This window comes from Nicotiana sylvestris, chromosome 5, assembly GCF_000393655.2.
Source record: "Nicotiana sylvestris chromosome 5, ASM39365v2, whole genome shotgun sequence".
NCBI classification, from domain to species: domain Eukaryota; kingdom Viridiplantae; phylum Streptophyta; class Magnoliopsida; order Solanales; family Solanaceae; genus Nicotiana; species Nicotiana sylvestris.
In genome coordinates this window covers 39,084,417-39,156,505 of record NC_091061.1, presented here as the reverse complement: position 1 = coordinate 39,156,505, position 72,089 = coordinate 39,084,417, and the positions used below count along the sequence as shown (strand labels likewise).

Sequence of the window (72,089 nt, the reverse complement as noted above, 5' to 3'; positions counted from 1 at the left end):
TTCGTTGCCTGGGGCATGGATGTGATTGGACCAATTGAGCCGGCAGCATCCAATGGGCACAGGTTCATTCTGGTAGCTATTGATTATTTTACCAAATGGGTTGAGGCCAAGACATTCAAATCAGTGACCAAGAAAGCTGTGGTCGATTTTGTCCACTCAAATATCATATGTCGATTCGGAATCCCGAAGGTGATCATCACAGATAACGGTGCTAATCTTAACAGCAACTTAATGAAGGAAGTATGTCAACAGTTTAAGATTACACATCGCAACTCTACCCCATATCGGCCCAAGGCGAATGGAGCAGTAGAAGCAGCCAACAAAAACATAAAGAAGATACTTCGGAAAATGGTAGAAGGTTCAAAACAATGGCATGAAAAATTACCATTTGCATTATTGGGATACCGCACTACTGTTCGCACTTCAGTAGGAGCAACTCCTTATTTGTTGGTATATGGCACTGAAGCAGTAATTCCTGCAGAAGTTGAGATTCCTTCCCTTCGGATCATCGCCGAAGCAAAGATTGATGATGATGAATGGGTCAAAACCCGTCTAGAACAGTTAAACTTGATTGATGAAAAACGATTGACCGCAGTATGCCATGGTCAATTATATCAAAGAAGAATAGAAAGAGCATACAACAAAAAGGTGCGTCCCCGGAAGTTTGAAGTAGGTCAGCATGTGCTGAAACGTATTCTTCCACATCAGGTTGAAGCAAAAGGCAAATTTGCCCCGAATTGGCAAGGACCATTCATTGTGACCAGAGTATTATCGAATGGTGCACTATGCTTAAAAGATATTGAAGGCAAATGCATAGATATGGCGATCAATTCTGACGCGGCAAAGAGATATTATGCATAACTTTTTGAATGTTTATATTTAGCATTATTTCGAAGATTGGAATGACAAAGGCAATTTATTCTGCTATCCAAACACTATACCATTTGCTTCCCCTTCGAGCCATATTTGTTTCTTTCTTACCCTCTCTTGGAATCAATGAAAATAAAACACATCACTATTATTTAGTGAACTACGTTTGACCTGATTCCTCAAAGAAGGATACGTAGGCGCCTCACGGCTCGGTCATAGGGTGCACAATATACATAATGTGCACAAAAAGAAACATCAAGCGACCCCAATCAAGAAGCTGGGGCAAGAATTGTATTGGAAATAAGAAAAAGATTCCAAGAGTTGTAATTTTAAACCCATACCAGAACTGTTTAGCTTTTAATACCTTTTCCATTTCTAACCCCATACCAGAAAGACCTTTCGACCAATCTTAGAAAAATGCTGAGTCAAGCAAATGAAGATGGTTCATAACACTCTGGTACAAACAAGAAAAGAAAGTAAAAATGAGAGAGTCTTATAGGTGAAAACCCACACGGGCACCATAAGGCGACGGAAGTTGAGAGAAAAGTAAAATGAGAGAGTCTTATTGGTGAAAACCTTCGTAGGCACCATAAGGCGAAAAGGAAGTGAGAAATGAACAAATGAGGAAGGTTTATCGATGAAAACTCTTTGAGATATTGAAAGTCCAACAGGCCTGTGAAATGAAAAATGAAGTTGGATTACGGAAATTTTGGGGAAAACAAAAATGAGACAATTGAAAGGAGATTGATTAAAAGACTGGGTTGATTAATCCGAAATGCATACCCTGATCATTGGTGCCGGTAACTCCAATCAGATAAGTTTTTATTCTTTCTCCAACAGTCATCCAAACTTGGATTTTTCTTTTCATTCTATAATTGTCGAAATCAGCGTGTTTCGTCACTAATAATCTTACTTTTCTAAAAGCTTTGAGATAAGTTTTATTCCAAACAAATAAGAAGGAATGTCAAGGTATACTACCAAGATTCAAGGTTACATGATGCAAAATACGGCCATGAAAGGTGGGAGATAAAAGATATGGGTGTAAGAAAAGTGAAATCAAAAGTGGATCAGCAAAGTCAGAAGGGATATATGATTACAGTTAAAAGCGTTTGAAGGAAAACATACAGAGGGGAATCCTATAGTCAAAGATCAATTACAAAGACAAAACAGTCTTTTTCAACCATTCCAAGGCAATAAAAGAGAGACGAAGAGAAGCCTCACCATCGGCAAGAATACCCCAGTTAACCACCCTGCTTTAAACTAACGAAGTTTTCTTTGATTTAAAACAGGGGCAAATACAATATTTGTGTCAGGAAATACCTGGTAAAGAATTGAAGAAGTCAGGCGTCCACCTGGAGAATGAGGATGAAAAAAAAAAGAAGTCAGGCGTCCACCTGGAGAATGAGGATAAAAATTAAAAGAATGTCAGGCGTCCACCTGGAGAATGAGGATGAGAAAAGAAGAAATCAGGCGTCCACCTGGAGAATGAGGACAAAGAATTAAAGAAGTCAGGCGTCCACCTGGAGAATGAGGATAAGAATTAAAGGAGTCAGGCGTCCATCTGGAGAATGAGGACAAAGAATTGAAGAAGTCAGGCGTCCACCTGGAGAATGAGCACAAAGAATTGAAGAAGTCAGGCGTCCACCTGGAGAATGAGGATGAAGAATTAAAGAAGTCAGGCGTCCACCTGGAGAGTGAGGATAAGAATTGAAGAAATCAGGCGTCCACCTGGAGAATGAGGATGAGAAAGAAGAAGTCAGGCGTCCACCTGGAGAATGAGGACAAAGTTAAAAAGAAGTCAGGCGTCCACTTGGAGAATGAGGATAAGAATTAAAGAAGTCAGGCGTCCACCTGGAGAATGAGGATAAGAATTAAAGGAGTCAGGCGTCCATCTGGAGAATGAGGACAAAGAATTGAAGAAGTCAGGAGTCCACCTGGAGAATGAGGATGAGAATTGAAGAAGTCAGGCGTCCACCTGGAGAATGATGATGAGAATTGAAAAAGTCAGGCGTCCACCTAGAGAATGAGGATAAGAATTGAAGAAGTCAGGCGTCCACCTGGAGAATGAGATGATAATTGAAAAGTCAGGCGTCCACCTGGAGAATGAGGATAAGAATTGAAGAAGTCAGGCGTCCACCTGGAGAATGAGGATGAGAATTGAAAAAAAATCAGGCGTCCACCTGGAGAATGAGGATGAGAATTAGAAGAAGTCAGGCGTCCACCTGGAGAACGAGGATAAGAAGTTAAAAAGAAATCAGGCGTCCACTTGGAGAAGGAGGATGAGAATTAAAGAAGTCAGGCGTCCACCTGGAGAACGAGGATGAAGAAGTTAAAAAGAAGTCAGGCGTCCACCTGGAGAATGAGGATGAAGAAGTTAAAAAGAAGTCAGGCGTCCACCTGGAGAATGAGGATGAAGAAAGAAAAGAAGCAGTCAGGCACCCACCTGGAGAACGAGGGAATGCAATTGAAGTGTTGAAGTCAAAAGACCGTTCATATGAGAAAGGAGCACACTTAAAGTCAATAAAACAGAGGAGTCCAACAAAGTCCCCAGCAGGAAACAACAAGAATCCTAAACAGATAAAGAAAATACGGGACACAATGAAAAGGAATACGGAATAAGCCAAATGCCCAAGAGTCACCAAGATATCAAGACAACAAGAAACGCAAGGGCATGATCTAGATAAGATTTTTATAATTCATGTACCATAGTCTAGTTTAGCTTTTTGTATTTCCTTTAAAGTAAGGTGTAATAAGGAGGTCAGCAAGCAGTAAAAACAGCACGAAGCAGCAGTAACATCACAGTCCCACGGTAGTCCCAGCTACCCAAAATTCCCGAACTACATTGACCTGATTCCTTTATAGCCAAGGATATGTAGGAAACCTTTGAAGCAGAGGTTCGGTCAAATCTTTCTAAAAATGCTTCCCACGGAGTATTCGAACGGGCAAAAATCGCTCGTATCCGCTCACTTTATCTTTGCACGAAAACTCTTCGAGTTTCCGCACAAAGAGGGGCAGCTGTGAGCACGTGATTTTTGCCTTACGAAAACTACTCCAAAATAAATCAAAAAATAAAATAAATTTCTTTTACTGTGCAATTTTTGAATTTGCGTGGTGTTTGTTAAATATTTGTCTTATATCCGTAAATGTTTACGTTGTCATAATAAAATGAAGAATAAAATAAAATACATATTGCATGCATATAGGATTTAATTATGCATTTAAAAGATAATTTAAATAAAATCACAAAAAATAAGCAATAGTTCTATTTTAAATATTCCACTGTGTGATTAATGTTTTGTCTATGTGTTAAATAATTGTTATAAAGTAATTAATATATTTTTGTGAAGTTAAAATTATTTTATAATTAAAATTAGAAATTTAAATTAGAAAAATGAAATAATTGAAAAGGAAATAAAAAAAAATCGGACCTGGATTTAAATCCAGGCCCAAATCAAATCACCCCCCCCACAGCCCAATCCAAACAGCCCAAGTCTGGTCCAGTCCAAAGCCAAGACCAAACGACGACGTTTGGTCACATTTATCAAGGACCGTTGGATCAAATCCAACCAACGGACGAGATCTCATCACCCTAACCCATAATCCTTACCCGACCCAATGCCCCGATTCAGCCCGACCCCAGCAGTAAACCAAACGACACCGTTTGGCTAAATGAACTAATCCTGGCCATCTATTCTCCTAGATCCAACGGTCAAGATTAATTCACCTTTCCCCTATATAAATCCCAAATCCTTACCCCGGCCCCCTAACTAAACACCCCCTCCTCTCCTGTTCATCATCGTTCCCAAACCAAACCCCTAACCCTAGCCGCCCCTATTCCCCTTCGCCTGAAACCCGGCGGCATCAACACCGTCGGTCACCATCTTAACACCCCAGAACCCCCTGAACACCCTCTATCCGAATATGTTAGCCTCTTGGCTCAAATCTTCCTGAAGGTTCTCGAATCTTCATTTAAAGATTCGAGCCAAACTCAGATCTAAACCTAACAGCCCCAAATCGACACCATAGCTTCCCCTCACCACCCTAGGTATGGATCTGTTGCTTGTTTGGCTCGAATCACTTCCGAGCTTCTCGAATCTTCTTTTGAAGATTCGGACCAAACAAGAACAAACTCAGACCTGTTCTAAAATGACACCAAATGACCCCTAGGTTACCCTCACCCTTGTGTCGTATTTGGTCCCCCTCGAATCTGACCAGAAATGGTTAAGTCCCAAATCGAATCTTCAAGAACCCTAGAAATACCAGACTTTTGGATTCTGCCCAAATTAAATAAAGATTGAGGTTTAATAGACCTTAGTCGAAGTATTTTCAGTGGAAAATACTTCGACTAAGGTCTGTTTGATTTCAAACAAAGTCCGAATCCAAGTTGAGTTCGAGTCCGTATGAAGTTTGAAGATTCAGAGGTATTTTTCTATTTCTTTTGTGTATTCTACGTGTATTTTTGTTTGTTTTAATAACCTGTTAATTTTTCACATTTTTTGTTTGATTAATACTGTCATTTCTGTCTCTTACTAGTCTACTTAATCAAATAAACGAATTGTTTCTGTTGATTGTGATTATGTACAATATGTGTAATCGACTCGATTAAGTTCGTCGATTAGTTGTATTGTGAATCTTGCTTCTGAAAATGTTGACTGAGATAGCCTGTCTTGAATAGATTATTTTGCTATAACCAGTTAATTAGTTATTGTTAATCAGTTAGTTCTTGTTTAATAAACCAGTAAATTCAAATGTATGATGTGTATGTATTGTTTTCTGAACAGGGCATTGTCAGTATATTGACAATGATCCTGTGTGTGTTTGATCTTGGTTCAATGTTAAGTCCAGTCTGAATTGTTATGATAATTCCAGTAATATGTTGTTATGATGTTAGTTCTGAATTCAGTGTGATTTTACAAATGTTGATTAAATGTAATTGTGTTAGAAGGTTACATCCTTAGTTAGGATTCAGTCCAAACTTTAGGATTGGTTATAGCTGCTTAAACAGATTTTAAAATCTGTATTGTTAGATTCTGAATTTAAGACAGTAATAACAGTAATTACAGTAGAAAATCTGGGACATTTTTTTGGGACAGAATAGTGAGGGTAATATGATATAATAGTGAGCTGATAGTGGAGTGATAATGGCTATTAGTTAATGAGTAATAATGGGGAACAAAGGGTAATGAGGCTGCTTAAAATCAGGATAAGATCACTTAAAGTATTAAAAAGCAGTTTTAATGGGATTTTCTGATTTTTAAAAAGAAGAAAGGGGTCCAGGCAGCACTTAAGAGAGGGGGGCAGACCTGTATAAATACAGGGACAGACATTAGAGGAAAGGATCTGATTTTTAAGGCATTAGGGAATATACACACAGAGATACATATACACAGAAAGCTTTTCGGAGAGAGACAGATTTTGAAAGAGGAAAAATCAGATTTTAGAACAGATTTTGAAAGAGAATTTAAGAAAAATACACCTAGAGTGAGATAAAAGAGAAAATCAAGCAGAAAATCAGATTCCTCTTGGAATCTGAAGAGGAAGAAGAAACAGAAAAGAAACCAAAAGAGAGTATTCGCACACACACACACACAGTGAATCTGAAACAGATATAGAAAAAGGAAAGAAAAACCCGAAACATATTTTTCCTGGAATCTGTCCGTGTTTGTTTATTAATACTGTGTGGTTTAAATCTGAATTTTTTTCTCAAATCTCTGTTACTATTGGTCTGGTTTCACGGGACTCGTTGATTGTGTTCAAAATCAGCTGCGTTATTTGGCATTTTCTGCCTATTTTTGTTGCTGCAATTACTGCTGAAATTCACTTCTTCTTCCCTCGTTTCCAGGTACATATGCTTAAAACTCATGTTGTGAAGAGCCTTGAGTATAACAAAGATGAAGCTCGAATTGTAATTCTGTCTTCTATTCGCTCAAGTTCATTAGTTTAAATTTCAGCTTTGTTTCGTGTTGGTTTAATAGTAGTATATTTTGACGTAACGGCTGTAAATTAAATGTCATTTCTTGAAGTTGCTTGAAATGTTGTAATAAGGTTAATTTCTAAATTTTCATTAGCGGAAGATATAATTAAATTGTCAAAGTAGGGAATATGGCATGAATGTTGGTCATTATTTAATTTTTGTTGTTAGCTAAGTAAGAAGTAATGTAGAAGTATCAAGAAAACTACAGTAGTGATATCTATTGTTAAATAAGGTAAAAATGGTATTGGTATTATTTTCATGTATAAGATAGCAGGTATATATAGAACCATTAATGGATGGTGAGTTGAGTTGAATAGCTCATTACGATGTTAAAATGCTATGGATGTTTCAAACGTTCAACTATGTTGCATGTAAGGCAATATTATTAATCGATTTGCATAATAATTCCCTTTCTTAGCAATTTGGTGCTTATCTGCCATCGTAAACAATATAAAAAAAATAATTTCGCCTATTAGATTAAAAACAAGTACATGAGATGAGACGTATAAGAACAAATCGCAACACTTTATATCAATGGTAAATAAAAGTAGAATTTGCATTAATTAAGATAAATAAAAATTGTTCAAAAAAATACTTCTTTCCTTCATAAATTATTTTTGTGAGTTTCATATGGCATTCATCCTTTGGTGTATGTATATGTTGTATTTGTGAAGAATAGTATTAATTTTTTTAATCATGTTCTTATTTTACTTTGAATTTGAATAGTCTTGGGATGAACATAATTAATATTCGGAAATTATAGTCAACGAGCAATATTTAATAAATCGTGAATTCTTTTAAGAATTTAAAGGCATCCCCTAAAATATGAATTTTACAGGAATTTCATATAAAAAATGTGTAGATATAATAAAATTTTGTGGAAAATCCATAATATTATTACAAAATTTTTTTACGCAATTAGGGATGCGTTCGCGTACCTTGATTATATTTTTTAAAGCAAATTCGGATTATGCGTACGCGCAATTTCGAGCGAATATTTAAGAAAAGGATTTTTCCAAGGATGTTAAAATAATTTCATATGACCCGAGGTGTGCAGTTCATTATCTAAATAAAAAGGGTGATGATGTTCCTGATTTTATTTTTAATTTTCGAATATATATTTTTTTATAAAAACTATAACATGGATAATTTTATTGTGTACACGTATGCGTGGCACAACCCCCGGTAATTATAAAAAATATATAATACGAATATACGTACGCGTAATTCGTCCATATAATTGTAAACAATAAGTAAAAAGCAGTAGTAAAATCATGCAATAAAAACGTATTTAGTAAAATCAAGATAATTAAGCCAATAATAAAAACAGTTAAGCGACCGTGCTAGAACCACGGAATTCGAAAATGCCTAACACCTTCTTCCGGATTAACAGAATTCCTTACTCAGGATTTCTGGTTCGCAGAATAATAAACAGAGTCATATTCTCCTCGATTCAGGGATTAAAATTGGTGACTTGGGACGCCTTAAAATTCCCAGGTGGCGACTCTGAAATAATTAAATAAATCCCGTTTCGACTGTCATTCAATTGGAGAAAACTCCCTTGTACCCTCGCGGGCGCGGTAAAAAGGAAGTGCGACAACGAGCTAAGACCAAAGAAAAACCTTACCATAGGTAGGGTAAAGGCTATGTACTGAAACGGGTTATAGATAAAAATCTCGTATTTATTTTTCTTTTTTAAATCTGTTACAAGAAAAATAGTTACGAGAAAGTTATAGATGTAATTCAAATACGTGTAAAGTGTTATTCAAAACTAGACAAAGTTCAAATAAAAACTTGTCAAAGTTATTTCAAAGAAACATGTGTATTCCTATTTCTTTTATCGTATGTTAACACCATTATGAAGTTGAGATGTCTTCTTCATTAAGTGTCGAATATAAAAGGGCCCTCTTTTATAAAATTCATGATTAATGTAAATATTCATGAAGTTAATAGAAGCATTTTTAAAGAATAAAATGCAAATTATTCTATAAGTCCTTAGAAATAAAAGCAAGAATAAACTAAATGGAAGTTCAAGATAGTAACGAGAAAACTTCTTAATATTAAAAAGCTTAAGACTAAGTATGAACTTAGTCATAAACTGCGAATTGTTTATACAAATTGCCCCATGAAAGGTCCGTGGACTTGAATTTCCAAAACAAACCCTCAAATGAGACCAATGGTTTTACCACAATTTTCCCATAAAACAAAACAACACAAATAAATTCAAATGACTTAAACTTATCATTAAGAAGATGTAGGAACTGAAGTAGGTGCATCAACAACAGCGGGCTCAACTTGGTTTACAGCAGCGGGCTCAACTAGGCTCGAAGGAGTTGAGATACTCATATCAACTTCAACATTCACGGAAGCTTCGGCCACGGGAGAAGGAAAATCTTGAGTTTGCTGAACCTTCTCAATAGTTTCATTGATTTTAGCTAACTCAGATTCCAAGTTAAAAGTCTCTTGGCTAGCTTCAACTAGGGTATCACGGCGAGAATTCAAAAATACCCAACTCACTTCAATGGCAGATTTATCCTCAAGGATTTCATAATCCATTTCCCAGTCAGCAATTTCATTCTTTAATTTCTCATTTTAGCCAAGGCACAAGTGTAAGAAGCTTGAAGAGAGGCATGGGAAATTTCCAAGGCACAAACCTTATCAGAAGAAGCTCGGAAGTCTTCTTGTGCTTGAGTCAAATTCTGCACGAGCTCTCCAGCATAAGCCTCTTTCTCACCCAAGAGAGTCTTCAACTCTCTAATCTCTTCACTTGCCTTGGATAGTTGCTCGGAGAAAGAGGTTTCAAGACGAGCCTTTTCTTTATCCGTTTGACTTGAGGAAGCCTTTTCAACTGCCAACTCTGAAATCAAGGCCCGTACCTGCTGCTCCAAGGTACTCTTACTTTCTTCGAAGTACTCCACAACAATATGAAGGCTTTCATAGTGTTCCTTCCAATTGCACGTCTCTAATTGAGAATCACGCACTTATTGCTCTGAGAGGGAAACCCTTTTCATCATCTCCGTGCCGATAAGATTGGCCAATAAAAAAAGAAAAGGAAGGGAAATGAGAATCTCAAAGATAAATTTTTTTAAAGCACATCAAAGGAAAAAAGAGAAGGGGAATACCTTTAAAGAAGCGTGCACAATATCATTCATCAAAGTCAAGGAGTTATGACTCTCTAGCTTGGATCTTTCAATTGGTCCAATTAAGGGATTTAACCATACATCTGCTTGACCCGATTTCCTTAAGAGATTGCCTTCAGTGGGGACTTCAATGATCACTTGCCTTATAGCACCACTCCTACTTGAGGAGCCAACTTCAGCATGGTGAATGATTGGGGAAGGAATTGTTGAAAGAGGAATAGTAGAAGTAGGAACAGTAGAAGTAGTAAAGACAGTCTGGGGAGGAACGAAAACATCCAAAATCGGAAAAGAAGGAGTCACAGACATGGGTGTAGAAAAAGAAGCCAGAGGTGCTTCATCCAAAACTGGGACTAAGCCTTCACCATCAAATCCGCTGATAAAAAGCTGCTCAACAGAGTCATGAGCAGCAGCGGGAGCAACATCATCGTCAGGAATCACTACCGGAGCCTCAACAGACTCGGTAAGGGGAATAGAACGGTGGGGGGTTGCTTCTTCTTCATCATCAGAAATGATGCGTTGTAAGCACGTGATTTTTGCTTTACGAGCAATCGCTCCAACAAAAAAATAAAAATAGTGACAAATGATTTCGCTGTATAATTTTTCGATTTTTTCCGTGACATGTGTTATTAGTCGTTTGTAGGTCTGTCCATTTCGCATTTAGTCGTTATCAAACAAAAATACAAAAAAATATGTGTCATTAAAAGAAAATTCAAAATATATATGTGTGTACCGTCCGTTCTAGGTTGTGATTTAACTTACTTAAACATTTTATTTGGTATGATAATTATGTTGAAGTGCTATATTGTTATTTGTTTTAATTTCATTTTGCTTTATTAGTTATTTTTATTTTTCTTTAAATTGGAAAACAAAAGAAAGAAAAAAAGAGAGTTGAAATCAAGTTGGGCCAAAAAATAAGACAAAAAAACAGACCCAAACCAACGATCTGACCCGGTCCAAACCAGGCCTGCCCTGACCACCTCCCAAAACGACGCCGCATCATGCGTCTGATCTGGGCCGTTCAAACTCTCGATCCAACGGCTCAGGATCACTATCAGTAACCCGTTTCAAAACCCGACCCAGGAACCAATCCGACCCAACCCCTCATTTAAACCAAACGACCCCGTTTAACTATCAAACGACCCCGTCTCATTTCTCAGCATCAGATCTAAGCCGTTGAGATCATCTGATCTAACGGCTCAGATCCAATCAGACTCCCCATATATAAACTCAACCCTTTACCCCGCACCCCCTATCCGAACCCCCCTTCAGTCATCTCCTTCCCCAACCCCTTCTCATCCTCGAACCCTAGCAGCCGCCCCAGTATCCCTCGCCATTAAAGCCGGCGGCATGAACGCCGATGACCGCCTCCTGAACACCCTAGGACCACCTCACTGTCCTGAACACGAATCCACTAACCACGAGCCTCGAATCACTTTCGTTCGTCTCGAATCTTCATTTGAAGATTTGAGTCGAACCCGGATCTATGCCAAACCACCCCATCTTCATACCAGACACTCCCCTGACCTTCCTCGTGACCAAACCAAACTTGGTTTGGTCCGAATCTACCCACAACTCCCTAAAAATCAGATCTGGAAATCCAGACTTTAGAACACATGCACCTGGGGAATCCGGCCGGTTTGGACATGGGTTTGAGGTCTAATAGACCTTAATCAAGGTGTTCTCATGTGAGAACACCCTGATTAAAGTTTGTTCGGCCTCAAAAGTTCGAAGTTGAATCAGATTTGGGTCTGTTTGATTTAAACATTTTCGGTAAGTTTTCCTTTCTTTTGTGTTAGTTTTGATTAAGTGGTCAGCATGTTTCGTTGTGTTTGTTTGTTATTTTTTGTTATTTTTCATTCGGATTTCTTTCATCTCTGTAAAGACCTTTTATTTGGTCAATTGTTTTCTGTGTATGATTTGAATGTATTCTGTGATGTACATGTTCGATTAGATTAGTCGTCAAACGAATTAATTCATATAGCCCCAGTAATTGAACAAAAATTGTCTGATGCCCTTTAGGTCCCTGTATGTGTTGTTTATTTGAACGACTGATTATTACCCGTTATAATTAGTGTAGTCGACTTGATAAATGTCGTCGATTAGTCTCCTACGACTGAATGTTCAAATATTCTGAATGGGCCTGTATTGTGATTTGAATTGGGCATTGCCTGAATATTAGCTTGTAACTACCTTGTAAACAATTAAAAAGCCAGGTTGGGGCAGTTCTGAAATCGAATGGTCAAAGCCCAAAGTGCCCTGATACTGCAATGGGCAGGGCAGTGATAATCAAGGGCTAGCAAGGGTAGTCTGGGGTTTGAAAAGAACAAAAATGATTAGTTTAAATGAGCTGACAAGTAGGGTACTAATTTGGGATTAAATTAATGCCAATGGGGAACAAGACATAAGAGCATGGGAATTTAAAATGAATACTAAAATGAACCCATAACTCTTGATTAAAGAAAGCCAGGCGTGGGGAACAAAAGGGCTGGCATCAAAAGATGCTTAAGGATGGGCTTAATAGGGATGGGCAGACTGCAAGTTGCAGGAAGCAGGCAGCTTGGCTGCACTAGGTCGATTAGCTTATAAATAAGCTGTTTTAGAACATAAGGAGGGGCTGGAAATTTTAGTTTTGAGAGGGATTTTGTGAGTTAAAGAAAAGTGAAGAAAAACAGAAAGAAATTTCCAGAAAATACTGTAACTGAACATTGTCCAAAACTGCATAAGAAATCAAGCTGGTCATCCTAACTAGGTTGATTACTGTTCCATTAAGAGAAGCCTGTGTATCTTCAGCTGTGATTGCTACTACATTGAGTTTTGTGTGCTGTACATTGAGTTGTAGTCTTCCTGATTGTTTGAAACTGTGCTGGTTGTGTACTGAGCTTTGGTGGTTATTGAATTTCTGTTGGCTATAGCACAAAATATTCTGGTTCTTTTCTCGATTGGTCTTGTTTCCTATCTTGCTTCCTGGGAATATTTGTCTGCTGTTCGACCAACGTGTGAGCTTCATCTTCGTGGCTATTTGGTTGTTGCTGTGTATCTGTTGTTGCTGTGTTTACTGCATACTGCCTAGCTGATCATTCCTTCCTTCTTTGTCCTCCATACCAGGTACACAATTAATACCACAAATGTAACTGAAAGTTTGAGCATGAATGCAAAAGAGAAGACCTGCAGATTGTTTTTTATATATATACATGAACTGTTACTCTAAATGTCATGAAATAGTTACATTTTTGTTTGGACAATAGAAGCAGCCTACATACTAAGTATATCAATGTAGGTTAACGAATGCTAGCCTTGTATGTATGCTGCTAGGTGAAAAAATATGCCCAGTGTAATAAGTTGTATTTCAGACTTAGTCTGATGGTGTAGTATATTCTCTAATGTAGGCCAAATAGGAAAGCTATCCGTTTTAGTTAAAGTTCTTTCTCCTTTTGCCATATTGTCACATAAATTGATAAACTCATTTCACAGAACAAAGAATCAGTTTAGGGCCTCAACCTCATGAAGGTCGAGCCCAAATCGAAGCAAACCAAGTAGGCCCGCGACGAACTGGCAGAGGCCCAGGTCTGGCCTATCACGCATGGGCTGGATTTGGGCCTATAATTGTTTGTTCGGCTGACTGTACATACAGCCTCATTTCTGAATTTTTTTAGCTTTTCTGAATGTCATTACAAACAACTTGCAAGCATTTAATTAATTAGGACTATCTACTGTTTTCAATTGATAAAGACAAACACGACGAGAAACGTAGTTGTTATAGGATATCCTTTTAAAAAAAAATAAGAACGAGATGAGCCTCGATGAAAATAAACAAAACGCGCAGACGCGGGGCCCTTGTTTAAATGTGTATTATCAAAGCATCTAGGTTCCAGGACGGGTTGTTTAGCAAATCTCACAACTCTCCTAAAAATAACAATACGTTAGACGCTTTAGGCGCGCCTTTAATAATTTAATTTCCTTAAACTCGGGTGCACATTGATGTGACCCAAATCCAAATCTCAACGGAGTCAAAGTGTGTCGACGACCACGGGTACATTGATTGTAACGCGGTTCGAGATACATTTTCACAACGTTGCAATTCTTGATAAAAACAGTAAATGATAAAAGCGGTTAAAAGTTAAATTTTGCACATAAGTTCACACTTGTATAAAATCAGATAATCAAGCCGAATATAACAGTTGAGCGACCGTGCTAGAACCACGGAACTCGGGAATGCCTAACACCTTCTCCCGGGTTAACAGAATTCCTTATCCGGATTTCTGGTACGCAGACTGTAATATGGAGTCATTCTTTTCCTCGATTCGGGATTAAAATCGGTGACTTGGGACACCCTAAATCTCCCAAGTGGCGACTCTAAAATAATTAAACCAATCTCGTTTCGATTGTCCTTTAATTGGAAAAACTCCCTTGCGCCCCTCGGGCGCGGAAAAAGGAGGTGTGACAGCTCTGGCGACTCTGCTGGGGATCTTATACCCAGAACCACTGGTTCAGGGTTAAGAATTCGAGCTTAGAATAATTGTTATTATTTGGCTTTATTTATTATCTGATTATTACATGTTCTGAGCCTAATGTGCTAAATGCTGCTTTTACCGCTTTGATATTATTTGAACTGTATATAAACTGTGCCGAAACCTTTCTCTTCTTACCTCCGGGGATGTGCTCACTGGTTGAGACTCCCTATTCTGTTAGTGTCATACCCTAAATAAAAGAGGCTCGGAAAGTTTCTAAGCCGGCTGGCCTTTTGGTTCCCGGAAAGGAGCTCCTTCCTCAACTCGAGTTGTCCGCTCGGGTACACTGTCTAGAACACCGACCCAGGTTTTGAACATAGAATAACGTGACTTCATGCCGGATCCCTAGTAGGAACGCTTATTTGCATCATGTTGCATATGACTTAGGGGACTCAACACAGGGGTTGGGTCCGTCTAGGACTAGCAACCTGATATGAAAAGACCATTCTGATGCATCCTATTGTTTTCCGTGCATTTATTTGTCTCATGCCCGCATGCTGACCGGTGTTTGAATATTTGGAATATTGTGAGAAAAAGAGGGAAATAACGGTTAGGAATTGATTGTTTATTGTTGAAAAAAAAAGAAAACAAATACTGTCAAAACTCTGCCAAAATTTTGAAAAAAAAAAGTCGTTGTTCTGTTTTTCAAAAAAATAAAATATCAATAGAAATATAGAGTTTGTCTTGTCATAAAAAATTAAAAAAAAAAAGGAGATCTTATTTTTTTAAATGGTTTTTTTTATGAAAATAATAATAAAAAAGAGTCTTGTGTTGTCTTTACTTTTATTATTTGTTGCAAATATATGTATATATATATATGCGAAAAATTCAAAAGTTTTGCTTTACTTCAAAATGTATATATATCTTTATTTATGGCAAAAGTATTTGTCTTGCTAAAGGTCTAGAAAAGTCCTTTCAGGCTCCCAGTTTTCGGAACAAAAATCCAAAATATTTTCCGTTATTGACTTCTTTAGAAAGTTTATATATATATATACGAAAATTCAAAATTCACAAAAAATCGCATATATTTTTGTTTTTATCAGGATAAGTGTCGTTTGTTAAAATCTTATTAATAAATGTGCAGAATGAGCACGATTCCGAATGAACCCTTTTCAATCATGAATAAAATTCCCCTCCAATTGCGGCTCTGGTGGAATGATTTGGGCAAAGAAGGGCATGACGAAATCAAGAAGTATCTGAAAGGCCTCACGAGTTTGTTGGATATCAGGCCACGAGGAGATATCATAAGGGCACTAGTCCCCCACTGGGATCCTGCGCACAATGTCTTCCGTTTCTCAGATTTTGAACTTACCCCAACTTTAGAAGAAATAGCAGGGTATATCGGCAGCGCTGAGACTCCTTTGAGGCACAAATATCTGATTGCTCCAAGAGCTGTAGCAATACACCGATTCCTGGACTCCTTAAAGATAGTCAGAACAATTCATAACCCTGACTTGGCAAAAGGTTTTTGCAGCATGAGTTTCATATATCAAAGATATGGTCACATAGGAGGATTCGACAAGCCAGAAAACCAGTTGTGCAGCAAAGGTAATCGCCAAAAGTGGGAAGAACATAGACGGATTGCTTTCATGATAACTTTCTTAGGACTACTAGTATTCCCAAGAAAAGATGGGAATATTGACATAAAGATAGCAGGGGTCGTCAGTACGTTGCTCACACAGAGTGATAGTACGTTGGCGCCCATGATAGTATCTGATATATTCCGGGCACTCACTTCTTGCAAAGCCGGAGGAAGCTTTTTCGAGGGTTGCAATTTGTTGTTGCAAATGTGGATGACCGAACACCTATGTCACCGAGCCCAGTTTCTGAGCCATGGATCCGCAGGAAAGACCTGCATAGAGGAGTTCTATACCAGAGTTAATGAAACCTACCTACCAGAAGGAGTCACAGCATGGACCTCATATTTCCATACCCTCAACGCCAGTCAAATACAGTGGGCGCTAGGATGGTTACCGATCGACGAAGTCATATACATGCCAGCAGCCAGGCCCCATTTTCTCTTAATGGGACTTAAGAGCATTCAACCATACGCGCCGCATCGGGTTTTAAGGCAACTTGGGAGGTATCAGATAGTGCCGAAAGATGAGGATCTGAGCATCCAGGTAATCGAGATCAGTCCCGACGGCCAGTTTCCTGAAGCAAGGGTTCGTCAAATTTGGAGCCAATGTCAATACTTAGAAGCAAATACTTGTGTAATGAATCGGGCAAAAGGGGAAGTTTCGCCCGGGTATCAGGCCTGGTACAAAGGGGAGACATCATCTGGAAGACCGACCAAAAGACCTCACCTGCAAGAATTTGCCAAATCTTCACAAGAACAGTGGGGCTGGTTGGCCAAAGAGCAGGAATATCTTGTCAAAGCAGGCAAACTGAAGCAACAAGTTCAGGATATGAAGTTTGAGTGCCAATTACAGTCTGCTGCCCACAAGGGAGAAAAGAACAAGTTAATCAGAGAAGGCGAGATCCTCAAAGCTCAGATCCGGAGAATGAAAAAAGAGGCTAATAGCCAGCTGAGAAGCCGGGCAGATAAAAGATTGATAGCAGGGTTAAAGGATCAGGTTGCGGAATGCCAGGAAGATTTGGAAAAAGCCAGGGCCAGCACGGCAAAATTCCGAACCAAGTGGGCAAAAGGTGCGATGGCTCGGAGGCAGCGCCTGCAACGAATCATAAGGGAGTATGAACTGAGCATCGGGACATTAAGGGAAACGAATGCCTCTCTTCGAGAAAGGATCCTCAAGTAAACACGAGATGCCCAAGCCGACAGAAGGCAATGTTACGATGCAATGACCAGAATGGAAAGGCAAATGGAGATGTTCCAGGATCAGCTTGCCAACAATGCGCAAACACTGGGATTGAAGAACCAACAGATAAGGCATTTGTTCGCAGAAAGGGACAACATCCGGGGAAAGATCCACGAGATTGGGCGTTACATCTACATGAGATGCCTGGCATGCGAGCAAAAGCCTCGAAAGACCCTCCTTGTTTCCATCATAGGTTGCGTCCACCGAATCATGAATGAGTTGAAAAACCTGCAGAGGGACCTCACACCAAGGGCCGCAGAAAGGCCGAATGATGCCTCGCGAGTCCCTAAGTTGGAAAATTAATCTTTGGTTGAGTCCTGTTTATTTGGCTTTGTCGCTTTTCCATATGTTGTTTTCCTTTCTTTTAGTCAAAACGGGTTAAGAGTTGTGGAGTCTGTACTATTGCTATTCCTTGCTTGATGTAATTTGTAATAGCAAAATTTTGAGAATGAACTTAATGATTTCACAAGAATTGTGTGTTTTTTGCTTTAAGGCAGAACTACGCCTGGTCTGATTCACGCGGGGACGTGATACGTAGGCAATCCCCATAAGATTTGACCGCTTTTAATAAATAAAGAAAAAAATGTAAATAAAATAAAACGCGGGGTTTCGCAAAATACTTTAAAAAGAGACGAATGAACAAACCGGGATGACGCATGTGGTTTGAAGCAAAGCATGTAGAAACGGTTAACTGCCTAGGTGCATTGCATCCTCTATGTGTTATGATCAAATCTGTTAAGCTCTAACACTAACAAAGTTTGTTGTTGTCTGATACCAGACAGTTAGTTGTTAAAGAATTCTGGCAACACATTCATACCAAACCAGATCCAAAGGACCGGTAGCAACAAGCATGACTACTTCAGAGAATAGTAATGAGGAAGAAAGGCCGATGAGCCAGTTGTTAAAAGAAGCGATGGAAAAGATTGAAAGGATGGGACTAGAAATGAATGCAATGCAACTAGCCCTAGCCAAAACACAAAAGAGTCCTGAAACACTGGGACACATGCCGGAGTACCCTCACTCTGGCCCTTCCACAAGCCGCCCAAATCCCCTCTATCATCAAGAAAGAAGCCCTCATGATTCCCAAGCTCCACCACCCCATCAACCTCTCCCAACACCCAATATTCCCATTTTTGTGGGACCTACATCAGCCCCTTTGCAGCGAACGACTAGTGAGCCATTGTTTCAGGCTCACGATACCCAATACTATCCCCCTGAGCCTACATTCCATGCACCCGAACCACAGGCTTACAATCCCCATTTGGAAGTACCGGCAGAGGTTGAGAAGCCGGTTAAGGCCCCTGAACAGGATGAAGTGTTGAGAAAGTTCAAAAGCCTGGAGCAATCCTTCAGGAACTTGCACGGGCTGGGCAATCAAGTCAGCGTGGCATACAAAGATCTGTGCCCTTTCCCAGATGTCCAACTCCCGGCTGGGTTCAAGATGCCCAAGTTTGATTTATATGAAGGGCACGGTGATCCCATGGCACATTTGCGGGGATTCTGTAGCAAAATGAGAGGGGCAGGAGGCAAGGATGAGCTTTTGATAGCTTATTTCGGCCAAAGTCTGAGTGGATCTGCACTGGAATGGTATACCAGGCAAGATTTCAGCAGGTGGTACACGTGGGATGATCTGGCGCAGGCTTTTGCAGGTCATTTCCAGTACAATCTAGAGATAGTCCCTGACCGTCTCACGTTATTGAGAACTGGGAAGAAACCCGGGGAAAGTTTTCGCGAGTTCGGGTTCCGCTGGAGAGAACAAGCAGCTAGAGTCGATCCTCCCATGAGAGAGGGAGAGATGGTGGACTATTTTTTGCAGACATTGGATCCAACCTACTTTGGTCACTTGGTGACAACGGTTGGAAAATCTTTCAACGAGGTGGTCAAAATAGGGGTCATGATAGAAGAAGGTTTGAGGTCGGACAAGATCTTGAACTATTCGGCACTTAAGGCCACAACCCAGGCTATTCAAAGCGGCACGGGAGGTGCATTGAGAAGAAAGAAAGAAGAGGTTGCCACGATCGAGGCAGGCAGTTGGTCCCGGGCTGGCAGGCCCCATTACAACCAACCCAGGCCTCACAGGTCAAACTACCCATACAACCCACCACAAAATTTCTATCCACCTCGAGAACCACATTGTTCCGTACACCAAGCCCAGGTATACACTCAGCCTCCGGTTCGCCCACAATGGCGCGCACCGGCTCCCCAGAACATATATGCACCACCACAAAACACCTACCCTCCACCAAGGGCATATAGAAACCCTTCAGGGGCAGGTTTCCGGGGAAATCCAGATGCTAGGAATGACAGGTTGCGGAAGCAAAGAACCTTCACCGAACTGGGAGAAACCTACACCGCTGTGTTCCACAAGCTGCGGCAATTGGGTTTGGTTAGTCCTGTCCATACTCGGGAACCAAATCCCCCGCCTCAGAATTTGGATCGTTCAATCAGTTGTGAATACTGTTCAGGGATGCTCGGGCACGATACCGAGAAGTGCTGGAAGTTAAGGCATGCCATACAGGATCTTATTGACACCAATAAGATCGAGGTCCAGACACCGGAGGCTCCTAACATCAACCAAAACCCACTGCCAGCGCACCACGAAACTCACATGATTGAGTTGGTGTGTGAGGGAGGAGAATTAAGAAAACCCTCACAAACAGTGATGATGATCCAAGCCGCCCCGAAAGAAGTCTTAGCCAGTGGAGGAACGAGTGTACAGTCGCAGGGAGAAGGCATCAAGCCGGTAGTGATATGGGGGAAAAGCCCATCCATCATAGCAAGCAAACCCGAGCCAAGCAAGTTGGTAATACCAGGGATCCTGCCCACACCGGCAGTCATGTTGAAAGGGGTATGTAGAGAACGGGTGACCATAAAGCCGGTGGTCCAACTGCCGATGATTGACAGCAGGGCTGTGCCCTGGAAATATGAAAAGGCAGTGGTGACGTACCAAGGAAAACAGGTGGAAGAAGTCAGTTGTGAAGCGCAAGGGCTGACTCGATCAGGTCGATGTTTTGCTCCGGTGGAGTTAAGAAAAACCAACCCAGTGGCAACCAAGAAGCCAGTGTCAGAAGAAGAGGCTGAAGAATTCCTGAGGAAGATGAAAGTACAAGACTATTCTGTGGTTGAGCAGCTGAGAAAAACACCTGCCCAGATCTCACTATTGTCATTACTCATCCATTCTGAGGAGCATCGTCGGGCCCTGTTGAAGATATTGAACGAAGCTCATGTACCCAGTGAGATTTCTGTAAACCACCTGGAAACCATTGCCAGCAAGATTTTCGAGGTGAACAGGGTAACATTCTCAGATGATGACCTGCCGGTGGAAGGTACGGAGCACAATAAAGCTCTATACCTGGCTGTCAAATGTGAAGACTCGGTGGTAACCCGAGTATTGGTGGATAACGGCTCAAGCGCCAATATTTGTCCCTTATCCACCCTGGACCAGTTAAAGATTGACCGTGGAAGAATCCGGGAAAATAGCATCTGTGTCCGGGGGTTTGACGGAAACGGAACAGCCACTGTGGGGGATGTTGTACTTGAACTGACCATTGGTCCGGTCCTGTTTACCATGGAATTCTAGGTATTAGATGCCACAGTTTCTTATAACCTGCTGTTAGGACGACCCTGGATTCATGCAGCCAAAGCGGTGCCTTCCACCCTACATCAGACAGTGAAGTTCGAGTGGGAAAGACAAGAGGTCGTGTTACACGGCGAGGATACAACATGCACCATGGGCGGAACCATTGTACCTTTCATAGAGACCGCTGATGACAAAGGTCCTTGGGTCTACCAGATTCTCGATACAGGGTCGGCCAACAAAATTTCTGAAGGAGAAATCATCCCGCACCCTAGGGTAGCTGCCGCAACAGTCATGATGGTATCAGAAATGCTGGGTAATGGATTTGTGCCGGGAAAAGGCCTGGGAGTTGAACTTCAAGGGATAGTCCAACCTGTTTCCCTTCCTAAGAATCTAGAAACCTTCGGGTTGGGGTTCAAACCAATCGCAGCAGACAGGAAGCAAGCGCAAAAAATGAAGAAGAGGGTCTGGTTTCTGCCTAAACCAGTGCCACGCCTCTCAAGGTCTTTTGTCAAAGCAAGTGCCAAGGGGTCAGCGATCCCAAAAATTCGAGGACCTTTGATCGGTATAAATGAAGACCTGAATCAGAGTTTTGAGAGGCTATTCGCGGATGTCAGTATGGTGGAAGCTGGAGAAGGTTCCAGCCGAGCAGAGATACAATTTGTGGGGCCTGAGGCCAAGACCAACAATTGGACGGTTACTCCTCTTCCTGTCCGAGGGGAGTCTTGGTAGTAGGCTTTGATTAATGTTTTGTTTGTTTGTTTGTTTGATCGGATTATTCAAGGGTGTAATCCCAATTTTACTTTCGTTTTGTAAAAGTGTGAACCCTTTTTATCCTGCAAATTTAATAAAGTTCTTTTCTTTTGTCCCATTTTAATTTCTTGTTTTGTTCTTTTTTCTTTCTGAACAGTTCTCTTTTTACTGGTTCTAATGACATGGCATGCACAGCGGATCTTCGACCTAGTCTAATAAATCAATCTGAAACCGACTCAATGATGCAAAAGGTCGTTTGTGACGATGAATCTGAATGTGACGAAGGTGAAGCCTTCGAAGAAATAAACAGAGAACTGTGCCAATTTGAAGAGAAACCCAAGCCTAACCTAAATGACACCGAGGCTGTGAATTTAGGAGACGCTGATAACGTCCAAGAGACCAAAATTAGTATCCACATTGAGCCGAATGTCAGAGCAGAATTGATCAAAACTCTCAGGGAATTCAAAGATGTTTTTGCATGGTCATATGATGATATGCCTGGATTAAGCACCAATTTAGTGGTTCACAAATTACCCACTGACCCGGCATACCCTCCGGTCAAGCAAAAACTAAGGAAATTTAAAACAGAAATGAGTGTAAAGATCAAAGAAGAAGTGATCAAGCAGTTGCAATCGAAGGTCATTCGGGTCACTCGGTATCCCGAGTGGTTGGCCAATGTGGTACCAGTCCCAAAGAAGGATGGAAAAATCAGGGTGTGCGTCGACTACCGCAACCTCAACAAAGCAAGTCCCAAGGACAATTTTCCGCTACCTAACATTCATATCCTGATCGACAATTGCGCTGGGCGCGAGATCGGATCCTTTGTGGATTGTTATGCGGGTTATCATCAGATCCTAATGGACGAAGAGGATGCTGAGAAGACAGCGTTTATTACGCCATGGGGAACCTACTGCTATCGGGTAATGCCGTTCGGGTTAAAGAACGCCGGGGCAACGTACATGCGAGCAATGACTGCTGTGTTTCATGACATGATACACAAAGAAATAGAGGTGTACGTCGATGATGTGATCATCAAATCTTGGCGTCAGGAGGACCATGTAGCAGACCTAAGGAGATTTTTCCAAAGACTCCGGAGGTATGATATCAAGCTTAACCCGGCCAAATGCGCATTCGGGGTTCCATCAGGAAAGTTGCTAGGATTCATCGTCAGTCGACGGGGGATTGAGTTAGACCCATCCAAAATTGAATCCATCCGAGATTTGCCACCGCCAAGGAACAAAACAGAGGTAATGAGTTTGCTGGGTAGACTCAATTACATCAGCAGGTTCATCGCTCAACTCACAGCAACTTGTGAGCCCATATTTCGGCTGCTGAGAAAGGATGCTGCGGTAGGTTGGACAGCAGAGTGTCAGGAAGCTTTCGACCAAATCAAAGGGTATCTGTCTAATCCACCCGTATTGGTCCCACCTAAGCCCGGGAAACCCCTAATTCTTTACCTGACGGTCTTGGAAAATTCATTTGGTTGTGTATTGGGGCAACATGACGACACAGGAAGGAAGGAGCAGGCCATCTACTATCTTAGCAAGAAATTCACAGTGCATGAGGTCAAGTACACTCAACTCGAGAAAACATGCTGCGCCCTGACTTGGGTAGCTCAGAAGTTGAAGCACTACCTGTCTTCATATACTACTTATCTCATATCCCGCTTGGACCCATTGAAGTACATCTTTCAGAAACCTATGCCCACGGGAAGGTTGGCAAAATGGCAAATTCTGCTCACAGAATTTGATATCATCTACGTAACGAGGACGGCCATGAAAGCCCAGGCACTGGCAGACCATTTGGCGGAGAATCCCGTTGATGAAAAATACGAGCCCTTAAGAACGTATTTTCCTGACGAAGAGGTAATGCATACAAATGAGTTGGAATTACCTGAGGAACCGGGTTGGAAGCTTTTCTTCGATGGAGCTGCAAACGCAAAAGGGGTTGGAATAGGAGCAGTACTCATTTCTGAAACAGGACGGCATTATCCTGTCACGGCTCAACTACGCTTCTATTGCACTAACAATATGGCCGAATATGAGGCTTGCATTCTGGGTCTGCGCTTGGCTGCTGACATGGATGTCCAAGACGTCTTGGTCTTGGGAGACTCGGACCTCTTGGTACATCAAATTCAGGGTGAATGGGAAACACGAGATCTGAAGCTCATACCATACCGACAATGCTTGCATGATCTGAGCAAGCAATTTCGATCGGTGAAGTTCAAACACATCCCGAGAGTTCACAATGAGGTTGCAGATGCTTTAGCCACCTTAGCATCAATGCTGCACCACCCTGACAAAATGTATGTTGATCCTCTGCATATCCAAGTCCGTGATCAGCACGCCTACTGCAATACCATAGAAGAAGAAGCAGATGGCGAACCCTGGTTTCATGATATCAAGGAATACCTCAGAATGGGGATATATCCAGAACATGCCTCTGGAGACCAAAAAGAGCCCTTCGGCGTTTGTCGAATGGTTTCTTCCTCAGTGGAGGAGTATTGTACAAAAGAACCTCGGATTTGGGATTGTTGAGATGCATAGATGCCAGTCAAGCAATAATGGTTATGGAAGAGGTACATGCGGGAGTTTGCGGACCGCACATGAGCGGATATGTATTGGCAAGAAAGATCCTTCGAACAGGGTGTTATTGGCTCACCATGGAACACGATTGCATCACTTTTGTGAGGAAATGCCATCAATGCCAGATACATGGGGATTTGATTCATTCTCCGCCAACAGAGTTACATACGATGTCAGCACCTTGGCCGTTTGTGGCATGGGGCATGGATGTCATTGGGCCCATCGAGCCGGCAGCATCCAACGGTCATAGGTTCATCCTAGTGACCATTGATTACTTCACCAAATGGGTTGAGGCTAAAACCTTCAAATCAGTAACCAAGAAGGCGGTGGTGGACTTTGTTCACTCCCATATCATCTGCAGATTTGGGATCCCAAAAGTGATCATTACGGATAACGGTGCGAATCTTAATAGCAGCCTGATGAGAGAGGTGTGCCAACAATTCAAGATTACACACCGCAATTCCACCCCATATCGTCCCAAGGCGAATGGAGCAGTCGAAGCAGCCAATAAGAATATCAAGAAGATACTGCGAAAAATGGTGGAAGGGTCCAGACAATGGCACGAGAAATTACCCTTTGCTTTGTTGGGTTACCGCACTACCGTCCGGACTTCCATAGGCACAACTCCTTATTTGTTGGTGTATGGAACTGAGGCCGTGATACCAGCGGAGGTCGAAATTCCGTCCCTCCGAATTGTCGCTGAAGCCGGGATTGATGATGATGAATGGGTCAAAGCTCGATTGGAACAGTTGAGCCTGATAGATGAGAAAAGATTGGCAGCAGTATGCCATGGTCAGCTATACCAGAAGAGAATGGCAAGAGCGTATAATAAGAAGGTGCGCCCCAGGAAGTTTGAAGTAGGGCAGCTGGTATTAAAGAATATCCTCCCACATCAGGTCGAGGCAAAAGGCAAATTCGCCCCAAATTGGCAAGGGCCTTATATCGTGACCAGAGTATTGCCCAACGGTGCTCTGTGTTTGACAGATGCCGAGGGTAGATGTGTCGACATGGCTATCAATTCAGATGCAGTCAAGAGATATTATGCGTAATTTCTTTAATTATGGCAATTTTTGGTTTATTTGTTTGTATTTGGCATTTGTTGAATAATGAGATGACGGAGGCAATTCTTTCTTCTATCCAAACACTGTTTAACCCTTGCTACCCCCTTTGAGCCTTAAGTTATTCTTTCATACCCCTCTTTTGGAATCACTAATGGAAAAGACATGGAAAAGGAGAAAAAAGAAAAGAGAAAGATAAATGAAAAAAAAAATGATCATAAAGAAATACAAAACCGTGGGAACTACGTTTGACCTGATTCCTCGAAGAGGATACGTAGGCGCCTCACGGCTCGGTCATAGTATGCATCATAATAAATATAGGATGCATAATGTACATAGTGTGCATAATAGGCACAGCGTGCGTAACGCACATAGCGCAACATAAGTGTAAAAAAATAAATTCCCCAAGCAAGAAAACTAGGGCAGAGGTTATGTTTTAAAATCCAACAAAGGTTTGATTCCAAAAGTTGTAGCACATCACCCATCAGATTATTTTCATTTTTCATAGCCTTTCTTTAACTCCGCACCAAAACCAACATCAACGTCCCAAAGACCTCCCGATCAATGTTCAAGAGATGTCAAGTCAGGCAAATAAGACCGAGAATAATACACCAATCCCCAGCAAAGAAGAGGATCGTAAGACTGGAAATGAATTGATAGTCGAAGGAATCTCCAGAAGAGAGGGTCGTATCTACAACGCCCCGATTCCTCGAAAGAAATAAAATGAGAGAGTCTCATCGGTGAAAACCTTCGCAGGCACCGAGAGGCGATGTAAGATGAGGGATATGAAATGAGAGAGTCTTATTGGTGAAAACCCTCACAGGCACCATAAGGCACCGGGAGATGAGAGAAAAGAGAGAGTCTCATTAGTGAAAACCCCTCGAAGGGCACTATGAGGCGACGAGACATATAAGCAAAGTTGCCACATTCGAAACGAAATGAACACTCCTTTATCATCCCCAGCAAGTCAAACCATCCGGCAAATCGATTGATACAGATAGACTGGGTCGGGAATCTATGGTGCACGTCATGATCACGGGGACCAGTCATGTCCTCCAGATAAGTTCCTTTTGATTGTCTCCTCCCACAAAAAATATTGGTTCAGAAAGATTTTCTCCTTTCCATAGCTTTTATTTCTTTTCCTAAAATGTGTCTTGAAAGGATTTTTCAAAGCTTACTACCAGGAACCAAAGGGGAATTCATCCAATGCAGGATAATACAAACAGTCTTAAAGACCGGTCCCAGGCAATGCAGGGATTCGTGCTCGGGAATTTTGGAAGAAGTAAGCTCCAAAGGGAGTAGTTTCGGGAGTTAGAAGCAGACTCCCACATCATGTGTTTAAAAAGAAAGCAGAAAAGGGGATAAATTGAAAACCAATCCCCAGCAGGCTAGAGACCCCCAACAGGCAACTTTGCCCGCCAACCAATTATGGGGACAAAGAGCAAGAAAAGAGGAAGAGAGAAAAATTGCTCGCCAGAAAGGCACCCTCTACCACCACGATTAAAACTGACCAAATCCTTTTGTCTGTTGCAGGGGAACAGAGGATTGATGAGGGCAGCAAGATGCAACGCCATGGAAGTCACCAAAAACCGGGGCAGAAAATTTTCTGCCGATTGTCGAAAATTTTCTCGGAAGAACGGGGAAACAATTTGGAATACTTTTAAGTTCTAGGTCGCCCACCAGTATAATGCGGGAATACTTTTAAGTTCTAGGTCGCCTACCAGTATAATGCGGGAATACTTTTAAGTTCTAGGTCGCCCACCAGTATAATGCGGGAATACTTTTAAGTTCTAGGTCGCCCACCAGTATAATGCGGGAATACTTTTAAGTTCTAGGTCGCCCACCAGTATAATGCGGGAATACTTTTAAGTTCTAGGTCGCCCACCAGTATAATGCGGGAATACTTTTAAGTTCTAGGTCGCCCACCAGTATAATGCGGGAATATTTTTAAGTTCTAGGTCGCCCACCAGTATAATGCGGGAATACTTTTAAGTTCTAGGTCGCCCACCAGTATAATGCGGGAATACTTTTAAGTTCTAGGTCGCCCACCAGTATAATGCGGGAATACTTTTAAGTTCTAGGTCGCCCACCAGTATAATGCGGGAATATTTTTAAGTTCTAGGTCGCCCACCAGTATAATGCGGGAATACATTTAAGTTCTAGGTCACCCACCAGTATAATGCGGGAATACATTTAAGTTCTAGGTCGCCCACCAGTATAATGCGGGAATACATTTAAGTTCTAGGTCACCCACCAGTATAATGCGGGAATACATTTAAGTTCTAGGTCGCCCACCAGTATAATGCGGGAATACTTTTAAGTTCTAGGTCGCCCACCAGTATAATGCGGGAATACTTTTTAAGTTCTAGGTCGCCCACCAGTATAATGCGGGAATACATTTAAGTTCTAGGTCACCCACCAGTATAATGCGGGAATACATTTAAGTTCTAGGTCACCCACCAGTATAATGCGGGAATACATTTAAGTTCTAGGTCGCCCACCAGTATAATGCGGGAATACATTTAAGTTCTAGGTCGCCCACCAGTATAATGCGGGAATACATTTAAGTTCTAGGTCGCCCACCAGTATAATGCGGGAATACATTTAAGTTCTAGGTCGCCCACCAGTATAACGCGGGAATACATTTAAGTTCTAGGTCGCCCACCAGTATAATGCGGGAATACTTTTAAGCTTTAGAGTTTGGAATCAGTAGCCCCACCTGAAGACGGGAGGTTACAACAGAGAGCCCCAAGCAGGAAAAACAACAAAATCCCCAGCGCCAAGAAGCAGAAGTATGCCAAAGCAAGCGCACATTCAAAAGCAAGAAAGAACGCGTCTCAGAAGAAGCAGTTCGGAAACATTGTAGCATGCCCAGTATGACGATACTGATGAAGAGACATACTTGAAGAAACCAGTGGAAGATTTAAAGAAGAAAGCCATGTTCCCAGCAAATCAAACAAAGTGATGAAAACTGGCATTCAGAAAGGCAGTGGACCAGCATCATCTCCAAAGTCACAAGATAAAGGTATCGGAGGAAAGCGTTAGCCGACAAGAAAGCAAGGCAACAAGAACAAGTTGAAGATGGATGAGATTTCAGAATCCTCAGTTTAGCTTAGCTTCTTGTTTTCCTTTTAGAATAATGTAATAGGGAGATCGGTTGAGCCGCAGCATCCTACAGCAGCATACAACAGCGCACAACAACAGCAAACACTACAGTCACACGGTAGTCCCAGCTACCAAAGATTTCCCGAACTACATTGGCCTGATTCCTGTTCAGCCCAGGATATGTAGGAAACCTCTGAAGCAAAGGTTCGGCCAAATCTTTTTCAAAAATGCTTCACACGGAGTATTCGGACGGGCAAAAATCGCTCGCTTTATCTTTGCGCGAAAACCCTTCGTGTCTTCGGGCAAAGAGGGGCAGCTGTAAGCACGTGATTTTTTCTTTACGAGCAATCGCTCCAACAAAAAAATAAAAATAGTGACAAATGATTTCGCTGTACAATTTTTCGATTTTTTCCGTGACATGTGTTATTAGTCGTTTGTAGGTCTGTCCATTTCGCATTTAGTCGTTATCAAACAAAAATACAAAAAAATATGTGTCATTAAAAGAAAATTCAAAATATATATGTGTGTACCGTCCGTTCTAGGTTGTGATTTAACTTACTTAAACATTTTATTTGGTATGATAATTATGTTGAAGTGCTATATTGTTATTTGTTTTAATTTCATTTTGCTTTATTAGTTATTTTTATTTTTCTTTAAATTGGAAAACAAAAGAAAGAAAAAAAGAGAGTTGAAATCAAGTTGGGCCAAAAAATAAGACAAAAAAACAGACCCAAACCAACGATCTGACCCGGTCCAAACCAGGCCTGCCCTGACCACCTCCCAAAACGACGCCGCATCATGCGTCTGATCTGGGCCGTTCAAACTCTCGATCCAACGGCTCAGGATCACTATCAGTAACCCGTTTCAAAACCCGACCCAGGAACCAATCCGACCCAACCCCTCATTTAAACCAAACGACCCCGTTTAACTATCAAACGACCCCGTCTCATTTCTCAGCATCAGATCTAAGCCGTTGAGATCATCTGATCTAACGGCTCAGATCCAATCAGACTCCCCATATATAAACTCAACCCTTTACCCCGCACCCCCTATCCGAACCCCCCTTCAGTCATCTCCTTCCCCAACCCCTTCTCATCCTCGAACCCTAGCAGCCGCCCCAGTATCCCTCGCCATTAAAGCCGGCGGCATGAACGCCGATGACCGCCTCCTGAACACCCTAGGACCACCTCACTGTCCTGAACACGAATCCACTAACCACGAGCCTCGAATCACTTTCGTTCGTCTCGAATCTTCATTTGAAGATTTGAGTCGAACCCGGATCTATGCCAAACCACCCCATCTTCATACCAGACACTCCCCTGACCTTCCTCGTGACCAAACCAAACTTGGTTTGGTCCGAATCTACCCACAACTCCCTAAAAATCAGATCTGGAAATCCAGACTTTAGAACACATGCACCTGGGGAATCCGGCCGGTTTGGACATGGGTTTGAGGTCTAATAGACCTTAATCAAGGTGTTCTCATGTGAGAACACCCTGATTAAAGTTTGTTCGGCCTCAAAAGTTCGAAGTTGAATCAGATTTGGGTCTGTTTGATTTAAACATTTTCGGTAAGTTTTCCTTTCTTTTGTGTTAGTTTTGATTAAGTGGTCAGCATGTTTCGTTGTGTTTGTTTGTTATTTTTTGTTATTTTTCATTCGGATTTCTTTCATCTCTGTAAAGACCTTTTATTTGGTCAATTGTTTTCTGTGTATGATTTGAATGTATTCTGTGATGTACATGTTCGATTAGATTAGTCGTCAAACGAATTAATTCATATAGCCCCAGTAATTGAACAAAAATTGTCTGATGCCCTTTAGGTCCCTGTATGTGTTGTTTATTTGAACGACTGATTATTACCCGTTATAATTAGTGTAGTCGACTTGATAAATGTCGTCGATTAGTCTCCTACGACTGAATGTTCAAATATTCTGAATGGGCCTGTATTGTGATTTGAATTGGGCATTGCCTGAATATTAGCTTGTAACTACCTTGTAAACAATTAAAAAGCCAGGTTGGGGCAGTTCTGAAATCGAATGGTTAAAGCCCAAAGTGCCCTGATACTGCAATGGGCAGGGCAGTGATAATCAAGGGCTAGCAAGGGTAGTCTGGGGTTTGAAAAGAACAAAAATGATTAGTTTAAATGAGCTGACAAGTAGGGTACTAATTTGGGATTAAATTAATGCCAATGGGGAACAAGACATAAGAGCATGGGAATTTAAAATGAATACTAAAATGAACCCATAACTCTTGATTAAAGAAAGCCAGGCGTGGGGAACAAAAGGGCTGGCATCAAAAGATGCTTAAGGATGGGCTTAATAGGGATGGGCAGACTGCAAGTTGCAGGAAGCAGGCAGCTTGGCTGCACTAGGTCGATTAGCTTATAAATAAGCTGTTTTAGAACATAAGGAGGGGCTGAAAATTTTAGTTTTGAGAGGGATTTTGTGAGTTAAAGAAAAGTGAAGAAAAACAGAAAGAAATTTCCAGAAAATACTGTAACTGAACATTGTCCAAAACTGCATAAGAAATCAAGCTGGTCATCCTAACTAGGTTGATTACTGTTCCATTAAGAGAAGCCTGTGTATCTTCAGCTGTGATTGCTACTACATTGAGTTTTGTGTGCTGTACATTGAGTTGTAGTCTTCCTGATTGTTTGAAACTGTGCTGGTTGTGTACTGAGCTTTGGTGGTTATTGAATTTCTGTTGGCTATAGCACAAAATATTCTGGTTCTTTTCTCGATTGGTCTTGTTTCCTATCTTGCTTCCTGGGAATATTTGTCTGCTGTTCGACCAACGTGTGAGCTTCATCTTCGTGGCTATTTGGTTGTTGCTGTGTATCTGTTGTTGCTGTGTTTACTGCATACTGCCTAGCTGATCATTCCTTCCTTCTTTGTCCTCCATACCAGGTACACAATTAATACCACAAATGTAACTGAAAGTTTGAGCATGAATGCAAAAGAGAAGACCTGCAGATTGTTTTTTATATATATACATGAACTGTTACTCTAAATGTCATGAAATAGTTACATTTTTGTTTGGACAATAGAAGCAGCCTACATACTAAGTATATCAATGTAGGTTAACGAATGCTAGCCTTGTATGTATGCTGCTAGGTGAAAAAATATGCCCAGTGTAATAAGTTGTATTTCAGACTTAGTCTGATGGTGTAGTATATTCTCTAATGTAGGCCAAATAGGAAAGCTATCCGTTTTAGTTAAAGTTCTTTCTCCTTTTGCCATATTGTCACATAAATTGATAAACTCATTTCACAGAACAAAGAATCAGTTTAGGGCCTCAACCTCATGAAGGTCGAGCCCAAATCGAAGCAAACCAAGTAGGCCCGCGACGAACTGGCAGAGGCCCAGGTCTGGCCTATCACGCATGGGCTGGATTTGGGCCTATAATTGTTTGTTCGGCTGACTGTACATACAGCCTCATTTCTGAATTTTTTTAGCTTTTCTGAATGTCATTACAAACAACTTGCAAGCATTTAATTAATTAGGACTATCTACTGTTTTCAATTGATAAAGACAAACACGACGAGAAACGTAGTTGTTATAGGATATCCTTTTAAAAAAAATAAGAACGAGATGAGCCTCGATGAAAATAAACAAAACGCGCAGACGCGGGGCCCTTGTTTAAATGTGTATTATCAAAGCATCTAGGTTCCAGGACGGGTTGTTTAGCAAATCTCACAACTCTCCTAAAAATAACAATACGTTAGACGCTTTAGGCGCGCCTTTAATAATTTAATTTCCTTAAACTCGGGTGCACATTGATGTGACCCAAATCCAAATCTCAACGGAGTCAAAGTGTGTCGACGACCACGGGTACATTGATTGTAACGCGGTTCGAGATACATTTTCACAACGTTGCAATTCTTGATAAAAACAGTAAATGATAAAAGCGGTTAAAAGTTAAATTTTGCATATAAGTTCACACTTGTATAAAATCAGATAATCAAGCCGAATATAACAGTTGAGCGACCGTGCTAGAACCACGGAACTCAGGAATGCCTAACACCTTCTCCCGGGTTAACAGAATTCCTTATCCGGATTTCTGGTACGCAGACTGTAATATAGAGTCATTATTTTCCTCGATTCGGGATTAAAATCGGTGACTTGGGACACCCTAAATCTCCCAAGTGGCGACTCTGAAATAATTAAACCAATCTCGTTTTGATTGTCCTTTAATTGGAAAAACTCCCCTTGCGCCCCTCGGGCGCGGAAAAAGGAGGTGTGACATGCGTCTTCGAGCCCATGGACTTGTTACCAAATAGCCCTCGTCTTCCTCTTCTTCAGAATCTTGTTCATCAACGACTTTTCTCTTCGATGAAGAACTCAAGATTATTGCTTGGGCCCTTCCCAAATAGATACGAGAAGCCGCGACCGCCTCGGCAGTAACTCATCGAATAACAAATCATGATAGAAAGAAAGATTGAAATTAGTTCAGAGAAATAAAAAATATATGTAAGATAAAATAAAATAAAAGCTCTTACCATGAGTTTTTACTTCCAACCAAATCGTTGGGAAAAGGGTCTTCCAAGATCTACCATCCATTGGAGCAATCTTCAATAGCTTGTCTACCCAATCACGGAAATTGGAAACATATCCACAACTCCCATGGTTACTGAAAAAGAAAAGCAAAATTAGAAGAAAAATCAACAAACTTGAAGAAAAAGGTACGAGAAAGTCAGAAGACTCACGTGCAAAATTTCACTTCTCAGGGAAGGGAGCGTTCTCATTACCCACTAAACCAATAGTGGGGCAGCAACAAACCTGGCATACCAACCACAGTCTTTGTCCTCTTCAGGGCTCACCAAAACTCTTTTGCTCCTAGCTACTAGTGTAAAAACACCATTGTGAAAGAGTCTAGGGGAGTAAAGGTGGATTAGATGTGGGAAAGTAAAAAGCACACTGGCTGTGTTGGTCAAATGCCTCAAACAGGCAACATCCCTCCATATTATTGGGCCAATTTGACCCAAGCAAACATCAAAGAAACGATAGAACTCAAGGATAACAGGGTCAATAACTGGTTTAAATCCTAAAGTGAAAGGGTATGTATAAACAAAGGAAAATTCGGTTAAGTAGGAAGTAATTCTTTGATTCGGATTGGGAATGATAATAGGAAAATCATGACTCCAATGGCAGTCTCTACGTACTATAGAAATCAAACCTTCAGTAATTTGAGTGGGATAGATATCAGCACGATCTAAAGAAGATACTTGGTTTCTAGGAGACTCTCTGTCATGATAAAAAGACAGTTCTGCAGGAACTATCTCTTCTACTGAAGGCTCACGAAGAGGTTCAGAAGGTTCTTCACCCCTAGAAGAAGATCTTTGTGAAATAGAACCTCTAGTTCTAGAAGAAGGGCCAGAACTAGGTGAAGGAATAGAAGAACCATGTGCAGATCCTAAACTACGGAGCCTACCTCCTCTTCTGCTCCTACTGGGGGCATTAGGGAAGGTATTAAAAATGGGAACCCTTCTAGGGTTAGGGTTTGATAAAGACATGATGATACGATGAAGAAACAAACAGAGATTTGAGAAAATTGGATGTTCAGAAAATTTTATGTGGTAAAGACAAAGAAGGAAGTTATATTTATACTGATAAACAACCGCCAAAGGAAAAGGTGCAATGATGGAAGGACTATAATAATGATAAATGACGCTTCGTGAATAGTGAAGCCGTGAAAAAACCTTAAAAAGTGCTGCAAAACTACAGAACTAATGAAAAGGTGACACGTGTGAAGAGCATTAAATGGAAGTGACAATTGAAGCATCGATTCTGTCATAGCATTAATGGTGACAAAAATCCTCATTTTAATGAAATTCACTTCCCAAATATTCAATCGATGAATAAATGGCAAGTGGGGGGACTATCTGTATTGGGAAAAATTGAGTTTACATATTAAAGCGGTGCAAAGATGACGTGTCATGACACATAGACTAGTCAAAGAGGCACGAGTTGCAACAGATACGAGCAGAGACAAAGGAAGAGGCACGAGCGGTTATCCAAAAGACTCAGCGCCCGTACTTATTTAAGTCCAAGAATCAAGGGGAATGAATCTGACACTACATGGGAGTACAGATACAGTATTTAATGAACCTTAAATAGTCAAAACGTTAGAGAATTTGTATTAAATACAATGATTATGTAACGTAGCATTTAACGTCTTTAATTATCCATAATGACCTTATTATGACAAAGGCAAAACGCATATCTCCAAAATAGCTATAAAAGGGAGAGAACGGATCAATTGTAGGGACACAAAATATTATCTGAATATACCGATTTACTTGCTTTTCTTCTGATTATCTTATTGCTAGCCAAATTACTTTCTTTCATATATTCTTTTGATTATCAGTAACCCGAGTTCTTCTAATTTAAAGTTTTGATCGAAATCCCATTTTTTGGTTAAACAATGATGGCTGAATTCGATTATCAAGAGGTGTTCACTGCTTTTAATTCAATCGTGCCTAATTTGTCTAAATTTTCGTACCATTATTGAATATTATTTTTCTCCGAAAGAACTACTTGCATGATTTCTCCTTTCATTGGATTAGGCGGGATACTAATAAAGCGGCTCACTTTCTTGTTCGGGTAATTTTATCGTATACAACTTGTGTGACTTAAGATTACTCTTCATGTTAAGCTTCTATTATTTGTTCCGAGGCTTTTCATTCAGAGAACATGAATATTGTTCTCTTGATGTAACTCTAATTTGACTTAATTGTATTATTAAATTTTGTTTAAAAAGAAAAAAGGCAAATCACATATACTGAAATGTTCTTTATTCTTCCCGAGATCGAATCCAAGACAGAATTAAGCTAGGGGTGTTCAAAATCGAATTGAAATCGAAGCTTAATAGCTTATTGGTATCAGGTTAACGGCTTAACGAACGGGGAACGGATTGCAATTTTTTCATTAACGGCTTATCGGTTTGGGGGCGGATTATTCAATTTTCTTAACGGATAATTCGTTAACTCGTTAAGAATATATTAATTTATTTTTATCCATATATATATTAAATATAAAAAACCATTCTACTTCAGTCTTCCACTCTTCCAGTACTCTATCTCTAAGTTCTAATGCCTAATTCCTAAATAATCAGAATTATAAAAAATATGTAACATAATCCATGTTAATCACTTTACAAAAGGCAAAAAGTTCAGAATCAAATTCAAGCATACAAATGTTTTGGAATACTCATACAAATGAAATAGTATTACATTATAAACAAGTCTTTCTCAATTATGGGGAAACGTTTAAGGCATGAAAAACATCAAGTTCAACTTTTTAAAATAAATGATTAGCTACAAATGACAAAAATTTCTCTCTAAATAGAAGTCAAATTGAGTTATAGGAAAGAAAGAATAAAAATATGCACCACTATTCTTTTTCTGTCCATTGAATTTTATGTTTAAGAAACATTTTTCCTGAGACACCTTAATTTCTGTTACAGATATGTTTAGGTATCCACCAACTTCTGGGAAAGCCAGTTATGGTAGGAGTTGATAACCTCACTTGAATTAGATCGATAAATCGCCTGATAACCGTCCGATAAGAGCTAAACCGATACCAATTTGCCCGATATCTTATCGGATGGCTAGCAGATTAATACATTTAAAAGCCGAAAACCTATAAGCCAAACGATTAAGAGTAATATCCGCCCAATCCGCCCGATAAGCAGCCCTAAATTAAGCTAGTGTTTAGCCATAAATTCCTAAATTTGCTTGAAAAAAACTAATTTGGGTGAAGTTTGGTTTGAAGGTGAAAATCTGTTTGGACATAATTTTTCAAAATATATTTCACTTTTTTTTTTATTTGGAAAAAATATGAAATGTGACTTATACCCATAAGTTCTAAAAACTATCAAAAATACCCAACAATACCAAACAAACAAACTTGCTAATCCCGTATATGCAGAACCTTCATCGGTGCCATTTCATTATCATTATCACAAACCATAGTCCTGAACATAGATAAGTTTGGCACAAAATTGTATTTTTTTTATAATGAACTACATAATACACTATCCTAAAACTATAACATAATATTTTAATATCAACTGCTAATAACACAATTACTAACTACTATAATTCGTCATATTACAATAATATTACAAGATCCATCAGTAAAAAAAATTGTAATTAGATGGTGGATTAGTTGGGTCATAATAGATGGTGTGTTTTTTTATAAAATACAAAAATTTGGGATAATTTTTAAAATTGTTAAAAAATTCCACAGTAATGTTTTGGGCCAAAACCAAGTCTAGAGCTAGTTTTTGGATTTGAAAATTTTGGTTTCAAAATTTGCCAAAATATAGATAAAATCTATAAACAAACATGATTTGCCAAAAAAAAAATGGAAAAAATTTGGCAAAATTTATGGCCAAACGTAGGGCTAAATAATGAAGAAATTCCAATCATACCACCACATCTTTCAGTGTAAACGTTAGCTTATTAACTCAAAGACTACTTATAACATTTCTTAATCTTGATTAAAGTGATTTTGTTCTTCTGAAAACATCTTAATAATTTAACATTAAAATGTTTTTAATAGAAACTTTCGTCTACATTAAGCTAGTATGTACGATGTATTTTACTAAAAATAAAAAATATCAGGTGTAGATCCCAAGGCCAAATCATGTGACCTTGTCCTAAAGCACACTTGTAAGTGCCAAGCTGGCATGATCCCAGTATCGGATTCCTCCCCGTGTGGGTTCCACCTACTTATGCCACGTGGCTGATTGTTTAAACGGGGTCCATCACCGACGCCGTAACGTGCTTTGTGGGACCTACTACACAGAAAGAACGTGGGGTCATAGTAGTATGCTTGATGGCACGCTTTCCTCACGTGACTTAGATTGGTGTGTGTTTCAATAAAATTTTAAAATTCTGAAAAAGCCTTTATGATTTCTGAAAAATTATTTGCTGGAAATTATTAAAAAAATGAACAAGTCAAGGTCAAAATATAAAGTTTACCTGTCTTATTACTCAAACAACTTCGTAGTTATGTAACAACCACATATGTAATAATTAAAAATAATAATAAGAATATTAAAAGTCAAATTTCAAAGGAGTTAGGAGATAGTGAGGTGACAACAAGTGTGAATGATACTATCAAATTGTATATCTAACGACAAATCCATGTCTCCTACAAATTACATAACAATTCTACTTGAAAACAACTAAGAAGCTTAATCTACTGTTAAGATTATGGTGAACAATTACTCCCAAAAAAAATAAATTGGTAAACCTTACGCAAATAAAATCAAATTTTAAATTAAACGGAAGAAGAAAATGAAACTTTATCTTTGAGTGCTTAGATGTTAGATAACTAGTCAAGACAAAGGGTGTGTTTGGTATGATGGGAAATATTTTTCGGAAAAAATATTTTCTTATTTTTCACTATTTTGCTGCACAAAATAGTTTGAAAAATATTTTTTTAAATATCACATTTTCTTGAAATTGAAGAAAAATGACTTCCCTAAAAAAAGTTAGGAAAATATTTTTTAAAAACTTCACCTACCCTCACATTTTATATTTTCAATTCTCGTTTTTTCATTTTTCAGTTTACATGTTCGAAATTTTACGAGTTCCAAAGTTCTGAGTTCGTAGGTTTATGTGTTTGGAAGTTTGTGGGTTTAGAAATTATAGAGTTTACGGGTTGGAAAGTTTATCGGTTAAGAAGTAAATGAAATTTGTGGGTTCGGAAAATTGATTGTTCGAAAGTTTATGGCTTAATGTTTATTGTATCTAAATTATTTATGAATACTCTTGAGCTTAATTTGTGTACCAAACACTGAAAAATGAGTAAGATTACTACTTGTTTTCCAAGAAAATATTTTATTAAATAATATTTTCCACGAAAAACATTTTCCGTTATACCAAACACGCCCGAATTAATATGACTTTTTAATAACGAACTGAGTGTGAGTGCACCCATTACTTTAAACTATAATATATAAATTTGTATTTATTATTACGAAACGTAAAATTTTGGATTCGCTTTTAATCGTTGGAGTAATAATATATAATTAACAAGGTCAAATAAGACAATACGGCAAAGGAGTAATGTATTCCTTGATTGCATGTAATTCCATGTGCTCTCATGCCCCAATTTTCTGAACATGACCTCACTGTCTATTGACATTATTCTTCTATTTATTCTTTCTATACTCCATTCACTAGATCAAATTTATAATTCTGCTCGTCTTAGTACAAAACAGAAGAAAAAAAAAAGGGTTACAGAATATAACAATACGTACAAAATTTTACAATTGATGTTATTTGTAAAATTGTTAATGGAATATTAGTATTTGATTTTTTTAGTCGTTATTCGAGTAATTTAACGTCAACTTGCGTCGTGTTCCAAGCAGGGGCGGCCCAAGGGTCAAGCCACTAAAGCAAATGCCATAGGCCCCCAAATTTTAGGGGATCCAAATTTTTCTTTTATTTTCTACTCGTATTTGTATTGAGATCCCGACTAATCCTAGATCTATACCGTGTAAGGCCTAATAAAAGAGCGAACGCATTTTAACAGATTTTTTTAACCACAAGACTCGAATCAAAAATATCTTATTAAAGTAAGTGGGAACATATATACATCTCACAACGATCTTTAGATGTAGGGTCTAAATATATCGGGTATTTTAAAATAAAAAAGTAAAATATTTTATAAAAGGTAAGATAACTTTTAATTTAGTATTGATGTAACCGTTTGAGCAAATGGAGAAAGAGAATCACTCCTCCTAAACCCTTGTCGCGAAAATAAAACTTTTCATTATTTAAATTTTATGATTGACATCATTAGTGATGTACCTATATTATTATTCTCCTTTTACATTTCTCACTAAAAACGTGTAGTAGACTTTTAGAATCCGTTTTTTGGTATCTTCAATAGTCCAAGTATAATTTTTTTTCTTTTTCATTTGAAAACGGGTACTACATTCTTATATTCTCTTTCTTGGTTTCTGCAAAAAAGCTTAAGTTTTCGATAAGTTATATTGTACTATTTAGAAAGAAAAGAGTTGTTTTTTTCTATAAAAAACAAGAGGTGAAGAATACCGTTCAATAAAACTATATTGCACATTCTTTTTTTCCTTTTTTCCTTTTTTCCCTCATGTTTCAAGCGTTTCAATAAGTATATTAGAATATTAAAAATTATTTCAATATCAAATTATCAACTTTTTGAATCTGATTCTATTATCTAAGATCAACAATATCTTAGGAGAGATTAAATTATTTATAAAAGAAACTATTAACAACTTTACATTTTAAAAAACAAGAAAAATAGACTTCAATTAAAAATATAGATGAATTGTTTTTCTTCGAAAAGGCTCTAAATTAAAAAATTAGCTTTAGGCCACCAATCTTCTTGAGTCGCCCCTGATTTCAAGTTGTTTATTGATTAAATCGTGTCTTTCGAAATTTCACGATGAAAAATTAGATACAACATAGGTGTGGCACATAATTGTCTATAACAAATAAAGAAGTACTTAGCTGAGAAAAATTGGTCCCCGAATAAATTAACAGGTTACTATTAGAAATGGCTTTACCAAAATTTGGTTAGAATGAAGTTCACAGAAAACAAATAAGAAATGACTAAAGAAACAACAACAACATCCCAGTATAATCCCACAAGTGAGGTCTGGGGAGGATAATATGTATGCAGACCTTACCCTTACCCCGAGGGACAAAGAGGTTGTTTCCAGGAGACTCTCGGCTCAAAGAAATGACTAAAGAAAGAGTATGAAAAAAAGAATCTGAAAGTTAAAATGGAGCTCCATTTAGTCTTTTAATTATTATTATTATTTTTGAAATTCATTTTAATTTTTTTTAACAAGAAACTCATTTGGAAAAAGTAAAAAAAGAAGGAAAGAGAAACAAAAATGTTATTGGACTTTGTAGATAATGCAATAGTACTCCAACTGGGGTTAAGTTTTCAGATAAGTATTCATTTTCATTTGCTAACATTATATTTGATAGAGAATTGGGGTGCCACAACTACTTGATTGCTATTTGCTTATCTTTGAAGAGAAGGTTTAAAAATGGCAATCATTTGGTTTTAGTTTTTTTAATTTCTACTTTTCCATTCTTCTTATTCTTATTTATCTTTGTTACATAAACGTGTGGTTCTTTTTTATTTTTGGTTTTCAATATTTGGTATCTGTATTAGGGCCCTGATTATAACTCGAATTCGGGCTTCATTGCTCTCTTCTTATTCTTATTCGGGTTTAGTTTTCATTCATTCATTCTTCTTTTTCTCTCTTCTACTCCCGTCCTAATGCATTTACATAAAATGTTAATTGATAGCTTATAACTGTATTTATAAAAAAAAATTAATAATAATAATATATACTTTGATAAGCACTCATACACTTAACATTAAAAGAACTTTTTTTTTTCAAATTTCCTTGACATGTATGAAGTCTGTTACTTTAATTTTTCTTTGTCATTCATTATTGGTCATTTCTTTCATTTTTAGTGATTATGTAAAATTTTAAGATTTTATTAACAATTACAAAATTTATCAAAATAGTGTGATTTAAAAAATTACTCACTGTGATATGTATATCATTTGGATTTACAAAGAATTAATTCAATTCCCTAGCAAACTATCGTGTGTATACCTTTTGGGTTTCTTTTCAATAAAATATACTTATTCGTCCAAAATAATACTCTTGCATTAATTGATTAATCACAAGAAAAAGAAAGTACAAAGCAATTTTGCGATGAAATTATGCAGTAATGGTGCATGAAGAGGAAAAATAACAAATTAACATAAAATTAAACGTTATTTACTTTATGAAAAGTGGAAAAGTCTTTTAGGAGAAAGTGATTCGATGAGTGCAATCCAAGTTAGTTAAATTAAAAAGGAAAGGATGCATCATGAACCCCATTTTCTTTCCCTTTTTTCTTGAGAAAAAAACAGTTTTTATTGATGACAAGTGTGTGTATGTGTGTATATATATAGAGAGAGAATGTTTTATCCAATTACCAGTTAATGCTTATTTTAGAGATTTATTTGTAATATTACCTTACAAATGACTTGATTCTATAATAATTTTACATTATTAGCGCATAGAACTTATTAAATTCATACAAATAAGCGCACAAACTAGACCGAATACACCTCAAGTATTATTGTCGTTAATGAACTTTCTGGTTATTCAACTATTATAATTAGGATTATCTAAAAAGGAATAAAACCTACAGAAAAATGCATGCATGAAACATATGTAACTGTTGCAAAAACTCTGTAAATAATGTGAACATGTTGTTACAAGTTATTACTTAACCAAAAAAAGATAATCGTCTCGTGCATGTGCTACATATGTATGTCGAATGCTATATTATGTACGTTTGATTGAGATGGAATAAATTTATTTATCTCTAATTGAGTAAAATAAATAATCCCATTTTGCATATTACATCTGCTCTTCTGTGTGGTAAGTAATTCACTTTTTGATACTTGATTGAGTGTACATAAAGTATTTTTGGAACTAATTAAATTCTTTTGAACATTTTGAAGATATAAGTGTTTTGATTTTGAGAGGAAAATTCTAGGAATATTAAACTATCAGTTAGAATCTTAACTCATCAAATACGTTTTATGTGATAGTATCTTAGTAGTCTTGCTTTCTAGAGATGGTTTATTCGTTTAAAACTTTTGAGTTAATTATCATTGGATTCAGTGGCGGAGGCAGAATGTGAGATACGGGTTCGGCTGAATCCAGTAGTTTTTGTTCAAACCCTGTATTAATCTTAAAAAATTTATTGAATATGAATAAATTATTAATTTAGAACCCAGTAACTTAAAAGAATTACCATCTCGAACCAATAATGTTCAAAACCTGGCTCCGCCTCTGACGGGATTTGACCGTTATGCCTTGATTAGTCTTATATTTTTTGAGAGTTTTTTACTGCGTATATATTTTCTAATCTACAATAAAAGAAAAGAAAGAAAAAAGCTACAATTTCTTTGGCAAGTAAGCAGCTTTAAAGATTGTAAAGAGATATGATACACTAATAATTATAATTAATTTGGTTAACTTTAGATGCCTCTCCTCACATTTTGCTCCATCACATTGATATTCCTCGCAACTTATATCATTAGGCTTATCTTCCTTATTTTAATATTTTATAACAATTCCTTTTGCCTATTTAAAACAACAAATTAGTCACATCACAATATAGTTATATTGATAAAAAGGTTTTAAAAAAGTATCAAAAAAAATTAAAATAAGTCAAATAAGTGTAATATCGTAAATCACAAGGGAAATTGGCGCGAAGGAACAAAATAGTGAGCGGAGATTTCTTATACTATCTCTAATTAATTTAATACAAGCAATAAAAGCAAAAGGGGCAAAAATATAAGTAACTGAGTATCCTACTTTCCCTTTTTATCTTTAACGAAAATCTGTGAAAAGCAAAGACATAAAACTCAAGTAACATATAAACTATACATCACTCAACCCATTCACAACACAAAGTACATTACAGCTAAAAGCACCTATAGTTACATATAGGCGTAAGACCTGTTTATCATTATCAAAATGATTTAAGGTGTATGTAGTATAGTTTTATCTTTATTAATTACCATTTCATCAAGTTATCTATTATTCTTATCATAAAACTTACATGTACTTAATTAGCACTTAGGTTATATACTAACAAATGAAAATTTAAACAATCTCTATAATATGTAATAACAAAAACTTATTACTCTATTATTATTATTATTATTATTATTATTATTATTATTATTATTATTATGCCAATAAGTGTTTATTAAATAGAATTACCCATTAATATAATTTGATTGACGAACTAGAATATATAGTAGTACACTATAAATGTTATATTAGAGTTATAAATAATTTTACGCTATCATTGTATAAAACTGAAATCCATTTCATAGTACTTCAATTATGCACTTATATTATAAGAGATTACATAATCGGCTAGGTATTGATTTACAGCCTAAAAAGTATACTAGTAAGTGATTTGCTATAAAACGTTAAAAATATACTAACTTAAATCTCAATCAAATTACATTATTTTAATAACTAGTATATATAAAAAAATATTTAATAGAAAAAAACAGAGGGAGAGGTGTGGGACCAGAGAGCAATGAGAAGAGCGTATTGAAGGGAGAGGGATTGGAAGACTTAAAGATCACGACGGACAATGGAGTGGAGAGAGAGGTGATATAAGTAACTAAAATATACAGCTAGCAATGAAACAATAGATACCTCTTACCAACCATCACTCTCTCCTTCTACTTCTCCTTTTTAACTTTCTGCAGTCCATTTTTCTCCTAATTAATATCTCCTCCTGCTACTACTACTTCCTTCAAGGTATTACATATAGTTCAGTCTCTCGTTTATTCATTCAGGAAAAAAGTTCTTTTTTTTTTACTTCATTTGAATTCTGCATAGTTTCCTTGGGACTTGAGCCAATCCAAAATAGTACTACTACTAATTCCAGTTATCTGTTACTCTCTTCTCAGTTCTGGGCTGGATCGAGGTTTTAGGGTTTAAGCGTTTGCTCTTTTCATGTATTTGGTGCTTTTAAGGTGTTTCGCTCTATAACTTTTTTGGACCTTCAGTTACATTTTCTGAAAACAGAGAAAAAGTTTTGAGTCTTTTTTGCTTCAAATGAACCAACAAAACTGGATGTCTAGGCATAAATATTGAAATCTTACTCCAACTTTTTGTTGTTTTGCATTGTTTTTATACTTTTCTGAACAATTTTGGAATACAATTGCAGAGGAATTTTCTGAGAAATTTTGGAGCTTTTTCTGCATATTGGGTCTATAAGTTCTTGTATTTTTAACATTTGCTTCTTAAATTTGCATTTGGGTTTTCAATTTTTTTTTTTAAATTATCTTTTTTCTTGTAATTTTCTCAATGTGTCGGTGTACACAGTGTGAACACTCTACTTGAGTTCATTCTCATCCCAGCTTTTGTTTTTTTCTTCTTCTGAACTTCCCAATTTTTATTTTTTCTTTTTTTTTAAAAAAAAATTGCTAAATATTACAAAAATCTCACTCTCATAATCTTGATTTTATGTTGTGGATTGACAAAATTCCAAAAAAAATTCAACCTTTTTCTAATAAAATGTGCCACGCCTCATTTTTGACACCTTGGCTCCAGCTAGAGCACTTGGTGGGGTCTGGCCCCTACCCTTCACATTATTTTTCATTCCCCTCATAAATTGAGTAAATATATATTTTAGCTTCTTTTTACTTAAGTGTTGGGCTCGGAATATTGGTATCATTTGTTGGTTTTGAAAATTGATGAATTTTCTTTGTGGGTTGTAATTATTAATGTGTTTGTATTATTTTTTGCAGTTAGAGTAGAAAAAAGAAAGAGTAAAAATGGGGTCAAATTTGGTGGATGAGATAGACTGTGGTAGCTTCTTTGACCACATTGATGATTTGATTGATTTCCCTCTAGAGAATGAAAGTGCTGGCCTTAGTTCTACTGATTGCAAAGATTTTCCCAGCATTTGGAATGATCCCTTGCCGGATTCCGACTCCCTTTTCTCCGGCAGCCACCGGAATTCAGCCTCCGACTTCTCCGCCGAGCTCTCTGTTCCGGTGAGCATTCTCTTTGTAGTCACTTGACCGTGAGTATATGTAACTTAAATTCTTATTTGTATATTAGCATTGTAATTAATAAAAAAAGGTCAAAGTTTCGGTGATTCCTATAGGTTACTGTGTGTTCAAGACGTGGAATCATGATCCTTGCGGTAGGATAGATTTACCACGTCAAATCCCCAGTGTGAACCTTCCTCGAATCCTGTGCGAAACGTGCATGTTATTCTTTTTTGGTCTAAGTGATAACTATGGGCAAAGGCGGACATATGCAATAGGTAACTTTGGCAAAAATTATATATATATATATATATATATATATATATATATATATATATATATATTTAGAAAATAGTAATATATATAATATATTAGTGGATATTCTATGAACAAAGCAGATTTTGGTTGAATAAAAAAGTACACTCGGAACCTTCAAATACTGGGTCATCTCGTGAATTGGACGTAGAGATTTAAATATGTATTGCTTAGTACTTGATTGAAGAATTGTATCATGATTGGAAAGATCAGCTATTTAATGGGGATCTAATGTTGGATTAAGATATGTTTTGTATCTGACTGCCAGCTGGGCAGTCGGTGCTAAAGAAGTACACTACATTTTATGCTCAAAATTCAAACAATTTGCTCCATTTCAGGAAGGAAAAAAAGTGAAACAATTTGCTGAAGCTGCAGTCAATTTTTCATCTTGGGACCACACCATAACTTTTTGCAATTGTCCAGTCATTCCATAGATAAAAGTTTGTTGATTGGTGGAATTAATTTGAATCTTTATTTCAATCTCCTTTTCAGTCCTTGTATTATTGCCTATTAGTCTACTGTGTTCAAGCTTTAAAAGGAGTACCCCTTTTGGTCCTGCATCAACAAATTATATGGACTACTAGAATCCTTGTTAGAGTTATGAGACTTAAGCCATTTGATACTTTTTTTTTTTTTTTTGCTTTATGCATCCGGTTTGAAGGAGAGCTTTGGCGTAACGGTAAAGTTGCTGCCATGTGACCAGGAGGTTAACGGGTTCGAGCCGTGGAACAGCCTCTTATAGAAATACAGGGTACATACAATAGACCCTTGTGGTCCTACCCTTCTCCGGATCCCACGCATAGCGGGAGCTTAGTACACCGGGTTACCCTTTTTATGCATCCGGTATCAGAAACCCACTTGCCCTGAGTAATCTGGATTCGCACCGTATAGGGCCACTAAAAGGGGAAGCATGGTCTTTCCTCCACGGTAGTTGGAAAGTCCTGTCTACTTCGACTCCCATCCCTTGCCACTCGCATGTGGTAGTTGGAGAGTTGGTTGTTGTATAAAAAGGAATGACCATCATAATTAGTGACAGATAATAACATTCAATTTGCACCAGCATGATTGCAACTACAAGCAAAGCCGAAACAAATATTCTATTGAAAGTCATTGTCATCATTGAAAACAAACGTTGTATCTATCAAATGATATTTCTCATACTATTGTTGCTTAGAATAGCATAATGTTTGAGTTTGATATCATATGCTACAACTCTGAACTCTTTGGTCTGATATATTTGTGATCTTGTTTACAGTATGAGGATATTGTCCAGCTTGAATGGCTGTCAACATTTGTGGAGGATTCCTTTTCGGGCGGAGGATTGACTCTCGGGAAAGAAAATTTTCCTCTTTACAAAGAGACATCCGAAGCCAAATTCCAGACTTCGAGTCCTGTCTCCGTGCTTGAGAGCAGCAGCAGTAGCTCTTCCTCTTCTTGTTCAGTTGAAAAAACTGTTCCACTTAGTAGTCCATGCCACCGGGGTCCACAACGTGCTCGTAGCAAGCGTCCTCGTCCTGCAACGTTTAATCCCGCGCCAGTAATTCAACTTATCTCTCCAACATCATCCTTTACTGAGATTCCCCAGCCATTTGTTGCTCGAGGAATTGCTTCAGAATCAGAGAATTTCGCGGAGTCTCCCATGAAGAAGATTCTGAAACCTGCTGTAGCAGAACAGAAGAAAAAGAAACTCAAGTTGTCGTTTCCTTCAGCTCGGGTCGAGGCAAATCAGAATCCGGTGGCACAGACAATTAGGAAATGCCAGCATTGCGAGATAACAAAGACTCCACAATGGAGGGCAGGTCCAATGGGACCAAAAACTCTGTGCAACGCGTGTGGTGTTCGTTACAAGTCAGGACGACTCTTTCCTGAATACCGGCCTGCTGCAAGTCCTACATTTGTTCCATCAATTCACTCAAACTCTCACAAGAAAGTTATTGAAATGAGAACCAAGTTTGTCCCGGACAACAATGCCAACATAGCTAGGACCGCGCCACCAGCAACAGTCACCCAACCGGAGTTCAACCCGAGTAACAAAGAGTCAGTGGAGGAAGAGAACAAGTGAAGGAAAGAAGCAGAGAACAGTTTTCCCTAGTCCATAGTCTTTTAGCATCTCTCTACCTTCTCATTTCAATGCTTAGTGTTATTTGTGTATTATTTTCTTGCATTTCTTTGTTCATTGTTGTTTGTATAGAGTTGTATTGGGTAGATAGAGAAGAAATAGAAGATTATATTTTAGGTGGTAGAGATAAAAGTTGTGATGAGATGAGAGGGTGTGAGAGCAAATATGGAGATTAGATTTAAGGGCTAAGCGTTAGTGTTACTTAAGTTTCTTTTAAAGTTAAATTAGGTTTGGGGTCAGTGTTGGTCTTTTTGTTAGATGTTAATGCCTTGTTTTCTTTGTCCTTTAAATGTGAATTCTTTTGCAGTTCATTCGTTATTAGGCAATTCTGAAATGAGTAATATATATATATAAAATATATTTTTTCGGATATTATTTTGATAGCAGTTATACGATGTCATTTTCTCTTTTTTTTGTCAGTGTTGTTTCATTTTCTCTTTCCCATAATAATTAATTGAAAGAATTAGAACTCTAATTCTGCATAATACACGTTTTTGTTTTCTTTGAAACGACATTATACACCTTAGTTTATATAGAAAATCTTGATAATAATTTTTTAAGTGATGTCAAGGCAACTTCATACAATCTTGTGTTCTAAACAAATTTATCTCCACGAAATTAAACAGGATACTTCGAATTTTTGTGTGATTAATGGAGGAGTGGGAGTAAAGATTGAATTACAAAAAACTTTGATATTTTCTTTAAAAATAAATTACTACTATTTTAATCATAATCCTTCACTAGAGAAAACTTTGGGGAATATTATCGGATTATGGAAAAATATCAATCAAGACACGAATATCATCTAAATTATTTTTTTTATAGGGTGACATGTTTGAATTATAAGAAACTTTAAAAGTGGGCTCAATATCATTTTTTTTAAGTTTCCAAAATTTCAAAAAAGAAAAAGTTGTATCCTTAGTACTTGTTATGTTTTGTTTTGGATTTCACGGGAAAGAAACTAGTCAAACTCTTCATGTAATCAAGAGATAATCTTGCGAGATATTGTCGAAATTTAAATATTAATTACTCAATTAGATTTTACTATTTAGCATAATTACTCAATTAGATTTTAGCACTACTTAACATTGATTATGATTTAAAAAGAGATACGAATCACAATATGATTGTTATATGACAAATCAAAGATAGCTAAAGAACATAACCTCTACCAATAACTAAGATTACTTGGGGTAGAATAATCTATCAAATCTCACAAGTTTTTGAATATTAAATCGGAATTACTACATAACATTAATTGTGATTAAAAAGGAATGCAAATCGTATATTGCAGCATCAAACCACAAATTAAAGCGCGAGTTTAAGCCTTAATTACTCAATTGAATTTTCATGTACACCATAATTTTGATTAAGAAAAAGCAAAGCAATAAGCAAATCGTACTACAAATCAAAGTGTCACAAGTTTAATATTAATATGTAAATTATGATTTAAAAAGGTATGCAAATTACACATTCTTCGACCTCATACCATGAATAGTTGTTACAAGTCTAAACATTAATTGCATAATTTGATTTTAGTACTTAACTTAATTATGATTAAAAAAGGTATGCAAGTTACATTGTCAAATGTCATACCACGAATCACAGCGTCGCGATTGGATTTTAGTAGTTAACGTCAATTATTATGCTGATTAAAGAAAAAGAAAAGTAATCACAGATAATGAAATTCCGAGAATACCCTCACCATCATCACTCAGTATTCAACAAGTTCAGAACCAGAAAGAGGGAAAATCAGGAGGAAGAGCTTTTTGGGTTCAATTTTTAAGAATAATAAGAGCTCTTTCCTCTCGACTTTGACTCCGACTCTCTCTTTATCTCTCTCCGTATGTATACTCATATGCGTATACGCTGAGCATACAAAAATACGCAGTAGTATATGTATATACGTACGTGAAAATCTCCAGATCGAAGTTAGGGTTTTAGTTTTTTAAGGTCTTCAAAATGTCAGGGCTTCATCGATCTTCTAGCGCTCCTTCAAAAAATGGCCTTCCTCCTCAGGAACTCCTTGACGATCTTTGCAGGTGCCTCTTGCTCTTTAAGTTATTGTGCAAAACTTTATTTTTCTTTTTTTTTTGTTGTTGTTGCAATTTTAGTGATTCAAGCTATTTTTCGGACTTGGTTGTGAAATAGTGTACTTGTAGTGATCATAATTTCAAAATTTAGCTGTAGTAGTGTTAATTAGTGTTTAACTTGGTGCACTCAAGGGCGTGACCTGGTTAATGAAGTGGTAAGAGAACCATGATGTCTCAATTCAGATCCCAGCGAGGCAATATACTAGGTGATTTCTGCTTAAAGCCTTGGTCGATAGAATTATCTTGATACTTGTTCTGGTGGGAGGTAGTTGGTACCCGGTGGAATGGTCGAGGCTAATGCAAGCTGGTCCAGACATTGGTGTCATAAAATATATAGTGTTACCTTCGCCTATGCGAGCAGCCCAATGGCTATTGATCTTGAGTTAGGATAAAAAAGGATGGTTGTGGTAGGTTGATCATGGTGTTAAAAGCTAGTGTAAGTAAGGAGGATCTAATAGAGAATGAAATGGACCTCAATTTGAGATATAGAGGATTAACATCCAATGGTGTGGGTTAGTGATGTAGTTGGAATGAATATCATGGGAGATAAAAATGTTAGAACTCCGAGAAAGCAAGAAAAGTTAGGTTAATTCTTGTGATCTATATAAGTTTTGATGCTTAGCGTCATTCGGTAGTTTTAAAGGTAAGATGATGCATGTAGTCGAGGGAAGTAGTAGATTCAAGCAAGGTGACCTGGTCGCCGATGTTATAAGAAGTAGCAGATTCATGTAAATGACCTAATTTGGTATTTGAATTGAAGTTGATTGAGTGATTGGGTCTTATTAGTTGCATGTAATTCAACAGCTTCATGTGATGGAGAGTTCTCTTGTTTCGTTGTGGAATTATGACTACCTAAGATAAATTTAAAAATGTGGGAAATGGAATTCCTAATTTCTTGAATGTAAGGGCAAGTTCAATTTCTTAGTTGCTGAGACTGTTGGGGCTGAATAAAGGAAGGAACGGGTAGTTCTACTTGAGTATTTTGTGCCCTGCTTAAAACAAATACTACCTTTAAACTCTTCTGTTCTCACTGCGTTATAGACCTATTGCTTGTTCTGACAATAGTTCCTATACTTGTGATTCAATTCATTGAGATGTGTTATCCTAGGCGTGTGCATCATTGAAACCAACACCTTTTTTTTTAATGATGCACAGCCGAACTAGCTAGTATGCACTTAAAATAATCCATTGGCGATCCTGCTATAATTCAAACGTATGTGTCGGTTAATTCTGCCCACCAAGTCTAAAGGATATCGGCTCACACTAAGTGTTGTAATTGAAATTCAGATCTACAGCTTCCAAGTTGTTACTCACGTTTCAATCACTCAGCCAGCTTCTAGTGTTTTGGGACATCTGTCGAATTATGAACATGAGAGTGGGTTGGTTAAATTGGCATCCGGAAGACACAAGTAAAGATAAAGTATGGAAAAGGGTAGAAGAAACATAAGAGCTGAGTTTGCCCACCCGTGATTGACACAAGTACCACTTATTTCACATTCGAGGACACCTGCATGTAGTGTTAAATAGGCAAGGAGATCCAGTGTTGGAATGGAATGGTGTTCAATAGAGTAAAATGGATATAGAAGTCAGTATAGATCCCCCCAAATAATTTGGCAGCGATGAGTGGTTGATTGATTGATCGATAATAAAATAACAATGCTTCCATAATTAATCATCCATGAATGTTTGCAACTTATTCAGTATTTTATTTGGATAGGAAGACATATTGCTTCCTTTGGTCAATATTATAGCATGGCCAGCTAATTTTTGTCTCATGGTAATGAAAGCTTATGACTTCAATAAAATGCATTCTTTCCTGGCATATAGTGTATTCTATTTCATCTGCAATTACTTAAAGTTGGTTCTAGTAGCCTGTTATATCTTTTGACTTTACTTGATTAATGGTAGATGATTGTGAAATTATGCATTTTGTATCTTTACTTGATAAATATGTTTCCTTTTCTTTTGACGCAGTCGGTTTGTTTTGAACGTGCCAAAAGAAGATCAGCAATCATTTGAGAGGATTTTATTTCTTGTGGAGTATGCACATTGGTTTTATGAAGACAATTCTGTAGAAAAAAATCCATCATTGAAGTCTTTCACTCTCAAGGAATTTACATCCTTAAGTATCCTTTGATGATAGGACCTAGGTCGACAATTTTTTAAATGCAGAGTATTATCTTGCACGCAACTTTCTCTTTCATTGGGATTTGCATGTTGTTACTCTTTCGAACTTGAATGCCCTCTCTTCGTTTTTCTTTGCATATAATTAGCCACTTGACCTGCTTGCCACCAATTTGATCGCAAAGTATGACGCTGATATTACTAACCCAAAAAAGGGGTGCGGGATGGCGGATAACTGTGATATTTCTATTGTTCTCCATAGTCGTCAATATATATACTCGTTTCTTTTTTTCCTATATGGTCATTGTTGGGCCAAGGTTCAGGTGTTTCTCTTGGGGCTGAGTGTTTTGTTTGTATTCTTTCCTTTTTTTAATTTGTTTAAGGAGCTCCCTGAACATGCAAAATGTTAACGAAGATTGGAAACGTAAAATCTAAAGAAAGAACTATTTTTGATAAGTAAGGGTATTTTTTTTATAAGATTATCTATAGAAAGAATTATATTGACAGTATAAGGTGGACATATATGATAGGGTCACTGTTTTTGACTTTCATTCCTAAGTTGTTTTGCTTACTAATTCCATGTTGGCTTGTGTATCTGGAGATGAGCATATGAGTATTCCGGCTTTCCTTAATCAACGGCAGTGTTTAACAGTTGTGACGTTTTAAAACCATATGTTCCTCACATCGATGACATATTCAAGGACTTTACCTCTTACAAGGTTCGAGTTCCTGTAACTGGGGCCATCATCCTTGATGAAACTTTTGAAAGGGTAAGTCTCGTTTGCATTGAGAGTTGCATATTCTAGTTCCTTCTCCTTAAGAGATAAATATCACCTTTGTCAGATTCTTATAGTTGATTGGTGTTCTAAATTTTGTGCTTTATTAAGCCTGTTATCTTTTAGGACCTATATTCATGTACGACCCAGTCCCTTATCAAAAAATTCATGTATGACCCAGTGATAAATATGTTACTGGAACTTAGAACATTGCTGCTTTGACTTTTTGAGGACATATATTCAGTTAACTGCAGTCATTTCTCTCTCTATTCTTTTTAGTCTGATGATTATCCTTTCCCTACTCTAATTTATAAGAACAGAGGATATAGTCAAAGTTGTTGCGAATTATCAAGGCCTTAAACTTTTGAGTCATACGATGAAACTTTGGGAAAGAGTGGGAGCATAGATTTAGGGACATTACGAGAATGAAAGAGAATCAGTTTGTATTTACTCTGTCGATCTACGCCAGAGACTATATTCTTGCTAAGAAGATCTATGGAAATTTATCGTGCGAGGAAGAACAACTTACACATGGTGTTGACTGTTCATTGACCTGTAGAAAGCATACGATAGAGCACCAACCCTTTCGTGGTGTTGGAGAAGAAAGGAATTCATATTAATTTTTAAGTGCCATAAAGGGCATGTATGAAGTAGTCCCTACAAGCATGAGAACAATAATAGGAGATATAAATGAGGTTCTCATAACTGTGGGTTTACACCAGGAATCGGAGATTTTACACCATGAAAAGGAAATAGCTATGCAGGTGAAAATGTGTTACAATATACTCAGGCAGTGAAGCCATCAAGAGTGGAGATTTTGCCACTCCGAATTCTATTCTATTTGAAATTAGTGAAGTTCCGTTATGACATCGAAAGTTCCTTGAATTCCCTGAGTGTTGAAAATTGAGTTAATAATTGGTATGCCAGACGGTTTTTTTCTGCTTATGGCCATGGTTCTTGTCTGGTCATCTTTTTGTTGTAATGTTTCAAGGTTCTATTTCCTGATGTACCGTTGAGTTCTTGTTCAAACTGTGTCTTTTGGATTTTAAGTATCTCATGGATTATTTATGTCAAATGCAGTGCTTGCTAGTAAAGGGATGGAAGGGTTCAAGTTGGAGTTTTCCACGTGGGAAAAAGAATAAGGATGAAGAGGACCACACTTGTGCAGTTAGAGAAGTAAATGCTCTTTACCTTTCTTTTAAATCAAGAAGTAAATTCTTTTTAATTCAACAGTGCTCCAATTGACATTAAAGATTCATGTAAATGTTTGTGGAGCATTCTTTCACTTTGGTTTTCTTAATACCTTGTTGCTTCTGATTCTTTTCATCTTGTCTTTAGCCGAGGGTCTATCGGAAACAGCTCTGCCCTCCCACGGTAGGGGTAGGGTCTGTGTACACACTACCTTCCCTAGACCCCACTTGTGGGAACCCACTGTTTTTTTTTTGTTTTTTTGTTGTTGTAAATGTTTATGGAAGCATACAAGGCTATCTGTTACTTGATTGGTTTTAGTCGATTTAAGGTGACTGATTTTGCCTAAGAGATGACAGTGAAGGATAAAGCTTGGCAGCGATGATATAATGGCTCGCCCCACCTTTCTGAGTTCCTTTTATCAGGATTAGAGATGCACATATAAATATCTTACTGAATAAAAAGCTGAACTTCTTTTCAGAATTCTTTAAGTAAGGTGTCATTCCTTTTTCCCCATTAAAATTCATGTTTCTTTGGTAACGTTTTCAGTTCTTCTAATGCAGGATATATCTTTATTTGCAAAAATTACTTAGCTCAAACTACCTTAGACCTTTTGCAAAGATATTGTTGGGGGTGGGTGGGTGGGTTTTTCCTTGCAGATAGTTGGGGCCATTAGGAGGGTTTTCATCAGCCGAGATGTAATTTGGCTTTTGATTTGTCTATCAGTTATTGAGTTGTGATCCAAAAAATTTTGTCGATTGTTTCATGTTTAGTATGTTTATCCTGCATGAGGAAAATAAGATATACTTACTCCCATTAAAAGGAGATCATGAGTGAAACACAATCCTATGGAATGCGATGGGGATTGGATAAACAGCGAGGGGTCTGTTCTTCTGCACCTACTACCAACTCTCCTTTCCTTTCTATTCTTATTTACTTTATTTTAACTTGTAATTTCTCAGAGGCTCAAGTATAACTATAACAACATTAATCAGAAATCAGTGCCAACCATAATGACATTTATCGAACTAGGATGAAGGTTTATCCAATTCTATGTACGTCTCCTTGTAAATGCCAGTAATAAGGTCATCTAAATTTACTTTTAAAGCTACAAGTGAAGTTAACATTCTATACATGATGAGATCTGATGCCTTATGCTATTTGCACACTATATTGTGTTAATTGATTAAACTAGGGCATCAATCAAAAGTTTGAACTATGGAGAACCACAATTAAGAGTAAGAATTTTAGGATAATTAGAAGTAAGATTCAATAGGTGCATTAAGTTTAGCCAACATAAGAAGAGCGAAGTGAGGTATGGGATTGAGGTGCGTAAATGCAAAAAATTAGATACCTATGTTCGATGATCCGGTATAATGGTATGGTATGATCGATGAAGATATGCACATGGAATCAAAATAAGGTGGTTAAAACAGAGAGGTGCTACCGGAGTGTTATGTGATAGAAGGATACCTACTGAAATGAAATTCAAGTTTTATGTAACAGTTGTAAGATTAGCAATTTGATACGAGAGTGAATGTTGGGCCTCTAAGGTCCAACATATCCACGAGATGTGTCGAAGAAATGCAAATTCTAATATGGATGTGCGGTCATATAATATTAGGCAATATTAAAAATGACCACATTCAGCATAAGGTGCAAGTAGCATATATAGAGCATAAACTGAGAGGTTTCTTGAGATAATCTGGTCATGTACTCAGTCGACCTCTAGATGGACCATTCCATAGGCCTAAACAATGGTGAATGAAGGTGTTAAAAAGGGGACGAGGTAGACCTAAAATCACATGAAAAGAAGTTATCTTCAAAGACCTACAATCTCTTGGAATCCATGCAAATCTAGCAAAAAATAGAGCACAATGGAATAGGTATAGCAGTTAGTGGGAATTGAGTTTTAGGTGAAACCAAATTCTTGGAATTTAAATTTGGGAAGAAATTGCCACAGTTGTGAAGTGGACAACTTGTTAAATTTGCTCAAAAGACTTAGGGAGAAAGATGGATTGATGAAAGTGGGGATTCTTTGTTTTGGCTTGCATACAGCAGCCACAGATATTCTGCTAAGTTTGGTTACAAAGATGCTCTATCTTTTTTGGAGGGCAAAATTGTTGACTGGCCACGACAATTATTGTGGAAAGCAAAAGCTCCTCCTAGGGTTGTATGTTTTTGGGTGGATAGTTTTAAATGAAGCCCGACTCACTCATCAAAATTTGGCGAAAAGAGGCTATGCACCCTGCAGCAGAGACTACCTGTGTTGAAATTTCAAATCATCTATTTTTGCATTACAGAAAAACATGGAGTTATGGGACATTTTCAAACAGCTGTTCAATATCGCATTAGCAATAGCCAGTAGGTTGACACAAGTCTTTAGCAGCTGGACTGGAATGCTGATATAAAAGACTTACATGAAGCAACAACAAACCCAGTAAATCCCCACAAGTGGGGTTTGGAGAGAGTAGTGTGTACGCAATCCTTACTCATACCTTGGTAAGGCAGAGAAGTTGTTTTCGATAGACCATCGGCTAAAGAGAAGATGAAAAAAAGCAGTGACTACAAGTAGTAACAGCGGTAAGATATTAAGAAAATCGAAGCGAAAGATAGCAATCGACAATAAGTAGTAATAGCAATCTATGAGTATGAAGGATAGCAAACTAGCACTAATGCTACCGGTCTAAGAAAGAAAAGGAAAACGCACGACTACGTACTAGTCTTCTACCCTGATCCTCGACCTCCACACCCTCCTATCAAGAGTCATGTACTTGGTAAGCTCCAACTGCAAGAGTCTTCTTTCACCTACCTTTACCTCTCCTCCTACCCAAAGGCCAACTCTCACACTAAGTGGGGCATTTGTGCTTCTCCTCTTCACATGCCCAAACCATTTTAGCCTCGCCTCCTGCATCTTATCCTCCACTGAGTACTTTTCCCGAATAACTTCATTTCTAATCTTTTTTGACCTGGTATGATCGCACATCCATCTCAACATCCTCATTTAGGTACTCTCATCTTCTGGATATGAGAGTTCTTGACTGGCCTACGCTCTGCCCCATACAACATAGTCGGTCTAACCATCACTTTGTAGAACTTACCTTTAAGTTTCAGTGCCACATTCTTATCACGTAGGACGCCAGGTACGAGCCTCCATTTCATCCACCTTGCTCCTATACGATGTGTGACATCCTCATCAATCTTCCCATTTCCTTGTATCACTAACCTAAGGTACTTGAAACTTCCTCTCTTGGGGATAAATTGTGTATCAAGCCTCACATTCATGTTCGCTTCCTGGGTCGCATCACTAAACTTTCACTCTAAATATTCTGTCTAGGTCCTGCTCAACTTGAAACCTTTAGACTCTAAAGTCTGTCTCCAAACCTCCAGCCTCTCGTTAACACCACCTCGCGTCACGTCAATCAGAACTATGTCATCTGCAAATAACATACACCATGGAACCTCCCCTTGAATGTGTCGCGTCAACACGTCCAATACCAAGGAAAATAATTTGGGTCCCTATGGGAGGAGCAGAATCAAAGATGCATCAGAGGAATTTGCTATTCTGTGCACCAACTCAAACATTTTAGTTTATAACTTGTCATTTTGGTCAAAACATGAATATGTAAATATCATAGATAATTGATAAATTTCCCTAGCTATATGTGTTAAGGATAAATTGGTCTTATGACCAGTTTGTATATGCTTTTGTACATGCACCTTGTTGGTGCTTCAGTAATCAATATTTTGATACCCTTATCTTTTATCCAAAAAAAGAATTAGTCATGTTAGTACGCTCTGCAGGTCCAATGGTTGCTAGTAGTTTTAAAGTATTGTTAGAGATTTACATACCAATAGAAGACATAGATAACTTCTAGTGTTAGAGAAACTAATTTTTAATTTGTCTGAGATTAGTTAAAATGAAGCAATATGGACAATGGGGATTTATACCACCAACCCCAACATATTTAATATTTGATTATTGAGGGGTAGTTGTCGTGACTTGTTGAATTTGAATTTTTTGTGGAAAGAAGAGACATCAAATATTTCGTAATTATGGAGAAAGTTGTTTGGACCAGTCCACGAAGAAAATTCAATTTAAGTTCTACATGAGGAATAGGTAGTATGTGGTTTGTACTTAACGTCTCATGGTGGTACTGGTGTATCATAGTATAAAGGAGGAGCAATGGCCGAAGATGAAACTTATGGTCTTAAAAGCTTAAAGGTAAAAGCTTTGTGGGGCTATAATATTTGTGTCGGCGATAAAACATCTATTGAGGGTCAAATGAGTAAAATGAAAAGTTTAAAGTTATATTATCTTCAAATATAGAAATATGTCATCCTTTATGGAACGGTCTAATGATGAAAATGTGTTACATAAATTGAAACAGAGGGAGTAACATTTTTGGTTCCTCTGTTTTTGGATCAAAACTTTGTGGTTCAAAGGGAAAAGAGAATAAACTGATTTAATTTCTTCATTGTGAATGGATCAGTTTATCAAAAACTGAGTTACAAGCTATCTAGAAGTCATAGAAAAGTCTGCAATAGTTTACTTTTATAGTAGTTTAGTTTAGGATCATACTTTTCTCTGTTTTAATAAGTTGGCATCGGATCTGACTTCTCCAAATTGAAGATTGTACTCCTTCCGTTCCAGTTTAAATGAAAATATTTCCTTTTTGGTACGTTACAACAAGAATGATCCCTTTCTAAATTGGAAAATAATTTTACTTATACTTTCAATCGTGCCCTCAATGAGAAGCTTTTATAGCCACACAAATACTCTAGCATGTTTAACACTACAAGCCACACAAATGTTGTGGCTTGTTTAGGACCACAAGTTTTAAAAGTCTTCATTTTTTTCTTAAACTCTGTGCCCAGTCAAATAGGTTCACATAAATCGGAATGGAGGGAGTAACTGTTATGAAATCTTGGTGGTTTTATATGTGATTAAGGCCTCATTTGTTTGTTTTAAGATTAAGACGTTTGAATCTGAATACATATCTGATGAAGAAACAAGATACTGAATATGAATACATATCTAAATATGAAAATGCGTATTAAGATTAAGATATCTGAATCTAAATACACATCTGAATATTAAGATGTGTATTAAGATTTGAATACTAAATGACTAAGATTGTTTTTTTTAACATCTGAACATATAAAATCTATCTTTAATTAAAAATTAATAAGCATAAAATTCAAATAAAATACTAATTAATCTAATGGTGGTGGTTCTAGGTAGTAGCTAGTGCTGATTGGTAGCGATATAAATTGTGATTGAGGATATTGGTGGTGGATGGTGATCGTTAATAATAGTGAGGTAGTGGTTGTGATTGAGGAAGGTGATGGTGGGTGGTGGTAGTTTATAATGGCGGGCAACGCCGGTTATGGTTAGTGATGGTGATGAGGTGGTTAGTTGTGGTAGTGGAGGTGGGTGAGTGTGTAGTTATGATTGAGGATGATGGTGGCAAGGATATTGGGTGGTGGTAGTGATAACGGCTATGGTTGAGGCTGGTGGTGGTAGTAGTTGATAATGGTAGGTGGTGGCAACAGTTAGTAATGAATGTGGATGATAACATCTTAATAAAATTAAGTCTTTGTTATAGATCTTAATCATACAGACCCATAAGTGGTTGTGAAGTAAAAAAATATACACAATTAATGATTGAGATCTTAAGGGTTAATATTCGGACTTTGAAAACAAACGCACTTAATGCCTGAGATCTGAATGATTAAGATTTAGACCGCCATTAAATGAAAACAAATGAGGCCTAAGATTATCCTTTTCAGGAGCTGGCAGCAACAGTTTATTTCTATTTTTTTTTTTTTTTGATTCTCTTGCCCTTTTCATGGACAACCTTAAGTAATTACCTTCCATGGTTTATCTTTATACAATGCCCGGTTTGGCTTCAACTATCTAAATTATGCTCTATATTGGATGCAGGTCTTGGAGGAAACAGGATTTGATGTATCAAAACTTCTTCATAAAGATCAATTCCTTGAAATGACTTTTGGACAGCAAAGAGTGCGGCTTTACATAATAGCTGGAGTGAAAGAGGATACAGCATTTGCCCCACAAACTAAAAAAGAAATTAGTGTAAGTGAAATACTTTGTGCAATTTAAAAGCTGAAAAGAAGATCAGTATAGCAGAAACACTCTTGTCGAAGTGTAACCCATTTATCAATGTCCATTTCTTGTTATCTTTAATAGATGGATTTATGCTGTCCCAACTAAATTAAAATATTGCTAATATTGAATTACTGTATGGTCTATTAGTACATTTATTTTTTTGAATGATGATATATCATTTGCTTGCCTTTGTTGACTTTAAGTTTATGTGTAAGAATTTGTTTGTTGGAGCCCATGCTAATAGATAATTTTTTGAGCTTACTACCTTAGTTTAATACGACTATATGGAGCAGCAGATTCCTTTGGAATTTTACTTGCCGTTGAACTTCACATTTCTCAATGTCATATGCCATGTATTATGTGTACAAAGTTTAGTGATGACCTGTTGAATGAGATGTATGTTATGTAGGTATGGCATGCTGATACATTTCAGCTGGATCTTATAGCCATTATTTATTTGGATGAAGTATTGAACTTTATTTTCGGAGGAATAATTGAGTTACTATTGCAATGTCAATCACAAAAGATATGCTAAGGAATGTCTTTCCTCTCATGATTATGCATGAAGTTGATACTTTAGATGCTATCTAGAATTACTCTTTTTAATTGGTTGACATCTGCAGGAATCTTTGAAAGTTAATTTTTGTAACATGCGCATTCTTTTGCTCTCCCATTTCTTTAACATTGATGGTCATTCTCTACACAATGCACAAATTGCATGCAAACACGTGCATGTGTTCTAAAATTTACGGATTGTATATGGAGCTGGCATGGTATAATCACTTAGGTTGTACATATGCAAAGCTCATATTCAATACGAGAATCCGACTGTGACTGCTTCCTCTGGGAATTAAAATTTGTTGGTTTGCATGTTGAATTCAGGAAATTGCATGGCAAAGACTGGATGAACTTCAACCAGCAAGTAATGACGTCATATCTCGTGGGATGACTGGCCTCAAGCTCTACATGGTTTCTCCATTTTTAACGTGAGTGAAATGCTTAGTTTGTAAACCTGGAGGATGCCCTCAAGTTGTTTCGCTAATGATTCCAAGTACTTTTCACAGATCTTTGAGATCATGGATTTCAGCACATCAGCCTCCAGTAGCACCTAGACTGGATAGACCTTCAAGAGGTGCATTCTTTCTCCATTTCCCCAAATCCTCTCTTCTGTAGTAGCTAATACGTCGTCTAGTAGGTTGATCTTGACTGTTGTTTGAATTCGATTACTTATCTCTCCTCCGGGAAACTAGCTTAATGAAGTATCAATTTACATCAAGTTGGTTGGGTTAGAATGCCGGCCAATTTTATATTTCTCCCATTTGAGTTGAATAGTCATATTTTACTGCAGATTACTTGTATATCTAACATCAAGATAAAGTGGAAACTTTACCTTTTGCATCAAACTTTGAGACAGTAAGGTAACTAAGATGATGATCCAAGTACGCATTTCAAAGATTATAAATAGTTTGGAGCATATAAATAGGATAAGGTGGATCTCTAAGGGGGAGCCTTGTCGTAACTGATGAAGTTGTTGCCATGTGAACCAGTTCGGGGTTGCCGGGGTGTTCGACACTTCGACTACAGAAGACATCCACCTTGTTAGGAGATTGATGGAGCAGTATAGGGAGAGGAAGAATGACTTGCATATGGTGTTCATCGACTTAGAAAAGGCGTACGATAAAGTTTCGAGGGAGGTTTTGTGGAGATGTTTGGAGGCTAGAGGTGTACATGTTGCCTACGTTGGGGTGATTAAGGACATGTATGATGGAGCAAAGACCCGAGTGAGGATGGTGGGTGGGGACTCAGACCATTTTCCAGTTATGATGGGGGTTGTATCAGGGGTTGGCACTCAACCTTTTTTTTGTTTGCCCTGGTGATGAACGTACTGACGCGCCACATCCAGGGGGAGGTGGTGTGGTGCATGGTATTTGCAGATGATATTGTATTGATTGACGAGACGCGAGACGGTGTGAACGCGCAGTTAGAGATATGGAGGCAGACCCTGGAGTCAAAAGATTTCAAGTTGAGCAGGACCAAGACAGAATACTTGGAGTATAAGTTTAGTGGCGAGACTTAAGGAGGGTAAGGGGAGGTGGGGCTGGACTCACAGGTCATCCTTAGGAGAGGCAGTTTTAAGTACCTTGGGTCTATTATTTAAGGGGGTTGGGGCGATTGATGAAGATGTTACATATCGTATTGGGGTGGGATGGATGAAATGGAGACTCGCTTCCTGTGTTTTGTGTGACAAGAAGATGCCACAAAAACTTAAAGGTAAGTTCTACAGAGTGGTGGTCAGACTGATGATGTTGTTTGGGGCTGAGTGTTGGCCAGTCAAGATCGCTCATGTCCAGAAGATGAAGGTAGAAGAGATGAGGATGTTGAGATGGATGTGCGAGCACACCAGGGTAGATAGGATCAGAAATGAGGTTATTCGCGACAAGGTGGGTGTGGCCCCTATTGAGTACAAGATGCGGGAAGCGCGGCTTAGGTGGTTTGGTCATGTGAAGAGGAGCACAAACGCCCCTGTGAGGAGGTGTGAGAGGTTGACATTGGAGGGCCTACGGAGAGGTAGAGGTAGGCCAAAGAAGAGGTGGGGAGAGGTGATTAGGCAAGATATGGTGCAGCTTCACCTGACCGAGGACATGACCCTTGATAGGAAGGTATGGTGGTCGAGGATTAGGGTAGTAGAGTAGGTAGTCTAGAGTGTTCATAACAGCAGTATTGGCACGCAGTCTCGCTTTCTGTTGGTAGTAGGTTTGTATGACTAACCGTTGTTTTCTTTTATTGTTGATTACCTTACTATTGAGCCGAGGGTCTATCAGAAACAGCCTCTCGGCCCCTATCGGAGCAAGGGTAAGGTCTGCGTACACATTACCCTCCCCAGACCCCACTATGTGGGATTTTACTGGGTAGTTGTTGTTGATTACCTTACTATCTTGTTGTTTTTATTGTGCTTTTTATGGCTTTTTGGTGCTGTCCCTTCTTGTCTATATTTTCATTAATGTGGTGCTTGTGCTTTCCTGAGCCGAGGTTGTATTGGAAACATCTCTATCCTACACAAGGTAGGGGTAAGGTCTGCTTACACACTACCCCTCCCAGACCCCACGGTGTGGGATATTACTGGGTATGTTGTTGTTGTTGTTGTATTGGAGGTGATTTGGACTGATTTGGTATCAAAATTCATAGTTAAAGTCTAGTTCAAAAAATTTTCTTCGACACATGTATCAAACAAGTATGCCGCATATATCTTACACACAGGTATACATGGATAATATATATGTGAAACACATTTCATACAAATATGATACATATGTGATACACAATGATACAGAGTGTGATGAACATCATTTTTTTTTTCATGTTCATCTTCTACTTCGAGTTTTCAATTCAAACCAACTCAAAACTCTACGAAATCATCCCAAAACCGGGATTTAAATTCCTTAAGATGTATTCAATCTATTCCAACAATACCCACTCAAAAGAAAGCAAAAGATTGGCTTTTTTTCCCGCTACAAATAGCTAAGTGCCTACTATGGGTAATATTTTATGCATTGGCTAATTTTTGTACTAACTCACTTATGAGCTGACATAACTGGTAATTTTCCTTATTTAATTCCCTTTCTCCCACCATTTAAACCACCTCAACACCCCCACCCCCCTCCCCTCCCAAACAACTCAAGTCCCTACTCCGTACCCCTATATTGTTAATTAAAAAAACCTTTCTCTCGGGTTAAATGCATCTATCTGAATCTCTTCCACCCTTGAAGGAAGGGGGGAGGGGTTAGGGGGAATTGTTCATTTTACTTTTTTGTTGGTTGGTTGATCTGAACAATCATGAAACCAATGACTACTTTGCATAATGGATCCAATTTTCTTCTCCGCAGCGCCTCTTCACCTTCTTTTTAATTGGTAAAGGATATCTCATGAGGTACGACTAGTTTGTATGATTCTGTTTGTTATGGTAGTGGATAATGGTCCCTCTCCTCTCTCTTTCTTTACGTGAGGTGTTTTGTAAGATCCTAGGTATACTTTATTTAATATGACTTCATTAGGGACCCCTGAGATTTAATAAGTACAGGGAAGATACACCATGTCGTTAAACCTGAGATGTACTAAGTACAAGGAAGATACACCAGCTGTCGACTGTCGTTTAATGATACTTCTAACCTTACTTGAAGCCCTCTCACCAAGACAAATCAGAATGTTAGAATGTTCTCCTTCCAACTTTCCCCTCTAGTTCATCTACTCTTCTTTGGTCTAAAAGGTACTCCCTCTACTTAAAAAAGATTGGAACTATTTCCTTATTACTCTCTTTAAAAAAGAGTGATAGCCTTTCTAAATTTAGAAGAAATACTTTAACTTGACCTTTCCATTTTACCCTTAATGATAACCACACAAATGTTATGGCATGTTTAAGAGTTAAGACTAGTAGTTTTAAAAGTCTTATAGCCGCAGAAATATCACAAGTTTCAAAGTCTTTCTCAAAAAAAAAAAAAAGACTACAAATTTCAAAGTCTTTCTCAAAAGAAATAAAAAGACCACAAGTTTCAAAGTCTTTCTCAAATGAAATAAAAAGACCACAAGTTTTAAAGTCTTCATTTCTCTCTTACATTTTGTGCCCAATCAAACAACGCCATATAAACTAAAACAGAGGGAGTAATAACTATGAATAGTCAATGACTTACATCAAAGAGCAGAATGTGATTGTATAAGGTCTAAATTGAGCTCACCAAATCTAATCTGATTAAGAAAATGTCACCCTCTCAGTTGCTTAAAGAAAAAAGTTGGGAAGTATGATAGTAGTTACCTCCAGCACATTCAACTAGCTATAGAAAGAAATGCTCAGTCAGCATTTTATCAAAAGCCTAAGCTTATGCATTACTTTAGTCCAGTGGGAGTTTTAATGCTAACTTTCGTTTAATATCTTGTGTTTAGGACACAGCATATTAATTTTTATACAATTTGCTGATAAGGTTTAGTTCTTTTATGTAGGAAAAAGTGTATGGAACGCAAAGAATAGTTCCACTGGGAGCAGCAGCTCAGCTTTAACTGAGATTCAATTGAACAAGCCTGCAGCTGATGCACATCCCCCAGGCACAGGTCCTGGCAAAAGCTTCAGAAACTTCCGGTTTGACACTGCTTCAATATATCGTGCAATGGAAGCTGGCTTCTCTTCTTGAAGTGTAGAGTGTAGTCACGGTCGATTGTCAAGTTTCATGTGCACATATAGCTTCAGTTACTACATCAATTGTCGACAAAATCTAGGTCTCGTCATGTTAATCCGCCAGACAAGTTTGTAGTTTTGTGGCTGTTCTGTTCAGGTAAAGGTTTGTGATGCATGTACAGTATGTACAGGTACCTTTTGTATTGAATAGTCAAGCATGTTATTTAGTAGATGCAAAAACACTCCTTTTAATTTGGACACTATATTTTCCTACGTATCAGTGTTGCCCGAACTCCTAACTGAGTCCGTATTTCCATCTTGCTGTCTTTCTTCTCGAGCAATGACAGTTCTAGCATGGAGGCCTCAAACTCGAGTTATGTGTTTTTTGGACTCTGGCAAATTTCATATTTATACAAATATTCTTGGTACTAAAATTTAACGCAGGACAAAAGTGGTATATTTCAAATAGCATAAGGGTAATTTTAGGCCTTTATCGATTTATCTATACATTTAAGTTGGATGAAGCTCGAAGGACAGTTCCTAATGAAATCTACTGTTTAAAGCAACGATCCGCTTAGTCATAAAGTGTTTGCATAAGTTACAGTTCTACAATCGCCAGCAAAGAGGGATTTATTAAAGGAATAGTAAGAGAACTCGACATCTTACTTTTTAATAAAGTGAAACGATACTGCATTTTTAACGGATTACCGAATCTACAAGCATATACACGAGGCGATACAGAGGTCTCTTTTTTGGCATTTTTGCTACTAACTGTTATTCGATAAAGCCCTTTGACTGGTAATATAACTATATATCCAACTAGCTGCAAGTAAATTCAAAGAATTGCTGGTATTGAACTGGAAAGGAACTGCGGTAAAAAGGCAACTACAGCTATCTCAATAAAACTATTCCAAATGAAAATTGTGAAAGCCACTGACAGATTTAGACTTTTTTTTAAAGACTAAATAAGAACATACAAACTAAATCCTAGTACGAAAGCCTATTGAAGGTTCTGCAGTCCGAACCATCCCATGCCTGACAATACATCATATCTTTAGTTGTTTCAAATTCTCAATTTCTAGAGACTCCTGTGGCTTCTCCTCAGCTGCAGTATTGGTTCCTTACACGAGCATTGTCACGCTCCTTGAAATTTCTAAGTCAGCTGGCTCCTCTCTCTTAGTCGGTTGGAGTTGAGAACATGGTTGCTCTTCAGAATGTTCATGTGCCAATTCTGGCTTGCCTGGCACGGCTTTACAAGTTGGTAATTCATGTACCTGAATTTCAGGTCCCTCTGAAGCTACTGGTTCTTCAACCTGAACAGGTGGAGCTTTAGAAAAGGTGGGCTCCACTACTTGAAGTGCTGTATCTAATGTGAGGAGCTTTTCTGCCCGAACAGGGGGTGCAGCATAAACCGGCATTGCCTGTCTTACACAGACAGGTGGTGCAACTCCCAGACCCGGAGTCCTTGTAACACTTGGAGACCTAGATGGTGGAGGAAGCGGTGGTGCAGAGTAAACAGGAATTGCATTCCGTATGGTCACTGGAGGAGCCATTCGATGGTGTGGGCCAAAATGCCTGACAGGAATATATGGGGCTGCACTAGCAGCAGGGAACTTCTCCGCTCGAACCTTGTGGCTACTATCTACCGAAAAGCTGTCACTTAAAATGGCACTTATGGCTTGAGCAGTCCTTGGGCTCAATGATGTGTCGCTTTCTGTAGTATCAAAGGGTCTACTTGGAGTAGCAGGTTTTAGACATAATGGACTGACTGGCCTACTGCGAAGAGCAGTTCTTGGACATATTAGGGGAAGGAGTTTTGACGTTGTAGATGGAGCCTGTTGTATACTTGATCTTGGATTAGGTGTTGGAAATTTAATTGGGAATGGTATTCTAGCCAGCCTTGCCTTCAAAATATACCTTTGTAGTGCACGTGCAACAGTTACATGCTCTTGCTCATCATTTCTTCCTCGGTCTGGTTTAGAACTTTCAGACTGCTGCGCTACTGATAAGACAAATAATAGAAGAATGTCATGCAGAATAGTGCAACTTATAATTCATGAAAGTAAAATACAAATTAAAGCTTATCATCAGTATACTAAGTGAATATCTATCCAATTAATACAAAAATTAGAAACTAAAAATGTTTAATGATCTGCAAGCACAAGCATTCACGCAACCATTAGATTGTAGCACTGAAAGTTCTCGTACCACAGAACTTCCAAAATTTGATACACCATGCCACCACTGATGATATAAACATCTGTAAGCATTCAGGCAAACATTACATTCTAGTCCTTCTCAATCAAGGCCTTTACTAGAAGGTTGGAAATCCCTGGACCTCCTAAGCTTATCATTTTTTAATTAATTGGCCGGACAAGAAAGTCACGAAGCTCAGAAAGAAGAGAAATAGCCAATCTGGTTTAATATTTTTAATCGTTCAAATTTGATGTTGTAATTGACTCTGTCGTTGAGTAAGCTCTAGCTCAGCTCAATTTTGGATAGTAGAGCCGAGTTTCCAGCTGTATAGTAAACTACTTATAAACATTTATCCTCAAACACACAAATATGAAAGTATCTAAGTATATGATCTTTGTGTATCTTTGATAATCAATAATGATCTTTGTAAGAACTAGTGCAAAAAGACTCTAAGCCACAATTTAGTTTTTTTATACTCCCTCCGTTTCAATTTATGTGAACCAATTTGATTGGGCACGGAGTTTAAGAAAAAAGAGAAGACTTTTGAACTTGTGATGTAAAATGAAGAAACATATATTTTGTGTGGCTATAAATTGTTGCATAAAGGTAAATTGTTTCCAAATATGGAAATGGATCATTCTTTTTGGTACGGACTAAAAAGGAAATAGTTCACATAAATTGAAACAGAGGGAGTACTAGTTTTTCAAATAAAATAATATAATTGAGCTTAAATCGAGTTCAAACTTGAGCTGATTTATTTGCTTGTAATTATAAAATATTGAAGCTCGTTCACCATTTAAGTTAATTATCTGACAAAAACCAAAAAGCATGTGTCACCTGACCAAACCAAGAGCCAGACATGTGTAGGTCTGTACATCTAGAACCAGAATAGGCGAAACCCCCCCCCCCCCAAAGCCCACAAAAAAAAGGAACTGGTGCACCAAATATCGGCCTGCCCTACAAAGGAAAAAGATAGAGCAGGGGAGAGGAAGAAAAAAAGGGCGGCAAGGCAGAGGGAACATACACTCTGTGACAATTTTGAGCAGAAATGTCCAAGCAGGACTTGATCTATAGTTCTAACAGTCATTAGTCATTTGCCCTCTTTGGAGCTGTTGTTCCAATTTCAAATCAATAGCAATCTTCAACAGATAATGCAGCATTAGGAACCACAGATACTTTCATCCAATAGGACATTAAATGTTAGCAATGCCAGGAAGACCAGAAGAATGTGCCTGGGTAATTGTGATGTATGCAACCATATATAAAGGGAAACAGGCAGGTGGTGGGTTGGGTTAATGTAACTCGGTCCCCTTTTTAGGTTGGGGTGGCGGCGGTTGGGAGGGTACATTTGGAATTAATAAGAGCCTAGCTGGTAATTGTGATGTATGCAACTATATACAAAGGGCAAACAGGTAGGTGGTGGGTTGGGTCAATGTAATTTATACCCTCTTTTTGGGTTGGGATGGTGGCGGTTGGGAGAGGTACATTTGGAATTAATAAGTGCCTAGCTAAATACATCACATAAAATGTCCAAGTTCACTAGGTTCATTGGTTTTTACTTCATAGTCTTCTATTTTTTTTAAAAAAAAAAATTAGGATAAGAGTGGTTTTCTCATATTATTTTTTTGCCTGATACCCAAGAAACCTCATTCTCCAGGTCATATCTTAAGCTCTTAGCTAACCGTATCCTTTTATCTATCTAGCCATCTATATGCTAGTCTGCATTGAAGCCATCCTGATTTCTCAACGAGCTTTTTTATATATAAGTATGTATATATTTATTATTTTCTAAATAGCTGATAATATCAGTGGCAATCATCATCCATCTATCTGTGCTTCCATTACAATCCAAACAGATACATCCATTTGCCAGCCCTAGATTCTGAATTCACTCTTCCAATTGTCTATTCGTTCTTGCTCCTCCCTCTTCTGCTTCTGCGGTAGTTTTCACCTCAGCTACTCTTCTGCATACCTTTGCAGTTCCGTCAACCAAAACAATTCACTAGTACAGCCTTTACCCTGAAATTTGGCACTGCATAATTTCTGTCCAGATGATCCAGGCTTTTTCTTTAAACCAACTAAACATATCTATATTCTTTCATCTTCCATGCAGAGTCTCACACCAGATGCAAAATAAGTTTGGAAGAATGTAACCCCCCCCCCCCCCATTGAGACAAAAAAAAAACCAACCCTAAATCCACACAATTCATGACTTGGCATTTATAACAACTCAATAAGCCCTTCCACCACACACAAACATACATGCAATGCAACTTTTTGCGATAACTTCTTCGTAAAGAAATAAGGTTCCCAATTAATCCATGCAGCAAATATGACTATATGAGTTGGTTTTTAGACATTGGAATCACTTACATAATTTCAGAGACGACCAAGCTGCCATGGCTGCATTCTTTTCAGCTTGCTTCTTATTCTTTGCTGGCTCGCCAGTAAATGTGACGCCTGCCAACTCTACCGTGCAGGTAAAGACAGGAAGATGTCCTAGACCAGATCTAAAAGTCGTATATGCTGGCAATGATGCTCCTACTCTTTGTGAAACTTCCTGTAACAGATTCTTATACACCCCTGTCTCATCCTGCATATCAGTGTTCAAAGAATCAGAAACCAAAATGCCAAAATAATCATGAGCCTTCTACTGTCACAACTAAGTGTAAGAACCATATATTAATTTAAAATAATTAGTCATTGCATGAAATCCATGGAGGCTATAATTTGTGATTACAAATGTTGGACTTACTTGCACCTGCACAGTCATTTTTACTGCATATTTGTGATAATTGTCAGGGAAATTCAGATTAGTTTTGGGATTAAGTTCACCTAACTACAAAATTGAGCACGATACAGAAATGATGCAGCAATACACGATGAGACCAATTACCTACAGACATTGGCACTATCCTCCAAAAGTTCTGGACTCAAAAAATCTAGCAAAAAAGTTTTTATAAAGAAAAACTGTAGGTAGTGATCAATAAACAAAAGTACATTAATGGTTTGAATCCTGTCAGAAGTAACATTAGGTGAATTCTCCCATAACCTTGGTTGGCAGAGTTACTGGTACCGATATTGTTGGAAGGTAGCAGGTATCCCATGCAAGATATCCTAGCCACTACAATTATATAAACCAGAAAGAAAAAACTAAAAGTATATAAACAATCGCTACCTCACTTTTTTTCCCCTCAAAAATAGCCCTACCTCACGGCTCACACGACTACACTTATTCCACCATCTTAGTCTAGAAGACCAATATTTGCTGGAACTCTAATCGAAAAGTCACTAATGCATATATATTAAGGCAAAGGATTTCAGTTAAATACACTGACTGCGTAAAAACTATCTTCACCTTTGATAGCAGGTTAATTATCATTTTCACCAAATTACCGAATAGTGCTTATCAATAGATTTACCTTTAATTAACTAATAAATGACATGATTGTGTAAAAAAAAAAATACTCGCAAGCAAAACCTCCTAAATAGAACATAAAAAAGACATTCATTTAAGCAAAATCAATCGCAAAAGGCAAAGTGTAAAAAGTCCATCTCAAACAAATGATGGGGGAAAACCCCCTAACATTTTGCCACAGAAATCAGAAAAAGAAAATACCAGAATTCTAGCAGCAAGCGAGTAGGAAGGACCGCGATTAGCGAGTGCATTTAATGCCACCTCAGCAGCAGAGTGCTCAGCCTGGCGAAGTGTAGAGCAGTAATTCGGGCTCTCAAATATTTCGCCATTGAAGTTAACAGTAGCCTTGAACCGCGGCGCGTGATCCGGACCTTCTCTAATACAAGTGTAAGACGGCAAGTTGAAGCAGCTCCTTTGTGCCAGCTCCTGCAGCTGGTTTTTGTACATTTCTTCTAGAACCTTCCCAAAGCACAAAAATACTCAGGAGCAAGGATCAAAATGAAATCAGCTGAGATCAATGAAGTGAATCGGAGCTCCGTTTCCTCTCGCCGGCGACATGGAGAACGATCGTCGGAGGAGGATCGGAAAGTTGTTAGGGTTTTGAATGTATAAAATGTGAGTGTTGTATGTAATGATTTTCTAGAGAGAGAAGGCTAAATATCAGAGGTTTTACTGAGAGAGAGATGTTGAGCTTTTTCTTCGTAAGCTAGAATAAAAATGTAGCCTTTGCTTTTTGTTCGCATTCATTAGATTGTGCATTAATTCTCTGCACGCGTCCACATGACAAGTTACAGAAGGATAAATTTGGATCAGTTTAATTTTATATGGTTTGTTGACTAGATATAAAATTCAAAAAAAATATCCGTTAAAAAAATACATGTTAAAAGCACCATTATAATGTGTGATTTAAGCATGAAATGATATTTTTATAATTATAAGAAGATAATATTGAGGATAATTGAAAAAAATGTAAGACTAAACAGTTTTCATATATCAAATGGTGTTTCTTTTAAACAGATTAAAATAGAGGACAACATAATATAATATTGAAAAAATATTCGTTGAATAATTGAAGGCAATATGTGTTGAAAATTTTATTCCACGAGATGAATGTAGTTTTATCGGCATGAATAATAATTTCGATCTTACTAGAAGTGACAATAATTATTCATAAGAACAAAATGAATTGCGTTGTTAAAGACTTAGAGTCCGTTTCGATTGGTTTATTTTAATTATTTTTAAACCAAAATGATTTTTAAGCAGTTTTGTAATATTTGGATAAAATAAAAAAATACTTTTAAGTAGGGGTGTCAATGGATATTTGAAAACGATCGAACCGTACCGTACCAAACTGATTTTTAGGTTTCTTTTAATGAAACCGTAGTTTTTTATATAAATCTATAACCGTACCGATAATTAGGGTAGGTTTTTTATTTTATAAAAATAAACCGAAAAATACCAAACCGTACCGATTAAATTTTATATGTGAAAAATATATTTAAAGAGTAAGTTTAAAACTAATAAAGCATTAAATTTTTTATTGGGCCTTGAAATTATGAAAATTGTTA

The 72,089-nt window shown here is 37.9% G+C and overlaps 3 protein-coding genes across 4 annotated transcripts; 2 read left to right on the top strand and 1 right to left on the bottom strand.

The window, feature by feature from the left end:
- Positions 1 to 43,574: 43,574 nt before the first annotated feature.
- LOC104221031 (GATA transcription factor 8-like) lies at positions 43,575 to 47,799 on the top strand. 2 transcript variants are annotated; one of them, XM_070174351.1, is made up of 3 exons: positions 43,575 to 43,754; positions 44,750 to 44,998; positions 46,566 to 47,799. In XM_070174351.1, the coding sequence occupies exons 2-3, from the start codon at positions 44,777 to 44,779 to the stop codon at positions 47,370 to 47,372; spliced, it is 1,029 nt and encodes a 342-aa protein (XP_070030452.1). In that variant the 5' UTR covers positions 43,575 to 43,754; positions 44,750 to 44,776; the 3' UTR covers positions 47,373 to 47,799. The 2 variants fall into 2 exon arrangements, with proteins under 2 accessions (XP_070030452.1, XP_070030453.1); XM_070174352.1 differs by lacking the exon at positions 43,575 to 43,754 and adding an exon at positions 43,794 to 43,972.
- Positions 47,800 to 49,183: 1,384 nt separating this feature from the next.
- Positions 49,184 to 65,180, top strand: LOC104221029 (mRNA-decapping enzyme subunit 2). Its single transcript, XM_009772001.2, has 8 exons — positions 49,184 to 49,471; positions 51,497 to 51,648; positions 52,289 to 52,416; positions 53,503 to 53,598; positions 59,558 to 59,710; positions 60,626 to 60,729; positions 60,808 to 60,875; positions 64,736 to 65,180. Exons 1-8 carry the CDS (start codon positions 49,392 to 49,394, stop codon positions 64,921 to 64,923), a joined length of 969 nt encoding a protein of 322 aa, XP_009770303.1. The 5' UTR covers positions 49,184 to 49,391; the 3' UTR covers positions 64,924 to 65,180.
- A 601-nt stretch (positions 65,181 to 65,781) lies between these two features.
- On the bottom strand, positions 65,782 to 71,229 carry LOC104221030 (double-stranded RNA-binding protein 2-like). The gene is made up of 3 exons (XM_009772002.2): positions 70,723 to 71,229; positions 69,477 to 69,696; positions 65,782 to 66,909 (listed from the first exon to the last, which is right to left on the bottom strand). Exons 1-3 carry the CDS (start codon positions 70,966 to 70,968, stop codon positions 66,029 to 66,031), a joined length of 1,347 nt encoding a protein of 448 aa, XP_009770304.1. The 5' UTR covers positions 70,969 to 71,229; the 3' UTR covers positions 65,782 to 66,028.
- Positions 71,230 to 72,089: the final 860 nt, after the last annotated feature.

Coding starts and splice junctions, on each gene's coding strand:
- LOC104221031 (XM_070174351.1), top strand. CDS start 44,777: ATGGGGTCAAATTTGGTGGATGAGATAGACTGTGGTAGCTTCTTTGAC. Junction 44,999..46,565: donor CCGCCGAGCTCTCTGTTCCG/GTGAGCATTCTC, acceptor TCTTGTTTACAG/TATGAGGATATTGTCCAGCT.
- LOC104221029 (XM_009772001.2), top strand. CDS start 49,392: ATGTCAGGGCTTCATCGATCTTCTAGCGCTCCTTCAAAAAATGGCCTT. Junction 52,417..53,502: donor TTGATGAAACTTTTGAAAGG/GTAAGTCTCGTT, acceptor TGTCAAATGCAG/TGCTTGCTAGTAAAGGGATG. Junction 60,876..64,735: donor ACTGGATAGACCTTCAAGAG/GTGCATTCTTTC, acceptor TCTTTTATGTAG/GAAAAAGTGTATGGAACGCA.
- LOC104221030 (XM_009772002.2), bottom strand. CDS start 70,968: ATGTACAAAAACCAGCTGCAGGAGCTGGCACAAAGGAGCTGCTTCAAC. Junction 69,697..70,722: donor CGCTTGCTGCTAGAATTCTG/GTATTTTCTTTT, acceptor ACTGATATGCAG/GATGAGACAGGGGTGTATAA. Junction 66,910..69,476: donor TTGGTCGTCTCTGAAATTAT/GTAAGTGATTCC, acceptor TTGTCTTATCAG/TAGCGCAGCAGTCTGAAAGT.